General features: G+C 37.7%; 1 protein-coding gene across 1 annotated transcript; it reads right to left on the bottom strand.

Annotated features, from left to right (window-relative positions):
* Positions 1 to 20,591: 20,591 nt before the first annotated feature.
* Positions 20,592 to 65,006, bottom strand: E2F8 (E2F transcription factor 8). Its single transcript, XM_053688890.1, has 13 exons — positions 64,598 to 65,006; positions 62,198 to 62,280; positions 60,162 to 60,392; positions 52,744 to 52,900; positions 48,741 to 49,043; positions 47,918 to 48,079; positions 43,409 to 43,546; positions 42,643 to 42,846; positions 39,373 to 39,457; positions 33,493 to 33,985; positions 24,471 to 24,588; positions 24,032 to 24,384; positions 20,592 to 21,547 (listed from the first exon to the last, which is right to left on the bottom strand). The coding sequence occupies exons 2-13, from the start codon at positions 62,213 to 62,215 to the stop codon at positions 21,386 to 21,388; spliced, it is 2,424 nt and encodes an 807-aa protein (XP_053544865.1). The 5' UTR covers positions 62,216 to 62,280; positions 64,598 to 65,006; the 3' UTR covers positions 20,592 to 21,385.
* Between the last annotated feature and the right edge of the window lie 7,083 nt (positions 65,007 to 72,089).

The raw sequence follows: 72,089 nt of genomic DNA, 5'->3' as shown, positions 1-72,089 counted from the left end.
CCTAAGGACTTTAAAAGAACCTTAAAATTTTAAGGACTTTAAGAGAACTCTGCAATATAGATACTGAGGACTCACTGATTAACTGTAGTAATGCATATATTCTATCTGTGGCAGTGCTGATGAGTATTACTGATAATGATGGCATGACTTAGAGAATAACTGAAGTACTGTGTATAGTTTACATATGACATGGTTGCTGATCAATAGTGATATTGATAGGGAGATTAATGATAAGATACTAAAGTAGAACCTGCTATTAAGTTAGGTGGATAAATGTGAGATAAAACCTCGAAAATATATGTGAATTTACCATAGCAAAAAGGCTTTTGCATTTGTAAGAATACATGTGGATCCCCAGACATAGGAGTGGTCAAATTATTATATAAGGTGATTTATATTAAATCCTGCACCGCGGGAGGGTGAGCAAAGTATACATGGAGTGCGGGAAGGTTTAAATTTACTGCTCAGTTGGAGATAAGACTATCAGGGGAATCTGTAGTAAAATAACGGAGAGGTTAAAGGATATAATATCAAAAAGACCTGATAGATACATACTGTGAGTATTATTCCTGTATTGAGGTTTTAAGAAAGAGTAACCTTATACACTTTAAACACACATGAGGAAAGTAGAGTTAGATTACACTAACACTAGAAATAGTGTACACACGGGTTAAATTAAACTTGTCGTTTTTTTTTGTTTTTTTTTCCAAGAGGGTCTGTGAATAATTAAAGCACTCAAGGTGAGGATGTCACTGTGAGATAGGAAAGTGCACTTCTTTCTTTTTCTTGTCTCTTAAAAAGAGAGGAAAAGGAAGAACTAGGGGAAAGGGAGAGAGAAGAGAATAGTTAAAAGTTTGCAAGTCACTAGTAAATATAATCACTATAATTTTGTTACTCAATTTTAGAAGTATATATGGAAAAATATTTAAATAAAAGTAAAACTACCTCACCAAATATGTCCTCTAGAAACAAAAATCAGGAAAGAAAGGGGAGTAGAATTTCATTAGAACCCCATGGGGGAGCAATTGAAACAAGCCTTAGCCAGAATTCGAATAATGAAGAGTTAATAAAACAGTTGGACGCATTATTTACGCCTAAATTTGAGATGATACAAAATAATATTTCTACACTAACATTAGAGATCAAACAGTTTGCAAATAGACTAAACAATGTAGAGCAAAGAATCTCAGACATTGAAGATGGGGCTATACAGAGGGAACAGGCTTTTCATACTATGTCCACTCAAATTGAAAGTTTGAAAAAAAAAATAGAGGACATAGAAAATAGAGCCAGGAGAAACAACTTACGCCTCATTGGCTTAACGGAAGAAATACAAGAAAAAGATCTTAAAAAATTTGTTGAAGTAGAACTAATGGGACTATTAAAGATTAGAGCAGAAGATCACGATATAGTGATTGAACGAATTCACAGAATAGGCCCAGAGAGGAATGAGGAAGGGAGAAATAAAGGGAACAGACCGATTATTATGAAATTACTAAATTTCCAAGGAAAGATCCAAATTATGAATGCTTATAGAAAGGCAAATGGCGAAATTAATTATAAAGGAAAGAAAATTCTACTATTTAATGATTTTTCATATGAAACATCAAATAAAAGGCGCACATTAGCTCCGATTTGTACGAAATTGATCCAGGAGGGATATAGAGCTAGACTCCTGTACCCAGCTAGACTTAGCATTCAAACTAGGCAAGGAAACAAAATTTTTACTGACAGTGAGGAAGTTAATAAATTCTTAGAAAATAATAAAGACAGTCTGGAGAAATAGGAAGATTATTGTAGGTCTAATAGGTTTTCATAGTGAAATAATGGCTATAAATTCAAATAGCCTGAGGGTGTGTTTTTACTGGGGGGTTACAGTTAAAGTTATTTTAAGGAAACTCAAATGTATAAGAATTAAAATATGGGATTTATGTGGGTTTTTTTTTTTTTTTTCTCTTTTTTTCCTTTCCTTTCTCCCCCTCCCACTCTCTCTCCCTCTCCCTGCTATGCGGACTTCTTCCCCTCTCCTTAGTTCCCAGCTTTTTTGTCCTTACCTTAAGTAAAATGGAAATATGAGTTTGAAAATCGTTTCATGGAACGTAGATGGAATTACATCACCCATCAAACGTAAAGCCATCCTGAGGTATGCAAGAAAGCTGGGAACTCAAATACTACTCTTACAGGAGACTCATTTGAAGGGAGAAGAGGCGGCTAAATTAAAAGGAGGATGGGTTAAGGAGGTCATATTCACCTCAGGATATCAAAGGAAGAAAGGAGTAGCTATATTATTTAGTAAAAACTTAGAATACAAAATAGATAATTTAATCCGAGATGAGGAAGGCAGATACATTATAATGGAAGTGGTAGTAGAGGAAAAAAAATTTGTTATATGTAACGTATATGGCCCAAACGAGGAAGATATAAGATTCTGGCAGATACTGAGGGACAAACTACTTAAATATTCTGGCAACACATTAATCATAGGAGGAGATTTTAATATTGCCCCAAATAGTATACTAGATAGATGCAGAGATAGTACAACGCAAACAGGGGAGAATACACTGGACAAAACAACAATAGCTAAGAGAAAGAGAGAATCTAACATAATAAAGAAATTTCAGCAAGACCTAAAAATTTTAGACGGCTTTAGAGTTATACATCCAGAAGACAGGGAGTATACATGTTGTTCAAAATCTAAAAAAACCTTATCTAGGATAGATTATTTTTTGGTCTCAGAGAAATCACTTGACGCAATACAAGAAATATATATAGATATGATTACAATCTCAGATCATGCCCCTATTGTAATTGTGATGAATCTTAAGAAGAAGGATAGGAAAAGTAACCAATTCTTTTTTCCGAAATACTTGATAAAAAACACTAGATTTGTAAATTTTTTAAAAGAGAAGTGGGCTGATTATAAACGATTTAATGAAGGCTTTTTAGACAAAACTCATATTCTGGAATGCGGCTAAAGCAGTGCTTAGAGGGGAGATTACAACATACCTAATACGATTAAGGAAAAAAATGAATTTACAAAGACAACAGGTAACTAACTGTTTAATCAACAAATATTCTAACTATATACAGGAAAAAAATATAGCCAACTGGCAGAAATATTTACAGGCTAAAAAAAATAGAGATGACTATCTATTACAAAATGAAATCAAAGAGAATATAAAAACTTGTACACAGTTTTACAGATATGGGAATAAGGTAGGCAGCTTCTTAGCCCGTATAGATAAAAATCATAAGACTAAAAACTTTATAACTAAAATTAAACATAAAGACCAAATATGGACAAACACCGAAGACATACAAAAAGCATTCCTTGAGTATTTCTCAGAATTATACTCAACACAACCCATAAATCTAGATAAAAAGGAAAAATTCTGGGCTTCACTAACAAATCCTCGTTTGGAGAGCAGTCAGCTAAATGATATTAATAAACCCATTACAGAAATAGAAATAAGTCAGATAATTAAAGCAATGGCGAATAATAAAGCAGCAGGCCCAGATGGCATGCCATCTGAGTTTTATAAAATTTTGAACGATGAAATAACCCCAACGCTAACTATCCTAATGAATAAATTTTGGAATGGTCAGTTAAAACCATTAGCAGACTTCAATGAGTCTACAATAATTGTAATACCTAAACCAGGAAAGGACCCACAGTTGATTGATTCTTATAGGCCCATCTCACTTTTGAACATGGACTATAAGATATTAACCAGTATATTAGCTAAAAGGATACAAGGGTCACTTGATACTATAATACACTCTGATCAAACAGGATTTATGAAGGGAAGATCCTCAAACACTAATTTGAGGAAGGTCTTCTTAACAATTATAGACCACTGGTATAAGAATAAATATAACAAGAAACTAAATAAAGAAGATATTGCAATAATATCACTGGATGCAAGCAAAGCCTTCGATTCAGTTACATGGGACCATCTTGTCACTGCTCTTAAAAAATTTGGGTACGAAGGGGAATGCCTTAACACAATTGAGATGCTGTATAGGGAGTCCAGGGCAGCAATTGTTATAAATAACAATAAAACATCTTATTTCCCTCTTCTAAGAGGGACAAGACAGGGATGCCCCCTGTCCCCCCTAATTTTCAATCTAGCCCTAGAACCTTTACTGATCGCCCTGAGGGATAAGATTCAAGGGATAGAGGTAGGAGGTAAAAATGTGCAATTAGCTGTATATGCTGATGATCTTTTGGTATTTTCTAGAAAGTCTTGTCAGAGCTTCAATCAAATTATAGAAAACTTTGGTTCCTTTTCAGGGTATAATATTAATAGAAACAAATCTGAAGTTCTGTGGTTACAAAAAAAACCAGACATCAGAAGATAAGATCTTCAGGGAAGTAAGTAAACATATTACCTATCTGGGGATCAAGATCTCCAATAACCCTATGGAATGGTATTCTTTAAATATTTGTAATGGTGCAAGACAATTTTCTGAAACCCTTAAAAGATGGAAATCTCTCCCACTCTCGATCTCCGGCAAAATAAACCTGTTAAAGATGATTGCACTTCCAAGGCTGCTATATTTGTTTCAGAATATACCCTTCTTAATTAAAAAACAGGAGATTAAGATAATTAATTCTGCGATCAAAGATTATATATGGATGGGTAAGAAACCCAGGATTAGTTATCAAAAACTAGTCCTTAAAAAAGAATACCTAGGCTTAGGACTCCCTAATATTGAAATGTATAACTTAGTGGCAGTTACGAAGATTGCCTTAGACTGGCTCTTGGAGAGTAATCATTTTTCCCTCTTAGACATAGAAAATGGCTTAATAAAACCGTTCTGTCTAAAAAATGTTCTTCACTTAGAAATTAAAAATCTTCCAGACTATGTTAAAAAAATAGATTTCTTCAAAGATACAATAGTGGCTTGGCATAGGACATGTAAATTTCTAGGCCTAAAGCCCTTCGCAACTAAATTTTTGTCTATAGAGGGAAATCCAGGGTTTAAACAGGGTCTTCCTTCGGGAATCTTCACACGCTGGAGAGAAAAGGGATTATCTAAACCTATACAATTAGTTAAAATTAATCAAGAGGCAATGACGGTTGAAGAATTTGAAGTAATTAAGAATAGATATAGTTTGGCAGATAGACACTTCTTCTCATTCCTGCAAGTCAGACACTACTGTTTGAAACTAATTCAACTGCAGGGGAATAACTGGGAGCTTACAGCACTAATCCCGGTTATTAATTTAATCAAACAGGGTAAATACTCTATCTCACTTCTCTATAACATAATAAATAATAGAAATCACAAACAATATATTGAATTAGGGGTCGCAAAATGGAGAGATGTATTTTTCAAGAATCTCAGTACACAGATAATGGTGAAAAGTGTAGCGAGGGTAGAAGAGGCATCGCTAGCTATCCCTATGAGGGAGCAACACACTAAGATAATGTGGATGGTATATATTACTCCTGAGAAAATCGCCAAGTGGGGAGGCACCGGAGAGGGAGCATTATGTATAAAATGTAGGCAACCAAGTACAAACTTGCTACATAGTTTCTGGTCATGCCCAAGAATACAAAAATTATGGGGGGAAATAAACTATTGGCTAGGTAACATATATGAGACCCAAATCAGGCTACAAGCAGATCAGGTCATTTTTTTCCACTATAAGAAAGAACATTTAATGTGTAGAAAATTTATAACATTAGTGATTTTAATAACAAGGAATCTCATATTAAAAGGGTGGAAGAAAGATAAAACTCCAACCCTAATAGCGATTAAGGAAAATACTCACCACCAATTCTTGATAGAACTTCAAGATACTTTGTTCCATATAGAAACTAATATCGCCCGTTTTTTTGATAAATGGGGAAGGTGGGTTAAAACCCAAGACTTAGAAGAACAGAAGCGAATAATTAAAAAGTTTGATAATACAGTATACATAGAAAACTGTAGACTTAGAGGAGAATGGTTATTTGAATAAAGATGGCCGGCCTATGGGGAGAGGGGGGGAGATGGGAGGGGTATATTAATTTCCTTTTTTTTTTTTTTTTTTTTTCTTCTTTTTGGGTGTGGGGGAAATATACCTGACTGAATAAGAGTTAAGTTAAAAACTATATACGCCATATTGAAATGTTGATAAGAGTAATTATGTACTCATGTGACCGAAAGTGAGTTTGAATATTTTCTTCTTTTGTGTTGTTGCTCTCGCTTCTTATGTATTGTTAATTAAAAATGGAAAGGAGTGATGAGATTAGTAACATAGCTTGGAAGGTAAAACTCAACATTATATTAAGACAAAAATGTTATCTGAACTGATGAAACTAGTGTAATACGCATGCAGATAAATATGTATAACATTTTGCTGGATTTGTTGTGCTGAAACAACTTAATGTTTTTTTTTTCTCTTCCTTTTTCTGTATTTGATACAAAATATCAATAAAACTTCTTTCAAAAAAAAAAAAAAGAAAAAAAAGGAAGTGCAGGGCACTGCATGTGGGCCATAACATTATGTGAGACACTGTAGGAGAAATTTGTGGCATAGAATGACCAAAGTCAACAGACTCCCATTAGTAGGAGAAGGTTCAGAAAGGACAGAATCCTTTTTCTATTTTTCTTTTTAAATTGACACAAACGTTACTGTCTCTTTAAAATCAAAAGTAACTAATCTTTTGTGTGTTCTTGTTCCATCCTAAGACACAAAGGATGGATTAAGCAAATAAACATTGAACATAAACAGATAAAAACTGTTACTTTAAATTTAAACGGTAACTCATTAATTGTGTGTACTTGTTCCAGCCTAAGACACAAAGGATGGATTAAGCAAATAAACATTGAACATCCTTTAATAAATATTAACAGATAAAAACGTTACTGTCTCTTTAAATTATAAACAGCAACCTCTTTTTTTTATTATTATTCTTGTGTGCGGTCTCTTTAAATTATAAACAGCAACCCTTTTTACCTTGTGTACGGAAAAACATAATTTATGCTTACCTGATAAATTCCTTTCTTCTGTAGTGTGATCAGTCCACGGGTCATCATTACTTCTGGGATATTACTCCTCCCCAACAGGAAGTGCAAGAGGATTCACCCAGCAGAGCTGCATATAGCTCCTCCCCTCTACGTCACTCCCAGTCATTCGACCAAGGACCAACGAGAAAGGAAAAGCCAAGGGTGAAGTGGTGACTGGAGTATAAATTAAAAAATATTTACCTGCCTTAAAAACAGGGCGGGCCGTGGACTGATCACACTACAGAAGAAAGGAATTTATCAGGTAAGCATAAATTATGTTTTCTTCTGTTAAGTGTGATCAGTCCACGGGTCATCATTACTTCTGGGATACCAATACCAAAGCAAAAGTACACGGATGACGGGAGGGATAGGCAGGCTCTTTATACAGAAGGAACCACTGCCTGAAGAACCTTTCTCCCAAAAATAGCCTCCGATGAAGCAAAAGTGTCAAATTTGTAAAATTTGTAAAAAGTATGAAGCGAAGACCAAGTTGCAGCCTTGCAAATCTGTTCAACAGAGGCCTCATTCTTGAAGGCCCAAGTGGAAGCCACAGCTCTAGTAGAATGAGCTGTAATTCTTTCAGGAGGCTGCTGTCCAGCAGTCTCATAAGCTAAACGAATTATGCTACGAAGCCAAAAAGAAAGAGAGGTAGCGGAAGCTTTTTGACCTCTCCTCTGCCCAGAGTAAATGACAAAAAAAGGGGGTTAAATAAACTAGCGCTTAAGAGTTAATATCCCTTGCCCTATTCTCCTACTATCTACTTCCCAGATAGAAAGGTGTATAAAGTGAAAAAGTTATGGAGATTAGGCGCTTAATCTGCAAAAGGGATAAAGGTGTGTATGGAGGTCGTTAGCTAAATATGTAGAAAAAACTGGACCTTGGACAGAATAAGTGAAAAATTCTTCTACAATTTATTTTCAAAATAAAAACATGATAATACCAAGATAAAATAAATCACAATCCCTAAGTGTTGCAACACTATATCGATCAATTCATAAAATTTCTAAAATTCAGATATACATTTGTTTCATACACAAATAAAAGGATTTATCTGCTCTTTTGTATCCTTTGTTCAAAGATTTTAGATAGAATGTATTCTTTTATTTCAACACAATTAATAATATTTGTCTCTATTTGATATTTTATATCTATATTTCATCAACTTTAAAATTACAAATATGTAGCAAAAACTAACAATTAGTTAAAACAATTTAAATGCAAGATTATAAATGGTGTCCCCACAATGGCTGTTTACTTATATTGGTTGTAATTTTGTGTATCTAAAAAGTTCATCAAAGCATTTGTAAGTAATTGGAGATAAATTACTGAGGGCTGTGTTCTTTATCCTTATATTTATGTTGTGATATATTACGGTTTCACAGTTACCTCTTTGTATCCTCAGTGAGCTTAATTTGTAGAAAAGGAATGTTCCAAACAGTGTTTAGGGGTGATTTTCTTACCCTCTCTTGTGAGCTGTTACTACTCACGGCTTCCCAGCGGTTCCTATGTGTCCTCAGTTTGACTCTCAGACAAGGGGTTCCGGTAGGTAATTTTCTTTGTGTTACCTTGTCACTGGTCTTTGTAGAAGTGCTCTGATTACAGCACCAAACTGTAGACAATCCTTTTGTTTCTGTAACTTGCGCAAGTTAGCTTTTGTGTTTGTAGTTCCTCAATCTCCTGCACTTAAGTACTTCTGTACGCAGGAAAAAAACAGGCTTTTTCTTTCTTGGTGTTCACACAGATATCAACATGTTTCGCCAGCAACCCTGGCTTTATCAAGATAAAGTGTGATCACACCTTACACCTTTATATAGCACTGACTTGATTTCCATTGGTCCATTCACTGTTTCTGTTTCTCTTTTCCACTGGGTCCTAGAGTCCTTTTGTTCAAATATCCTATTTTGTTTTCTAACTTTTTATTTTTTATTCAGGTCATATCAGAGTGGTTAACCGATTTCTTTTTTCATTATTCCTAACAGCCTTTCTCCATTACTTCACATATGCCAAGGGGTTCAACCATTTATATTTTAACAGTTTATTTAATTTTCACATTCATTTTCTATTACTCCTATTAACATTTTAAACTTTTGACAAATCTTTAGAATAAATTAGTTTAGAAATCCATTTATTTTAAAATAATAATCCCAATTAATTTTTTATATAAATATATTATTTTTCCAAGTGTCTTAGGTGAAGAATTTTCAAGTGGCTCCATGATATAGGTACTATTACAAAAGTGAAAGGGGAGAAAAACAAATAATGTGGTGATATGTTTGTGCAAGAGAAAAAATTATCCCTTTATTTTAGTGGCTCCATTGTATAGATACTATTACAAAGGGGAGAGGGGGGGAAAACAAATAAGGTGGTGATATGTTTGTGTAAAGGAATTAATTATCCCTTTTTTTTTTTTTTTTTGAAAAAATCTCTAGGATAATACATTTTTTAGTGACTAAAACTAGTTATACAAATTTATTAAAGATAGTGATTACTGTGTGCCTAGAAAAGGAGATATATCCAATTCTGAATTCAAACCGTGGGGGTGAATCGTGTTGAAGTTGTATATGAATTCTGCTTCTTTTTTTAGAATAGATGCTTCTAAATCTCCCCCTCTCCAATTGGGTTTCACTTTATATAATCCCCAATACTTCATATCTGAGACTCTATTTTTGTGTATTTCCCTAAAATGTTTATAAAGATAAGTGTCCAGGTTCCCTTTTTTGATGTTACAGATATGCTCCCTTATCCTGTCCCTTAGCATTCGCGTCGTTTCTCCTATGTAAAAAAGTTCACAAGAGCATTGCAGCATATAGATTACTCCTTTATTAGTGCACCTTATTGTGTTTTCTATTTTAAACTCCTTAGTGTTATTAGGAGTCCTAACAGTTTTCTTTTTAATGCCATACTGGCATGCTCTGCACACATGGCAGGGAAAAAAACCTTTCACATCCCCTCCTTTTAGATCTTTCTCAAAAGATTTCTTATTTTTATTCTGTTTTTTGTACTCACTCGGTGCAAGAATCATTTTTAAATTTTGTGCTCTCCTATAAATTACCCTTGGGTATGGTGGTATTTTGTCTCCTAGAATTGGGTCATTTTTTAGGAGATGCCAGTGTTTTCTTAAAAATTTTTTCACTAGTAAATGGTCTTCGCTGAAGTCATTTATAAAAGGGACATTGAACTCATCTGACATATAATTATTAGATTTATGTTTATACTCTAATAGTTCTTTTCTCTCTGTGTTTCTTGCTCTCTCTGTTGCTCTATTTATTGTTTCTTTCTTATAACCTCTTTCCTTAAATTTTTCTTCCAAGATGTTAATCTGGAATTCAAAGTCATCAATCCTTGAGCAATTTTTCCGGACCCTTAAACTTTGGCTTATCGGTATACTTTCCTTCCATTTAGGGAGGTGACAGCTGGAGGCATGTATAAAATTGTTCGAATCGACTTTTTTAAAGTGTGTTTTAGTTTCAATGTTGTCTGATACTATCATTATATCCAGATCTAAGAATGTGATCTGTTCTTTATTAAATTCATATGTAAACGAGATACCTCTGTCATTACTATTCATGGCCTCAAAGAACTCCAGGAGATCTGTCTCTTCCCCTTTCCAAATTATAAAAATATCATCTATGAACCTCTTAAAGAGCACAAGGTTCGCACCGAGCTCCAGACTTCCCAGGAACCTTTGTTCCCAATCTCCCATAAAAAGATTGGCATAGCTCGGTGCGAACCTTGTGCCCATGGCGGTTCCCTCAATTTGAACATAATATGTGTTATTGAATGAGAAGTAGTTGTGTTCTAATATAAATCTTATGCTCTGCAATAAGAAATCTTTCTGTTCTTTTGGTAACTCATCATCTTTATTCAAAAAGGACTCCACTGCCTCTATTCCAAAATCATGTCTAATGGATGTATATAAAGAAGTCACATCGCAGGAGGCTAATATCATAGAGTCTTCCCATTTTATATTCTCCAATAATCTTAGGAGGCTGGTAGAGTCTTTTAAATATGTACTGAGATTTACCACATATTTCTGTAAAAAGGTATCAATATATCTTGATAAATTTGCTGTCATTGAACCTATACCGGAGATTATAGGTCTCCCTGGAGGGTCTATGAGGCTCTTGTGTATCTTGGGTAAGTGGTAGAAGACCGGCACTCTTGGGAACTTATTCAGAATATAATTATATTCACCTTCTTTTAAAATGCCGGTCTCTCTTCCACTACCCAAAATAGACATCAGCTTTTTATTGAATTTCTCAGTGGGATTCAGTTCCAATTTTCTGTATGTTTTCCTATCACCCAGAAGCCTTTCAGCTTCTTTACAATATTTCAATTTGTCCATCACCACCAAGCCACCCCCCTTATCCGCCGGCTTGATGGTGATGGAGTTATCCTCCTTTAAATTCTTGAGGACCTCCCTATCTTTTCTACTCAAATTTGAGTTTACTTTCAAGCTATGATTGTCCTTTCTTAAGTCTGCTAATACTAGCTTTTCAAAATTTATAGGAGAGCACAAAATTTAAAAATGATTCTTGCACCGAGTGAGTACAAAAAACAGAATAAAAATAAGAAATCTTTTGAGAAAGATCTAAAAGGAGGGGATGTGAAAGGTTTTTTTCCCTGCCATGTGTGCAGAGCATGCCAGTATGGCATTAAAAAGAAAACTGTTAGGACTCCTAATAACACTAAGGAGTTTAAAATAGAAAACACAATAAGGTGCACTAATAAAGGAGTAATCTATATGCTGCAATGCTCTTGTGAACTTTTTTACATAGGAGAAACGACGCGAATGCTAAGGGACAGGATAAGGGAGCATATCTGTAACATCAAAAAAGGGAACCTGGACACTTATCTTTATAAACATTTTAGGGAAATACACAAAAATAGAGTCTCAGATATGAAGTATTGGGGATTATATAAAGTGAAACCCAATTGGAGAGGGGGAGATTTAGAAGCATCTATTCTAAAAAAAGAAGCAGAATTCATATACAACTTCAACACGATTCACCCCCACGGTTTGAATTCAGAATTGGATATATCTCCTTTTCTAGGCACACAGTAATCACTATCTTTAATAAATTTGTATAACTAGTTTTAGTCACTAAAAAATGTATTATCCTAGAGATTTTTTCAAAAAAAAAAAAAAAAAAAAAAAAAGGGATAATTAATTCCTTTACACAAACATATCACCACCTTATTTGTTTTCCCCCCCTCTCCCCTTTGTAATAGTATCTATACAATGGAGCCACTAAAATAAAGGGATAATTTTTTCTCTTGCACAAACATATCACCACATTATTTATTTTTCTCCCCTTTCACTTTTGTAATAGTACCTATATCATGGAGCCACTTGAAAATTCTTCACCTAAGACACTTGGAAAAATAATATATTTATATAAAAAATTAATTGGGATTATTATTTTAAAATAAATGGATTTCTAAACTAATTTATTCTAAAGATTTGTCAAAAGTTTAAAATGTTAATAGGAGTAATAGAAAATGAATGTGAAAATTAAATAAACTGTTAAAATATAAATGGTTGAACCCCTTGGCATATGTGAAGTAATGGAGAAAGGCTGTTAGGAATAATGAAAAAAGAAATCGGTTAACCACTCTGATATGACCTGAATAAAAAATAAAAAGTTAGAAAACAAAATAGGATATTTGAACAAAAGGACTCTAGGACCCAGTGGAAAAGAGAAACAGAAACAGTGAATGGACCAATGGAAATCAAGTCAGTGCTATATAAAGGTGTAAGGTGTGATCACACTTTATCTTGATAAAGCCAGGGTTGCTGGCGAAACATGTTGATATCTGTGTGAACACCAAGAAAGAAAAAGCCTGTTTTTTTCCTGCGTACAGAAGTACTTAAGTGCAGGAGATTGAGGAACTACAAACACAAAAGCTAACTTGCGCAAGTTACAGAAACAAAAGGATTGTCTACAGTTTGGTGCTGTAATCAGAGCACTTCTACAAAGACCAGTGACAAGGTAACACAAAGAAAATTACCTACCGGAACCCCTTGTGTGAGAGTCAAACTGAGGACACATAGGAACCGCTGGGAAGCCGTGAGTAGTAACAGCTCACAAGAGAGGGTAAGAAAATCACCCCTAAACACTGTTTGGAACATTCCTTTTCTACAAATTAAGCTCACTGAGGATACAAAGAGGTAACTGTGAAACCGTAATATATCACAACATAAATATAAGGATAAAGAACACAGCCCTCAGTAATTTATCTCCAATTACTTACAAATGCTTTGATGAACTTTTTAGATACACAAAATTACAACCAATATAAGTAAACAGCCATTGTGGGGACACCATTTATAATCTTGCATTTAAATTGTTTTAACTAATTGTTAGTTTTTGCTACATATTTGTAATTTTAAAGTTGATGAAATATAGATATAAAATATCAAATAGAGACAAATATTATTAATTGTGTTGAAATAAAAGAATACATTCTATCTAAAATCTTTGAACAAAGGATACAAAAGAGCAGATAAATCCTTTTATTTGTGTATGAAACAAATGTATATCTGAATTTTAGAAATTTTATGAATTGATCGATATAGTGTTGCAACACTTAGGGATTGTGATTTATTTTATCTTGGTATTATCATGTTTTTATTTTGAAAATAAATTGTAGAAGAATTTTTCACTTATTCTGTCCAAGGTCCAGTTTTTTCTACATATTTAGCTAACGACCTCCATACACACCTTTATCCCTTTTGCAGATTAAGCGCCTAATCTCCATAACTTTTTCACAGAGTAAATGACAAACAGAGAAGACGTTTGTCGAAATTCCTTAGTTGCCTGTAAGTAAAATTTTAGAGCACGGACTACATCCAGGTTGTGCAGAAGACGTTCCTTCTTTGAAGAAGGATTTGGGCATAAAGAAGGAACAACAATCTCTTGATTGATATTCCTGTTAGTAAACTACCTTAGGTAAGAACCCAGGTTTAGTACGCAGGACTACCTTATCCGAATGAAAAATCAAATAAGGAGAATCACAATGTAAGGCTGATAATTCAGAGACTCTTCGAGCCGAGGAAATAGCCATTAAAAATAGAACTTTCCAAGATAACAACTTTATATCAATGGAATTAAGGGGTTCAAACGGAACGCCCTGAAAAACATTAAGAACAAGGTTTAAACTCCATGGTGGAGCAACAGTTTTAAACACAGGCTTAATCCTGGTCAAAGCCTGACAAAAAGCCTGGACGTCAGGAACTTCTGACAGACGTTTGTGTAACAGAATGGACAGAGCTGAGATCTGTCCCTTTAATGAACTAGCAGATAAACCCTTTTCTAAACCTTCTTGTAGAAAAGACAATATCCTAGGAATCCTAACCTTACTCCAAGAGTAACCTTTGGATTCACACCAATATAGGTATTTACGCCATATCTTATGGTAAATCTTTCTGGTAACAGGTTTCCTAGCCTGTATTAAGGTATCAATAACTGACTCAGAAAACCCACGTCTTGATAAAATCAAGCGTTCAATTTCCAAGCAGTCAGCTTCAGAGAAGTTAGATTTTGATGTTTGAAGGGACCCTGTATCAGAAGGTCCTGTTTCAGAGGTAGAGACCAAGGTGGACAGGATGACATGTCCACCAGGTCTGCATACCAAGTCCTGCGTGGCCACGCAGGTGCTATTAGAATCACTGATGCTCTCTCTTGTTTGATTCTGGCAATCAATCGCGGAAGCAACGGGAAGGGTGGAAACACGTAAGCCATCCTGAAGTCCCAAGGTGCTGTCAGAGCATCTATCAGGACTGCTCCTGGATCCCTGGATCTGGACCCGTAACGAGGAAGCTTGGCGTTCTGTCGAGACGCCATGAGATCTATCTCTGGTTTGCCCCAACGTCGAAGTATTTGGGCAAAGACCTCCGGATGAAGTTCCCACTCCCCCGGATGAAAAGTCTGACGACTTAAGAAATCCGCCTCCCAGTTCTCCACTCCCGGGATGTGGATTGCTGACAGGTGGCAAGAGTGAGACTCTGCCCAGAGAATTATCTTTGATACTTCCATCATAGCTAGGGAGCTTCTTGTCCCTCCCTGATGGTTGATGTAAGCTACAGTCGTGATGTTGTCCGACTGAAACCTGATGAACCCCCGAGTTGTCAACTGGGGCCAAGCCAGGAGGGCATTGAGAACTGCTCTCAATTCCAGAATGTTTATTGGCAAGAGACTCTCCTCCTGACTCCATTGTCCCTGAGCCTTCAGAGAATTCCAGACGGCACCCCAACCTAGAAGGCTGGCGTCTGTTGTTACAATTGTCCAGTCTGGTCTGCTGAATGGCATCCCCCTGGACAGATGTGGCCGAGAAAGCCACCATAGAAGAGAATTTCTGGTCTCTTGATCCAGATTCAGAGAAGGGGATAAGTCTGAGTAATCCCCATTCCACTGACTTAGCATGCACAGTTGCAGTGGTCTGAGGTGTAAGCGTGCAAAGGGTACTATGTCCATTGCCGCTACCATTAAGCCGATTCCCTCCATGCATTGAGCCACTGACGGGTGTTGAATGGAATGAAGGGTGCGGCAAGCACTTTGAAGTCTTGTTAGCCTGTCCTCTGTCAGGTAAATCTTCATTTCTACAGAATCTATAAGAGTCCCCAGGAAGGGAACTCTTGTGAGTGGAACGAGTGAACTTTTCTTTTCGTTCACCTTCCATCCATGTGACCTTAGAAATGCCAGCACTAACTCTGTATGAGACTTGGCAGTTTGAAAGCTTGAAGCTTGTATCAGAATGTCGTCTAGGTATGGAGCTACCGAGATTCCCCGCGGTCTTAGTACCGCCAGAAGAGCACCCAGAACCTTTGTGAAGATTCTTGGAGCTGTAGCCAATCCGAATGGAAGAGCCACAAACTGGTAATGCCTGTCTAGGAAGGCAAACCTTAGGTACCGATAATGATCTTTGTGAATCGGTATGTGAAGGTAAGTATCTTTTAAATCTACAGTGGTCATGTACTGACCCTCTTGGATCATAGGTAAAATTGTCCGAATAGTCTCCATCTTGAACGATGGAACTCTTAGGAATTTGTTTAGGATCTTTAAGTCCAGGATTGGTCTGAAAGTTCCCTCTTTTTTGGGAACCACAAACAGATTTGAGTAAAACCCCTGTCCCTGTTCCGATCGTGGAACTGGATGGATTACTCCCATTAACAAGAGTTCTTGTACGCAGCGTAGAAACGCCTCTTTCTTTGTCTGGATTGTTGACAATCTTGACAGATGAAATCTCTCTCTTGGAGGAGAGTATTTGAAGTCCAGAAGGTATCCCTGAGATATTATCTCTAGCGCCCAGGGATCCTGAACATCTCTTGCCCAAGCCTGGGCGAAGAGAGAAAGTCTGCCCCCCACTAGATCCGATCCCGGATCGGGGGCCCTCAATTCATGCTGTCTTAGGGGCAGCAGCAGGTTTCCTAGTCTGCTTGCCCTTGTTCCAGGACTGGTTAGGTTTCCAGCCTTGTCTGTAGCGAGCAACAGCTCCTTCCTGTTTTGGTGCAGAGGAAGTTGATGCTGCTCCAGCTTTGAAATTACGAAAGGAACGAAAATTAGACTGTCTAGTCTTGGCTTTGTCCTGAGGCAGGGCATGGCCTTTACCTCCTGTAATGTCAGCGATAATCTCTTTCAACCCGGGCCCGAATAAGGTCTGCCCTTTGAAAGGTATATTAAGCAATTTAGACTTAGAAGTAACATCAGCTGACCAGGATTTTAGCCACAGCGCCCTGCGTGCCTGAATGGCGAATCCTGAATTCTTCGCCGTAAGTTTAGTAAGATGTACTACGGCCTCCGAAATGAATGAATTAGCTAGTTTAAGGACTCTAAGCCTGTCCGTAATGTCGTCCAGAGTAGCTGAACCAATGTTCTCTTCCAGAGACTCAATCCAGAATGCCGCTGCAGCCGTGATCGGCGCAATGCATGCAAGGGGTTGCAATATAAAATCTTGTTGAACAAACATTTTCTTAAGGTAACCCTCTAACTTTTTATCCATTGGATCTGAAAAAGCACAGCTATCCTCCACCGGGATAGTGGTACGCTTAGCTAAGGTAGAAACTGCTCCCTCCACCTTAGGGACCGTTTGCCATAAGTCCCTTGTGGTGGCGTCTATTGGAAACATTTTTCTAAATATCGGAGGGGGTGAGAACGGCACACCGGGTCTATCCCACTCCTTAGTAACAATTTCAGTAAGTCTCTTAGGTATAGGAAAAACCTCAGTACTCGTCGGTACTGCAAAATATTTATCCAACCTACACATTTTCTCTGGTATTGCAACTGTGTTACAATCATTCAGAGCCGCTAACACCTCCCCTAGTAATACACGGAGGTTTTCCAGTTTAAATTTAAAATTTGAAATATCTGAATCCAGTCTGTTTGGATCAGAACCGTCACCCACAGAATGAAGTTCTCCGTCCTCATGTTCTGCCACCTGTGACGCAGTGTCTGACATGGCCCTAATATTATCAGCGCACTCTGTTCTCACCCCAGAGTGATCACGCTTACCTCTTAGTTCTGGTAATTTAGCCAAAACCTCAGTCATAACAGTAGCCATATCCTGTAATGTGATTTGTAATGGCCGCCCAGATGTACTCGGCGCTACAATATCACGCACCTCCCTCTGAGCGGGAGATGTAGGTACTGACACGTGAGGCGAGTTAGTCAGCATAACTCTCCCCTCGTTGTTTGGTGAAATTTGTTCAATTTGTACAGATTGACTTTTATTTAAAGTAGCATCAATACAGTTAGTACATAAATTTCTATTGGGCTCCACTTTGGCATTGCAACAAATGACACAGGTATCATCCTCTGAATCAGACATGTTTAACACACTAGCAAATAAACTTGCAACTTGGAAATACAATTCAATTAGAATAATATTAAAACGTACTGTGCCTTTAAGAAGCACAGAAGATCTATGACAGTTGAAAATTAATAAATTGAAACAGTTATAGCCTCAATCCTTGTAAACAACACAACTTTAGCAAAGGTTTAATCCCATTAGCAAAGATAACAAATTCTGAAAGCAGGAAACAAATTACAGAATAAACGTTTTTTATCTCAGTCAAACTATAATTCTCACAGCTCTGCTGAGAGAAATTACCTCCCTCAAAATAAGTTTTGAAGACCCCTGAGCTCTGTAGAGATGAACCGGATCATGCAGGGAATACAATGAGTTGCTGACTGAAATATTTGATGCAGTAAAAGCGCCAAAAAAACGGCCCCTCCCCCTCACACACAGCAGTGAGGGAGAACAGAAACTGTCAGAAAAACAGATTAAGCTATTCACTCAGTACCTCAGTAAATGAAAACGATTTTACATTCCAGCAAAAACGTTAAACATAATCTCTAGTTATTAAACAGCTTTATGTATTTCTTACAGTGTAATTCTAGTGAAGTACCATTCCCCAGAATACTGAAGTGTAATCACCATAGTCCTCTCACACATCCTATCTAGTCGTTGGGTGCAAGAGAATGACTGGGAGTGACGTAGAGGGGAGGAGCTATATGCAGCTCTGCTGGGTGAATCCTCTTGCACTTCCTGTTGGGGAGGAGTAATATCCCAGAAGTAATGATGACCCGTGGACTGATCACACTTAACAGAAGAAAGTGCTTAGACTACCCCACAAACAGAGAAAACAATCACTGAAAAATCAGTTAACTTGCTTAAAACGTCATGTACGTACTATTAGGAAAAAACATGACAGATAGTAAACAGGTGCTTAGTTAAATAAGTATGCATGCTGAGAGTCCCTTTCAGAAAACTGTTCTAACTCCGATTAACCGGAAGAGCAAGCACAGGCTAAGACCCAACGTAGCTCCGCCCTTCGTGGGCGTGATAATCACGTCCCAGAGCCTGTACCATAGCAAAAAAGGAAATGGAAAATGCGCTGCTGAAATAAATGGCGCCAAAACTAACCCCCGCCCTTCGTGGGAGTAATATACCTGCTCTCCCGGTCGCCATCACTATATTAAAGATAGACTGCCGGGAGATGATACACTGAACCTGGGGGCAAATTTAACATACCAGTGAAAGGTAGATGTGCCTAACATAAACGGCTTATACAACTGAAGTCAGCCAGTTGATACAAATATAAAAACAACATCCTAAACGGTTTAGCCCTCACTGCTATAGGGCATTAAACTCAGGTATCCACTCGGATTAAAAGCCCCCCAAAAGCCACTCTCCTAAGCCTCAGTGCCTCTGCAAACAAGCTGTCAGAGAATCCTCCCATAGCTGTATATAGGAGATCTATGTCCCATTAAAGTGCTATACTTTCTCTGTCCTGAATCCTTCTGTGTGCTTCAGACCCAGAGTAAAAAAGTTAGCACTTACCTTTATATTCTGCCCGACAGCAGGGCAGCTCAGCAGGTTTAGGAGGTCCTCTTCCTCCCATAGCCCTGTGGAAGATGATAAAGCCTTAGTTAAATATTGCTTAGGCTATCAGTATAAGGGCAGCATAAATATATGGGAGGCGCAGTGAGAATTATTTCCCACCAGTTCCAATTGCTCTAAAGCCACCACAAGCTCTACTGTAGAGACTGATATGGACTACGGCTACACCCTAGAACATAGCAGCACTCTCTGGCACTACTTTAAAAATAATAAACTCTTGATTGAAGAATCTTTAACTAACACCTCACTTTACCTCTTCCTATCACTAACGTAGGCAAAGAGAATGACTGGAGTGGGAGGGAAGGGAGGAGCTATATATACAGCTCTGCTGTGGTGCTCTTTGCCTCCTCCTGCTGACCAGGAGGTTAATATCCCACAAGTAAGGATGAAATCCGTGGACTCATTGTGTCTTTAAAAAGAAATTAGAGGAATGTGTGCCCCCCTCATTTAAGAGTGAAATTCCTTCTTTTACATGAGGGGGGTCTTACACCCCTCTTATTAAATAAGGAGACAGGGTGCCGTAGGCTACTGCCCCACCACAGGATATTACCTGGTCTCTGGTGGGGCAAGTGATCACTGTTTTTAACAGTTGTTAGCTGTATCTTAGGGGAACAAGTGGCCCCCATTTAAAAGAAGGCAGTCTGTCCTTTTGGTTAAGGGGTTCCTTGTTCCTCTAGTGTAAGGAGGAGATAGGGGCTTCACTAAAACAGCAGACATACTCATTTACAGCTAGCATAACTGGCCACAATAATGGGAGGTGAGATAAACATATGCACCAGGGACTTCAAGTCATTTCGCAAACCGTATATAAAAGTGAGTTTTAAATTCTATTAAACCATTTATTTCATATGTAGGTATTTTGCAATTCTGTACTTAATTGCAAATATAAACTATGCATAATATTTGTAAAAAAATGTATTTTAAAGTCCATTTAAACTCAACGGACAATTGGTTTCAGCAATGAGCAAATAATTAGGTTTATTAATAAATATATTTGTAGTAGTTTGTTATATTTAATTAGTGCATCAAACCCAATACCTCTGTTTTACTTTAAGCTGATTGTGTACATAATTTCCTGTACACTAGATTTCAGACCTTTTAAAAATATTTTTTTTTTAAAATGTAGAAATTTATTTGAAATCACGACACAGCAAATATATTGTACATAAATTCTGCAGTAAATGAAATTAATTTTGCAAACATTTAATTTGATTTACAATACATTACATAAATAATTCAAGCTTGTCATCCTTGATTTAATTGTTATAAAGCTATAAAAACAGCTTTACTGAAAGAAAGAAAAAAAAAGTAGAAAATTATACAAATTCGATTTCATCAATATTCCTACTTCAGTATAATACATCACAGTATTTCATTGTGCAAAATACATAAGTACAGTGTGCAGATATATACAAAAATAATTGTTTCCATTTTAAGTAAACAATGTGAACGTGATGTGGAGCTTTCATTATAGACACGACTATGTTATGAATAGTAATGCTTTTTAGAAACAAAAAGATAAGTCATTATTCAAGTATTAATCGGCATATCTGCCCTTTTTTAGGATATCAGGTTCGAAAACCTACTTGATAATTTTCCAGATTTTAGGAAAATGTATTTATTATTTAAAAACAAACAAAAAAATATGTTTTTTTTCATAGTAAAGGAGAATTTAATGAATTGGCTAAAACCTGTTCTAGATAATTGTAAGAAATACAATTTGCGCAGATTTGCACATAAAATAAACCAAATTATTTCTGTACGGCTACAGCTGAGATTGTTTTGCCAATTTCAATATATAAAAAAAAAAATAATTAAAAAACAAAACCTGCCTATAAAAAGTTAGAACATTCATAAATATATTTTGCAGTAATAAAGATGCCATATTAGGGTAACAGTTCATAAGGCAGCCATGCTCTGATTTACTTATGATACACAAATCAAGGTACCAACAATACAATAGTCCTGGCTAGACTATCAGTTATAAAGTGTCATCCGGCCCTACATCAAGCTTCCTTTGTGAAACAAGTATTGATCCTTGGGGATCATTATTACAAGCAGCAGGTGACGTCAGACCCCCAGGGGTGCGGAAGAAGCTTTCTTGGAACTCTTGAGATCCTTTTGGTGTCAAAGGAACACCTGGCTGTTAGAGGAAATAAAAAGCACAGCTTTATATACAGGAAGTGACAACAAATGCTTCCATGTGTCAAGAACACAAACGCTTTAGCCAGTTGTTGAACAACTTTTACAAAACAAATTTCAGATACAACTGACCAACTATTTTCTTCACCAGGAGAAATATACAGATGTTGAGTTGATAAGAGAAATTAAAGGAACTAAACAGAGTGCAATATAAAATGTTCAATTATAAAAAAACACACCCGCAAACAAAATGATACCTAGATATCCTGATGTGACTAGATACAGAATGTACTACAGAATAAGTCTAGGGTGCACTTTTTGTCCATCTTTTAGATATTGAAATAAATGGTTCAAGCTGTATCATGGAATATAAAACTGTATAACCAATTGTTTATGTATATGCACCAATTTGCCTATAATGATGTAATGTACAAAAATCTCTACTAAAAACCATTAAATAAAAAAAAAAAACTTCACCTTTGCATTGTACATTTGCCCATTGCATTGCATTATTTACAATTGCCCATTAACTGTCAATTTAAAGGGATAATCTACACCAAAATTGTTATTGTTTAAAATAATAGATAACACCTTTACTACCCATTCCCCAGCTTTGCACAAACAACATTGTTATATTAAAGGGATAGTAAACCCAAACATTTTCTTTTATGATTCAGATAGAAAATACAATTTTAAACAACTTTCCAATTTACTTCTATTATCAAATTTGTTTAATTCTCTTGTTATCCTTTGCTGAAAGAACAGCATTACACTACTGGCAGCTAGCTGAACACATCTAGTTAGCCAATCACAAGAGACAAATGTGTGCAGGCACCAATTAGGAGCAGATCCCACAGGTGTAGGATATGTGCGTATACTTTTTCAACAAAGTTATTTTGCTAAGAGGTGGCGGTTTCACCTTTTAGCCAATAGCGTGTGTGAAATACGGCTCCCAAGGGCGCAAAGCCGGATTTCCCGCACAGCATTTGGCTAAGAGATGAAAAGCAAAACAGCGATCTGCCGTAGGCTGCCTTAGCAGCTCAGAACGGCGGTCGCTTGAAACAAATAAAGGACTTTTCTGCATGAAGTATCTTATATTTCATGAATGAAAGTCTCCTTTATTTGTTCCAATAATCAAGCCTAGCGTTTCAAAAATACAAGGATTGAATGAAAGATATATTTTTGGCTTTTATGTCCCTTTAACATAAAACATATCAGATAATTCCCCTTAAAGATAAACAGATCCCAAGGTAAATATTCCCTTTATAACAATACTAGAGGGGTCTCATAACTGTAACAAGGCATCTAATAGAATCTTGCCAGATCACAGAACTTTAGAGAATCAAACCCTATTATTGTTAAAACAATACAAAATAAGCTTGTAAATTCATGAGTCCCCTTTGGTTCAAATGTTGTACACCATTGATTAGAAATGTTTTAACTGATCTGAAAAAAAATAATAAAAAAATATAATAATAATATCTATTTATCTAGTAAATGTAATTTACCCATTATAAACACAAAGACTATTTCACATTAAAACATTCAGCACCAAAGAATAAAATAAAAAAAATAAAAAAAAATTTGGGGGGGGGGGGGGAAATAAATCTCAACTTGAAATGTGCCTTTTTAAAGGGACAGTCAAGTCCAAAAAAACCTTTAATGATTTAAATAGGGCATGTCATTTTAAACAACTACCCAATTTACTTTTATCACCAATTTTGCTTTGTTCTCTTGGTACTCTTAGTTGAAAGCTAAACCTAGGAGGTTCATTTGCTAATTTCTTAGACCTTGAAGACTGCCTATAATCTGAATGCATTTTGACCACTAGAGGTCATTAGCTCAAGTGTTTCATATAGATAACATTGAGCTCATGCACGTGAAGTGACCTAGGAGTGAGCACTGATTGGCTAAAATGCAAGTCTGTCAAAAGATCTGAAATAAGGGGGCAGTCAGCTGAAGCTTAGATACAAGGTAATTACAGAAGTAAAACATGTATTATTATAACTGCAAAACTGGGGAATGAGTAAAAAAGTGATTATCTTACTTTTTAAACAACAAAAAATCTGGTGTTGACTGTCCCTTTAAATCCTGACAAAAATGTTTAAAAGAAAATAGTATATATGTACACATATTCAGTAATTTTGCCTGCCTATATTCTACAGAAATAAAGTGAGACTGCATCCTCATACACCGTGATCAGAACAGAAGCTAATTTATAAATGTCCATAATTGGCTACCACAAAACAGAACAGGAACATGAATTCCACTAAGGATTTTCAAGGGGTTATCCATAAACTGCTCTTAATTTGCACAGCCATGTAAATTGCACCAGCAAAAGGCTAGTGATAAAAGCCTTTAAATATTACTTTTGAATACAGTTTGCAAAGTGTTGCTTAGCTAGATATTTTCTATACATTATATGTATACTTATATTATTTAAATGAAAAGGGTTTTGTTTTATGGAACATAAAAAGAAACGTACCTGTTGCAGAGAGAATAGTGTTAATGCTTGCCCGTTATATGAAACAGGCGATAAGTGTTTAATGTTTAACACAGAGGCCACCTGTAGCTCTTCGGCAGAACGCTCACTTATTGGAGAAACACTAACAGAATGCGGTGTGTTGTGTGTGATCAACTCTCTGTTTTGGAGAGTGAAGCTCAGCATCGTTTGACTGGGGCTTTGAGAGGATATACAAGGAGACAGAATCCCAGGCTGGTTGGACTGACTGACCCCGGGAACAGTTGTTAAGGAACCAGGAGAAAACATTAACTTTAGAGGCGTTACACGAAGTGATGGGAAGGTTGACATATCAGAGGCGTTAACAGGAATCATTCCTGCAAAATCAGAGCATATAAACATTTATGTGATCATGCAACATTTATTTTTTTACTAAGAAGATTATATTTTATTAACTATTTACCTGTAATAGGAGAAGTAAAAATATTCTGCTCGGGGGAGGAGCCAGCGTGGTTTTTACCATTATCATTGCCAAGTGAGGCAAACTGTAATGGTATTAGATAGCCAGACGGATAGAGATTCTAGAAGAAATGTAAATTTATATATATTAAAACAAACAAAAGTATTATATATTCATTATTATATGTTACAATAAAGACAATTAAAAAGGGACAGTCTAGTCAAAATTAAACTTTCGTGTTTAATGACATTTTTCAAATTTACTTTTTATCATCAAATTTGGTTTGTTCTCTTGGTATTCTTTGTTGAAAGCTAAACTTAGGTAGGCTCATGTGCTAATTTTTAAGCCCGTGAAGGCTGCCTCTTATCTCAGTGCATTTTGACAGTTTTTTTTTTATAGCTAGACAGAGCTAGTTCAGGTGTGCCATATAGATAAAATTATGCTCACTCCCGTGGAGTCAGCACTGATTGGCTAATATGCAAGTGTCAAAAGAATTGAAATAAGGGGGCAGTGTGCAGAGGCTTAGATACAAGGTAATCACAGAGGTAAAAAGTGTATTAATATAACTGTTAGTTGTGCAAAACTCGGAAATGGGTAATAAAGGGATTATCTATCTTTTTAAACAATAAAAATTCTAAATTAAACTGTCCCTTTAAACAGAAGAAAATGCACATACCATAGTTTCAGTTAAAGGGACAGTCAAAGATAGCTAATCCCTTTATTACCCATTCCCCAGTTTTGTATAACCAACAGTTATATTAATATAATTTTTACCTATGTGATTACCTTGTATCTAAGCCTCTTCTGACAGCCTTCTGATCATATGACTTTTTTTTTTCTTCTTTTCCTTTATTGACGAATAAACATAACATCAATGAGTCGGATAATAACATCAAATCTGACAGCTCCAACAATTCAAAGTAGAATTCTAACCAAAATTTCCTAATTTCACGAAAAACATTAGTCAGTAAAGAAAAAGGAACAAAAGGAGAAATTCTTATTAAAATACATTTGTATAATCACAACTCCTCTTGTGCCATCAGGCACCAAATAAAATATTCAAAATAATATCATCAGAATGCAACTTAAAATCTATTAACAAGAATTATCTTCGACATCCATCATCAGAAAATTCAAAAAAATATAAAATGATGCTTACTTATAAAAGGAGCTAGCAGAAAGGCCCTGCTCCAGACCATCCTAGAGAAAGGAAAGAATCCTGGAAAACTTGACCTTGTGCCAGTGGACTCCACGCTCTTCACACCAGAATAAGTAGCTTCTCCACACATTATGATAGATGCGACGAGTAACCAGTTTACGAGCTTGAATGAGAGTACCAATAACTCTCTCAGAGAAACCTCTCTTGGCTAAGACTAAGAGTTCAATCTCCACGCAGTCAGCCTCAGAGAATCTATATTTTGATGAACAAAAGGACCTTGTTCCAGCAGATCCCAGCGATAAGGTAACTTCCATTGAGGAGATGATGACATCCCCACTAGATCCGCGAACCACATCCTTCGCAGCCACGATGGAGCAATCAGTATCACTGATGCCTGCTCCTGCTTAATGCGGGCCACTACTCGAGGAAGGAGAGGTAATGGCGGAAAAAGGTATATTAGACTGAACCTCCAAGACACCACTAATGCATCAATTAGCTCTGCCTGAGGATCCCTGGATCTCGACCCATACCTGGGTAGCTTGGTACTGAGACGGGATGCCATGAGATCTATCTCCGGAGTACCCCACCTGTTGCATATCTCTGCAAACACTTCGGGATGGAGACACCATTCCCCTGGATGAAAGGATTGCCTGCTGAGAAAATCCACTTCCCAGTTGTCCACACCCTGAATGTGGATCGCCAACAGTGAACAGTTGTGGGCCTCCGCCCACTCCAGAATCCGAGTTACCTCCCTCATGGCTAGGGAGCTCCTCGTTTCTCCCTGGTGGTTGATGTAAGCCACCAAGGTGATATTGTCTAATTGGAATCTGATAAACTGGGACAAACCCAGACAAGGCGAAGCCTTGAAGATGGCAGAATGTTGATCGGAAGAGAGCTCTCCTCCCGAGACCAAAGGCCCTGAAGCCTTCTTGGCTCCCCATCCTGAGAGACTCGCATCCGTAGTCACAATCTCCCAGGATGGTCTTAAAAAGGATGTCCTTCGGGACAGGTGATCTGGACAGAGCCACCAAGAGAGCGATTCTCTCGACCGGTTGTCCAAAGAGATCTGTTGAGACAAATCCGAATGATTGCCGTTCCACTGTCTCAGCATGCACAGCGGTAACAGTCTGAGAAGGAACCTGGCAAAGCAAATTATGTCCATGCTGGACACCATAAGACCAATCACCTCCATACACTGCGCCACAGAGGGCCTTGAGGAGGTCTGGAGGGTAAGACACGCCGAAGCCAGCTTGCAGCGTCTCTGGTCTGAAAGAAATATCCTCATGACTAGTGAGTCTATTAAAGTGCCCAGGAATTCTACCCTGGTGCTTGGAACAAGAGAACTATTTTCTAAGTTTATCTTCCATCCATGGGATCAAAGAAGAGATAGAAGAGATTCCGAATGTTCTTCTGCTAGACGAAAGAATGGTGCTTCTACAAGAATATCGTCCAAGTAAGGAGCTACTGCAATACACTGGGTTCTGGCCATGGCTAAGAGAGCTCCCAGAACAATTGTGAAAATTCTTGTGGCAGTAGCTAGGCCAAAGGGAAGAGCAATAAACTGGAAGTGCTGGTCCAGGAAGGCAAACCATAGGAACTGAAAATGTTCCCTGTGGATTGAGGCATCAAGGTAAGCATCCTTCAGATCTATAGTGGTCATGAACTGTCCCTTCTGAACTAAGGGAAGGATAGACCTTATCGTCTCCATCTTGAACGAGGGGACGTGCAGAAACTTGTTTAAGCACTTTACGTCCAGAATCTGGCAGAAAGCTCCCTCCTTCTTTGGGACCACGAACAGGTTTGAGTAGTATCCCAAGCCTCGTTCCCCTGTGGGAACCGGGACAATGAATCCTAAGGAGGACAGATCCCGAACGCACCCCAGAAAGGCATCCCTCTTTTCTGGTTTTGATGACAGATTTGATAGAAGGAATCTGCCCTTGGGTGGTAGAGACTTGAACCCAATTCTATAACACTGAGCAATGACCTCCAGGACCCTGCACATCCCTGAACCAAGCTTCTGAGAAGAGCGAAAGTCTGCCCCCTACCTGATCCATAGAGGGACCGGGGGCGACCCCTTCATGCTGATTTAGTCTCAGTGGGCTTCTTGCTCTGCTTGGACTTATTCCAGGACTGAGCCGGCTTCCAAGTTTTAGGTTGCTCGGTCTTAGTGGAGGATTGCCGACGCTGGGATTTATCAGTACGAAAATTATTAGATTGTCCCTTAGATCTGTTCTTTTTATCTTGCGGTAGAAAGGCATTTTTGCCCCCTGTAACCGTGGAAATAATGGAGTCCAGGCCTGGACCAAACAAAATCTTACCCTTGAATGGAAGGGAAAAAAGTCTAGGCTTGGAAGTTCATATCCGCAAACAAGGACTTCAGCCACAGAACCCGGTGGGCCTGAACAGAAAACCCAGCAGTTTTAGCATTGAAACAAATAAATTGCATATTCGCATCAAAACTAAAGTTAGCGACCCTTAAAGACTTAATTCCATCAAGAATAATATCGAGGGGACCCTCCACCTCAATCAATTCCGATAAGGTGTCACACCAGTAGGTAGCCGCTCCCGCAACAACTGCTGTTGCTGGTTAAAATAAATATCCTGAATGTTGAAACATCTTTCTTAACAGAGTTTCCATCTTTTTGTCAATGGGCTCTTTGAACAACGAGCTATCCTCCAGTCGGATAGTAGTGCATTTTACAAGCGTGGAGATAGCCCCATCCACCTTAGGGACAGAACACCACAATTCCAATTGAGAGTCCGGGACCGGGAACAGTTTCTAAAAAGGCAGACGAAGGGGTGAAGGAAGTACCAATCCTCTCCCATTCGTTCTTAATGTTTGCCATCTTTACAGGAACAGGGAAAGTCTGAGGAACAACCCTGTCTTTGCAAACTCTATCCAGTTTAGGAACTAAAGGTTCTTCAGGCAGTTTGACCTCTGGAACCTCTAAGGTAGCCAGAATTTCCTTTAAAAGAAAGCGCAAATGCTCCATCCTAAATCTAAAATCTGGTTCCTCCGCAATCGGAGGCTTAGAGGCAACCGATTCAGACCCAGAAAGTTCACACTCTGAAGTATCAGAAAAAACATCATCAGATAACCGTCTATCAGCTATAGCCAATAAACTAGATGATGAGCCCTGGGAAGGATAGCAATAATTGACCTTTCGCTTGCGCTTAGCAGGGCAAGGTAAAGCACTAATGGCCACAGACACCGCCGTTTGTAACTGCGCAGTGAAGTCTGGAGGTAAAAGGCCTCCTCCAGATGGAGGATCAGACGTGCTATGGGAAACTGCATGTGTATTAAGAGGTGAATGTAGGGTGCGCACCTCACGGGAAGGGGACCCCTCAGAGGTGGAAGGCTCAGTGGTATCAAATATGTTAACCTTTTTTGACATAATCACTTTTTCTAGGCATGTGGAACATAATCGAGAGGGTGGGAATACCTTGGCCTCCTCACAATGTAAACAGGCATTAGTCTAAGGTATAGAGGGAGTACCCTCTAAAACATCAGAGTCCTCCATAGCTATGGGCTATGTCCTAATATAACAATAATGAACGTTATATAAAACATAAATATGGCACCTTTATACCCCAATGGCTGGGGCATTCACCACCTCCTATGACACAGAATAAACCGCTTCTCTCCTATAACCAGCACGGTTAGAGAATAGGAAGTGAAACTACGACCACACCCGGTCACATGGTGCGCAACCTAGGACCGCTTCCGCCAAGAAAAAGCGCACTGGATATTTTTTTGCAATTTTGTCACATCATTGGAATTTCCACTAAGATTTTTTCACTTAATTTTTTCCTCATTATTACTTCACTTGTGATTCATCCACTGCATTTTTTATGGTTTGATCTACCACGGACATACTAGGATATGACTATTTAGGACTGTTAATTTGAACTTTTCTCTACACGTCCTTGTTTTTTTAACAACAGGATAGCTATTACCTCAAGACATTCATACCATTTGTTTTTATTGTTTTAATCTGTTTTTAAAGACACTTTTGTTACATGGATCCATATTATTGTATATTGCATTTACTAGTGTTATGTATTAAACTTAAACATTTTTGTATACTTCACATAAACACTGTACTAATCTTTCATTCTGCCACCTCAGCCTTTTTGGCGCTCGCCTCTCTACTACATTATCCATTTATTGCTGGGTCCACTAGGGGACCTCCTGAGGGGAGCTCGAGGTGTATTGAAAATAGCGCAGGGCCTACACATTTTAAAAGTTGTATGTTCTAAAATCAGCCTATGAGCCTCAAAAAAACCTCTCACACATAACGCAGTATAAATCAAATAAAAATTTATGAGATTAATCCCCACTGTTCATCCCCCCTCAGGAGATATTAACCCTTGATTCCATACAGATAAATGGAGCCACACTTCTAGCGTTACCATATGTGTAAAAAATTAAACGATCTTACTGGAATCTATGCTGTGAAACAAAAACACAGCCTCTCAAGTGTGACAGTCTTGTAGCATTGCAGTGAAACTTGTCAACACGTATTGCTTAGTAGCTGTTAATTACGAGTCTGGATGGTTTCACAGACTCTCCCTGCATCTCCAGACCCTAACTTTTGTCAATGCTCTCACTGAGAGGCTGACAAGACGACTTAAAACTCCAGTCCCATTTCAAAGGGTAGATACCCTTTATAAGGAACTACTCCGTATCTTCTGACACTTTTCTACCAACCTCCTGTGACGAAAGGCAAAGAATGACTGGGATATGAGGGAAGTGGGGGAGGTATTTAAGCCTTTGGCTGGGGTGTCTTGGTCTCCTCCTGGTGGACAGGTTCTGTATTTCCCACAAGTAAGGAATGAAGCCGTGGACTCTCCTCATTAAGAAGGAAAAGGTTTACAATATTAATTGAACAGGACTCCCTGCATAGTGCTATATCTAGAAGCGCATTTAATTCTTATAGGTAATTCATTAGGTTTATGTTAATGGACTAGTGACCTCCATTAACATATGCTCCATTAAAGCTGTGGATAAATGTTCTCAAACCCCCTTTAAGTTACCTCCACTACCACTTCATTCTTGCGGAGGTATAAGGCAAATATAGTACTTGGTGCATGTGGGATGCGGTGGAAACAAAAAAAAAAAAAAAAAGGGGGATAGGGGAGAGCCCCATCTCTCCCCTAGCTCCTAGAGTCTCTAGGGAACCAACATCTTGGTATAGTCCCAACGTCCATTTGTTGTCTAATCCACTCAGAGGGCTTACGAGACTATCTGTAATTTGTGCTTCAAGTGGGAGTGAAATAATAAATGATTTCCATGACATGACTTTATTTACTATCTATTGACGTGCATTTTAGCCAATTAGTGCACAACTTCACAGGCGTGAGCAGAAATGTTATTTATATTGCTCACATGAACTAGCAGTCTCTTGTGAAAAGCTAATAAAAAAAAGCATGCGATAAGAGGCTGTCTGTAGTGGCTTAGAAACAGGCAGAAATATAGAGGTTTAAATGTTATAAAGTATATGAATATAACAATGTTGGTTGTGCAAAGCTGGGGAATGGGTAGTAAATGCGTTATCTATCTATTTAAACCAATAACAATTTTAGTGAGGACTCTCCCTTTAATAACAAGACTTACCCACAATATAGGGTATATATAGACAATTTTCTTTTGGTTTAAAGGGACATAAAGGTTTAAAAGGAGTGTTAGGATAAGCACTTTATTATTGCACTATTATAACTATGCAATTAACCCCTGTAAAGTTAAAGTCAGCTTCAGTGCAACTTACTACTGGGAGCTACCTGAACGCTTCTGGTGAGCCATTGACAAGAGGTATGTGCAGTCAACTAGTTCCTAGTAGAGCATTGCTGCTCGAGCCTATCTAGATATATTTTTCAACAAAGGATACTAAGGAGAACAAACTAAATTTAAAAAGTTTCTTTTAAAATACTTTAATTTATTTTTTTAATGTCCCTTTAAAGGGACAGTTTAGTCAAAAATTTTCTCCCCTTTAATTTGTTCCCAATGATCCACTTTACATGCTGGGATGTATTAAATGGTTTACAAGTATTTCCATTACCCTTATATAGGCATTTGAATTAGTTTATTTAGCCTGTGGTTACCCCCACCCATCCTGAAAGTTTTTGGCCACAAGGGTAAGCTGTACTAACATAGGCAGTAGAAGAAATTACACTCCCTGTGCGTTTTAAAAGAGATACGGTAATAAAATGTTAATTTTCCATTGTTCTCTCCAAGTATTGGTGATTGGTTTATGGACAGATAAAAGATAAAAAACAATTTTATAGTATACTGTCCCTTTAAGCACCCCCACCCAAGCTCAGGTGATCTTGATAGTGCTGTAGAAGTTGTCTAATTTTATCTCCAAGACAGAGTCTAACCATACTATTTACCTAGAATCTTTTAAAATAAATAAAAATGAGATAGGTGATGTTTTGTGGCATTTTTTTTCAGCAGGTTTTTGTTTAGATTTGAGCGTGGGTGGGTGCTAAAATGGCTTTTTTTCCCAGTGTTCTTCCTGGGGACCTATTTAATGGGCTGACCACCCAGCTAAAATTTAAGCCAATATAAAAAAAAGGGACAGGAAACCCCAACATGTTCTTTCATGATTTAGATAAAACATGCTATTTTAATCAATTTTGCAATTTACTTCCATTATCAAATTTGCTTCATTCTCTTGTTATCCATTGCTGAAGGAACAGCATTGCACTACTGGCAGCTAGCTGAACACATCTAGTTAGCCAATCACAAGAGACAAATGTGTGCAGGCACCAATCAGCAGCTAGCTCCCACTAGGATATGTGCGTATTCAAAAATAGAAGTTAGTTAAAGTGAAGGCAAACTTTGGTGAATGAAAGCCCGTTTTTTAAAAATACTATTAAAAACAGGGGCACTTTCATTCATCAAAGTTTACAAATCAACCGTTTTGATTAAAAACTTACCTTTTTTTCTTTTCACAGCCAGAGCAGCTTCCCCCTCCTGGAAATCCTCTATTCACAAGTCAGCAATAACTAATCCGGCTTCCTCCAATCACTGCTTTCCCCCCAGGGTAGTCATTGCCTGAGGCCATGCTGTGATTGGAGGAAGCCAGATTAGTCATTGCTGACGTGTGAAGAGAGGATTTTTAGGAGGGGGAAGCTGCTCTACTGTGAAAAGAAAATAGGTAGGTTTTTAATCAAAACGGCTGATTTGTAAACTTTGATGAATGAAAGTGTCCCTGTTTTTAATAGTATTTTTAAAAAACGGGCTTTCGTTCATCAAAGTTTACCTTCTTTTTAATGTAGAAGTGTCTTAAAATAGCTAGTATTTTTCTATGTTTACGGCTTATCTTATCAATAGATTAGTTTATGTTAAATTATGCAATTAGTTTGTGCTTTAGATAGCTTAAGAAATATTTATAAACAGAAAATAGTGTAATAAAATCACAAAGTATGAAACTACAGCTACTTCCTATTGCCACCAGGCTGGTAGTGACATTTTAAGGGGAGAAGAGTTTTCTCTCCTATATGTATAATTATATATCTATCTGTATTAAATAAATATACAATATAAATACATTCAGTTTTTATTGTGAGAGAGAAGAGAGAGAGAGAGAGAAAAAAAGGAAGGATTTGTATATAAAATAAATTTGTAGCAAGGCATAGAATCTAATCTTCATATCAGTTAGAATATCCCCTTGTTCAGTGCACTGCATTCCCCCAAAATGACACATTTATGTTCTGCAAATAAGAAGATCCTGTGCAGTGCTTCTCAAGCTGTAAAACCTGAATTAAAAACCCCCCAGAGAGGGCTGCAAAGCCTCCTGTTCTAGCGAAAGTGTTAAGTGGGACAGTGTTGTATTTAACAAAAAGACACAATCTGCTACAAACCTCAGGGAAAGGCTCCATCTTCTCTTGAGAGGGTTTTATGCGTTTAGTGGTACAGTTATTGCCAGGATCAGAAAGTCTTTTGGGGGATTTGTCTGACACAGTTTCATTCTCAGCGAGACGATCCTCCGTCCATGTCATGCTTCCACCTTTAGTCACAGCATCTTGTGACACGTTCTTATCTAACTCAACTTCTAGCACATTTTTGTTGCCACAGTCATCAGCGCAGGGAACATTGTGACCTTGAGCGCTGGGGCTTTGTGAAGGTGGAGTTCTTCCTTGGGTGGGTTGTAAATAGACTGCGTACGAAGGAGCCAAACTTGACTGATGGTGCAGTATGGGTATTGCTTGGCAAATAGGAATATAACCGTGTGTTTGTGGCAGAGATGGGCTCAAGCAAGGTGACCTTTGATTGTTCTCTAAATTTATTGCAGGTTTTGCAACAACCTTGTGCTTGCCGTCTCTTGACATCTTTAGTTTAATCTTAGTTGTATGTCTGAAGAAAAAAAAAAGCAAGCAACATACTAAGCAGTCAGAATTACAGGCTTACCGTACCTGCATCTTAGCACTACAAAAACAGAATTTATGCTTACCTGATAAATTACTTTCTCTTACGGTGTATCCAGTCCACGGATTCATCCTTACTTGTGGGATATTCTCAATCCCTACAGGAAGTGGCAAAGAGAGCACACAGCAGAGCTGTCCATATAGCTCCCCTCAGGCTCCGCCCCCCCAGTCATTCGACCGACGGTTAGGAGAAAAAGGAGAAACCATAGGGTGCAGTGGTGACTGTAGTTTTACAAAATTAAATTTGAACCTGACTTAATTGCCAGGGCGGGCCGTGGACTGGATACACCGTAAGAGAAAGTAATTTATCAGGTAAGCATAAATTCTGTTTTCTCTTACATGGTGTATCCAGTCCACGGATTCATCCTTACTTGTGGGATACCACTACCAAAGCTTTAGGACACGGATGAAGGGAGGGAACAAGTCAGGTAACCTAAACAGAAGGCACCACTGGTTGCAAAACCTCTCTCCCAAAAATAGCCTCCGAAGAAGCAAAAGTATCGAATTTGTAAAATTTGGCAAATGTATGCAGTGAAGACCAAGTCGCTGCCTACACAAATCTGTTCAACAGAAGTCTCATTCTTGTAAGTCCATGTGGAAGCCACAGCTCTAATGGAATGAGCTGTAATTCGTTCAGGAGGCTGCTGTCCAGCAGTCTCATAAGCCAATCGGATGATGCTTTTCAGCCAGAAGGAAAGAGAGGTAGCAGTCGCTTTCTGACCTCTCCTCTTACCAGAATAGACAACAAACAAAGATGATGTTTGTCTAAAATCTTTAGTTGCCTTTAAATAGAATTTTAAAGCACGAACCACATCAAGATTGTGTAACAGTCGTTCCTTCTTAGAAACTGGATTAGAACACAGAGAAGGAACAATAATTTCTTGGTTAATATTCTTATTAGAAACCACTTTTGGAAGGAAACCAGGTTTGGTACGCAAAACAACCTTATCTGCATGGAACACCAGATAGGGTGAATTACACTGCAAAGCAGACAATTCAGAAACTCTTCGAGCAGAAGAAATAGCAACCAAAAACAAAACTTTCAAAGATAATAACTTAATATCTATGGAATGCAAAGGTTCAAACGGGAACCCCTTGAAGAACTGAAAGAACTAAATTTAGACTCCATTCTAACTAAGGCCTGTGCAAACGCCTCAACGTCTGGTACAGCTGCCAGACGCTTGTGTAACAGGATAGACAGAGCAGATATCTGTCCCTTTAAGGAACTAGCTGACAAACCTTTCTCCAATCCTTCTTGGAGAAAAGACAATATCCTTGGAATCCTAACCTTACTCCACGAGTAACCCTTGGATTCACACCAACAAAGATATTTCCGCCATATCTTATGGTAAATTTTCCTGGTGACAGGCTTTCTGGCCTGGATCAGAGTATCTATAACTGATTCAGAGAACCCACGCTTAGCTAGATTTAAGCGTTCAATCTCCAAGCAGTCAGTTGCAGAGAAACTAGATTTGGATGCTTGAATGGACCTTGAATTAGAAGATCCTGCCTCGATGGCAGTTTCCATGGTGGAGCCGATGACATGTCCACTAGGTCTGCATACCAAGTCCTGCGTGGCCACGCAGGCGCTATCAGAATTACCGAAGCCTTCTCCTGTTTGATTCTGGCTACTAGCCGAGGGAGAAGAGGAAACGGTGGAAAGACATAAGCTAGACTGAATGACCAAGGCGCTACTAAAGCATCTATCAATGCCGCCTTGGGATCCCTGGATCTGGATCCGTAAAGGGGAAGTTTGGTGTTCTGATGGGACGCCATCAGATCCAATTCTGGAATGCCCCATAGCTGGGTCAGCTGAGCAAAAACCTCTGGGTGGAGTTCCCACTCCCCCGGATGGAAAGTCTGACGACTCAGAAAATCCGCCTCCCAGTTGTCTACTCCTGGGATGTGAATTGCAGATAGATGGCAGGAGTGATCCTCCGCCCATTTGATGATCTTGGTTACTTCCTTCATCGCTAGGGAACTCTTTGTTCCTCCCTGATGATTGATGTACGCTACAGTCGTGATGTTGTCCGACTGAAATCTGATGAATTTGGCCTCCGCTAGTTGAGGCCACGCCTGGAGCTTATTGAATATCGCTCTCAGTTCCAAAATGTTTATCGGGAGAAGAGATTCTTCCCGAGACCATAGACCCTGAGCTTTCAGGGAGTCCCAGATCGCACCCCAGCCTAACAGACTGGCATCGGTCGTGACAATGATCTACTCCGGTCTGCGGAAACTCATTCCCTGAGACAGGTGATCCTGAGACAACCACCAGAGAAGAGAGTCTCTGGTCTTCTGGTCCATTTGTATTTGAGGAGACAAATCTGCATAATCCCCATTCCACTGTTTGAGCATGCACAGTTGCAGTGGTCTTAGATGAATTCGGGCAAAAGGGACTACGTCCATTGCTGCAACCATTAAACCAATTACCTCCATGCACTGAGCCACAGAAGGCCGAGGAATGGAATGAAGAACTCGGCAAGTATTCAAAAGTTTTGACTTCCTGACCTCTTGTCAGAAAGATTTTCATTTCTACCGAGTCTATTAGTGTTCCCAGGAAGGGAACCCTTGTGAGCGGGGACAGAACTTTTTTCTACGTTCACCTTCCACCCGTGAGACCTTAGAAAGGCCAGAACAATGTCCGTATGAGCCTTGGCTCTGTGAAAAGACGACGCCTGTATTAAGATGTCGTCTAGGTAAGGTGTTACTGCAATGCCCCGCGGTCTTAGTACCGCTAGAAGGGACCCTAGCACCTTTGTGAAAATTCTGGGAGCGGTGGCCAACCCGAAAGGAAGGGCCACGAACTGGTAATGCGTGTCCAGAAAGGCGAACCTTAGGAACTGATGATGATCTTTGTGGATAGGAATATGTAGGTACGCATCCTTTAGATCCACGGTAGTCATATATTGACCTTCCTGGATCATCGGCAAGATTGTCCGAATGGTTTCTATTTTGAAAGATGGAACTCTGAGGAATTTGTTTAGAATTTTTAGATCCAGGATTGGCCTGAAAGTTCCTTCCTTTTTGGGAACTACAAACAGGTTTGAGTAAAAGCCCAGTCCTTGTTCTGCAATTGGAACTGGGTGTATCACTCCCATCTTTAGAAGATCTTCTACACAGCGTAAGAGCGCCTGTTTCTTTGTCTGGTCTGAAGACAAACGAGAAATGTGGAACCTTCCCCTTGGGGGAGAGTCCTTGAATTCTAGAAGATACCCCTGAGCAACAATTTCTAATGCCCAGGGATCGGGAACATCTCTTGCCCAAGCCTGAGCAAAGAGAGAAAGTCTGCCCCCTACTAGATCCGGTCCCGGATCGGGGGCTACCCCTTCATGCTGTCTTGGCAGCAGACGCAGGCTTCTTGGCCTGTTTACCCTTATTCCAGCCCTGCAAGGGTTTCCAGGTTGCTTTAGGCTGTGAAGCGTTACCCTCTTGTTTTGCGGCAGCAGAGGTTGAAGCAGGTCCGCTCCTGAAGTTGCGAAAGGAGCGAAAATTAGCCTTGTTTTTGGCCTTAAACGGTCTGGGGGGAATGACCCTTCCCCCCAGTGATATCCGCAATAATTTCTTTCAAATCGGGACCAAAAAGGGTCTTTCCCTTGAAAGGAATGTTTAGTAACTTAGTTTTGAACGACACGTCAGCCGACCATGATTTGAGCCAAAGCGCTCTTCGCGCCATTATGGCAAAACTACAGCACGATGCCACAGTCTCTGCTGTGGCCCTACCTTCCTTGGGGATTAGTTTTGGAACGAAAATAAGCCTCCCTGTAGTCCTCCTGCAATCTCTGGACTCTACATGTGAAGCTGCATGAAGCTGTCTTTCAAAAGAACTGCGCAACTGAGGCGCGAAAATTAGGCCCCCTCCCTCTTCACTCCGGAGTTGTGGGGCCTTCCTAAGCCAAATTAGGTGTCTAAAATTATGCCAGGCGTATAAAACCCCTAAAAAGTCTTCCAAACATGATAAACACTTGTGCAAATGTCAGATTATAATAAAAAATAATCGATTTTCCCCATAACAGTGTCCACCAGTGATTTAAGCTCTTTTAACTAAGCCATCCTTCTATACTGAGTCTCAGAATATGGCTTACCTTCCCACATGGGGATTTCTGTCAGTCTTCTAGCATTACCAAGTCTTGTTAGAAAAAAAGTGACTGAGCATACCTTAAGCAGTTAAGCCTGCAAACTGTTCCCCCCAACTGAAGTTCTCCGGTACTCAACAGTCCTGTGTGGGAACAGCAATGGATTTTAGTTACAACATGCTAAAATCTTTTTCCTCTCAGCAGAAATCTTCATCAGTTTCTGCCTCAGAGTAAATAGTACAAACCGGCACTATTTTAAAAATAAACTCTTGATTGAAGAAATAAAAACTACAAATCTAACACCACATACTCTTTACCCTCCCGTGGAGATGCTACTTGTTAGAGCGGAAAGAGAATGACTGGGGGGCGGAGCCTGAGGGGAGCTATATGGACAGCTCTGCTGTGTGCTCTCTTTGCCACTTCCTGTAGGGATTGAGAATATCCCACAAGTAAGGATGAATCCGTGGACTGGATACACCATGTAAGAGAAATTATAGAAGGATTTCCTGAGATCAGTTTTTGCAGAGCACATTATTTATTACTAGTTTTAAAGCCTGTGTACATGGGCCAAAATGTGTCCAACTCCTTGCCCTCTCCCTCATTTACCCACCTCTCCCTCCAAGAACCTTTCCCTCTCCCACCCGCTCCCTCCAAGCGATGGGCCGCCCGCCCGCCTCCCTCCTAACCCTCCCTCACCACCAACAATTGGCACCACCGTTGCCCGATGCAGAGCTTCTGTACCTCTGTAAGACTATATCTGCACTGCCCCACTTGTGAGGCATGCAGAAATAGCGCAATCTCGCTACTTTTAGCGAAATTGTGGCAGTCTCTACTGCACATCATCACTGGTCGTTAAGGCCAGGTATGTTTGTCTCGAGCTGCAGTTTCTACTACGCATGACTGCGTCGGACAAACATACCTGACCTTTTATAATATATTATGGTTTGTCATAGGTCTACTTGGGGTCCTGCCAAGCAAGGATATATTTCCCCCACTATTTTGTGTTTAAATAAATAAATCAGTTGCTATGGAAACTGTGTATACAGATTTTTACTTGTTAATCATTATTTTGAATTGCAAATCTTTTTTTTTTAAATTATATTTTAGTTAGTTTAAAAAAAAAAACCTGTGTGCTCTTTAGTATATTAAGGGCCTTGCAATACATTTTCTTAAAGTGTAGCAGAACAATCATACACAAAAACAATTTACATTTCTGGACTGTAGAACAATGTCTTTTACTTACTTTGAATCCTCAAGCTGCTTCTTACATATGGCTGCAAGCTGAGACATTTTGCTGGGAACTACAGTTTCATTTTGGTTATCGTCAACTTTCCAAAAAGACAAAAAGGTGAAGAAATGTTTTTTTAAATTATAATTCAAAAGCATTTACTCTGAATCTTTAAATAAAGTAGTTGATTTTTTTTTCCTCTGACAAATTTTAAAATTTACATTAATTGGCCGGCCACCTTTATCATGCCATAGCCATCAACCAATCAGACTCCTAAGCAAATACATTGTGAAGTTTAGCACATGCTCAGTAGCATCTGGTGTCTAAAAAGTCAATTGGTGTGTACAAATGTTCACAGCACCTTACAATTTCAATTCTTTATTAGGACAAATAAAATACAGCAACGTTTCGGGGTTAATACCCCTTAATCATGCATGGGTTAAATGGCTTGCGTTTCAAACTTTTATACACTTAGTTTTGGCGCCAACTTACAGATTTTTAAAATTTCATGCATCTCTAACCCCACCTAGTGGTGGATAACCATAATTACATTACAACCAAACTAATTATATATAAATATCAATCTATAAGGATATTGAAATATCCAAACTTACAATTTAATGTTGCTTATTTTTATCACTTTTTTCACTTTGGCAACAAAACTAAGTGTATAAAAGTTTGAAACACAAGCCATTTAACCCATGCATGATTATGGGGTATTAACCAAACATTGCTGTATTTTATTTGTCCTAATAAAGAATTGAAATTGTAAGGTGCTGTGGACATTTGTACACTATTGGTTCTTCAGTCTTCACGAGCACCATTACCAGTTAGTGCTGTTTCAGCCCTACAGTCTTGGAAGTGTCTCAGAAAGTGTGCATACATGGAAGTATATTGGAAAGTCTCTTAAAACTGTTGCTCTATCAGAATCACAAAAGTTTGACTTTAGTGTCCTTTTTAATGAACTAATGTTGTAGAGCATGTATTTTAACAGTAATGGCTTAGCTGTGCGACTGATTGGGTCAGCGGCAGTTTCCACTCTGAACCAGCAGTTCTCTGGAGCCCCTGTACTGTAAATTATGTGTTTAAACACCCTTTGTCTAGGTTAATGATATATCGTTCCAGGGTTGCTAGTGTTAAACTTACACACTGTAAAGAATTAAAGGGACACTGAACCCATTTTTTTTTATTTAACGATTCAGATAGAACATGCAATTTTAAGCAACTTTCTAATTTACTCCCATTATCAATTTTTCTTCATTCTCTTGCTATCTTTATTTGAAAAGCAAGAATGGAAGTTTAGACGTTTAAAAATTAAAAAATTGGCTGGCTCCTTAGCTTAGATGCCTTCTTTTAAAAATAAAAATAGCAAGAGAACGAAGAAAAATTGACAGGAGTAAATTAGAAAGTTGCTTAAAACTGCATGCTCTATATGAATCATAAAAAGAAAAAAAAATTGGGTTTCGCATCCCTTTAAGGGACGTATGCATGGACAGCATCAAAATTTCAAAACCTTGCTAACAAAATAAGTTATTTTCCTGATTTATGCTATATTTAAAAACTTGATTATATAAATTTGATATTATGGCCAATATATCTAGCCAAAATAGTGTGTATTTATGATATAACAACAACAAATATAGAAATAAAAATTATTATAATCACTTAATATATGATGAGGAGTATGAATAACACTAACAAATATTATAATAATAAAAAATGTTTCACATATTAAAAGGGGACAGTCTACTCCAGATTTTTTATTGTTTAAACAGATAATCCCTTTATTACCCATTCCTCAGTTTTGCATAACCAAAATAGTTATATTAACCTCTTAAACCATTGCGATGTGTATATATACACACACACACACACGTCTTGTGGTACTTTGCTCATTGTACCGCACAACGTATATATACACACACGTCTTGTGGTACTTTGCTCATTGTACCGCACAACGTATATATACACACACACGTCTCGTGGTACTTTGCTCATTGTACCGCACAACGTATATATACACACACACACGTCTCGTGGTACTTTGCTCATTGTACCGCACAACGTATATACACACACACGTCTCGTGGTACTTTGCTCATTGTACCGCAACAACATATATATATATACACACACGTCTTGTGGTACTTTGCTCATTGTACCGCACAACGTATATATACACACACACACACGTCTTGTGGTACTTTGCTCATTGGACCGCACAACGTATATATACACACACGTCTCGTGGTAGTTTGCTCATTGTACTGCACAACGTATATATACACACACACGTCTTGTGGTACTTTGCTCATTAGACCGCACAACGTATATATACACACACACACACACACACATGTCGGAGCTGCAGGAAGTTACAGCCGAGAGCTGGAATTCCCGAGCTCTTGGCATCTGTCTTTATATGGAACCGGAGGATGATCTGTGCAGCGGTTCCATATGAAGGCAGATGCCATATGGTTACAGACGGTGACACCATCACCATCTATAATGATCATCTACTGGTGCCGGTGGGAGGTATGGGAGGGAATGGGATGGCCCTACACTGCAAAAAAATAAAAAGGGAGAGAGAGGGTTGGGAAAGCTACACTACAGAATAAAAATGTGGGGTTGGGGGTCCCAGGTTTAGCTTTCAACAATGAATTCCAAGAGAACAAAGCAAATTTGATGATAAAAGTAAACTGGAAAGTTGTTTAAAATTGCATGCTCTTTATGAATAATGAAAGTTTAATTTTGACTAGACTGTCCCTTTAACATCTATAATGAACAATAATAAAAAAAAATATATATATACAAATCGTTTGTGGGAAACGGCACTCGCCAGATAAGCAACAACCAGGTGCTCGGCAGGGCAAATACACACAGTATGATAGAACTGGGTCCAACGGACGGCCTCCGTTGTTGAATGTGATCCAAGAACAGCCGGCACACACGGACTTTTTCAAAATTCCGATTCATTCAACAGAAGAGAAACCAGACTGGTTTCTCTTCTGTTGAATAAATCGGAATTTTGAAAAAGTCTGTGTGTGCCGGCTGTTCTTGGATCACATTCAACAACGGAGGCCGTCCATTGGACCCAGTTCTATCATAATATATATATATATATATATATATATATATATATATATATATATATATATATATATATATATTGGTGAAATACACATGGAAGCAGAGAGCAATTTTATGCCTACATTATTATTATTTTTTTTAAAGGAGCTTTATTGAAAGCCTACATTATTTTTTATAAATGAAATAAGCACTTACTTGTCTTTACAGGACTTGCGGGAGCGGAGTTAATTTTCCTTCTGTCATTCTCAATGCTTTTCGCTAATTTTATAAGAGACGGATGGCGAGTAAAGTTCTGCTTTCCTCGGGGAGCAAAGAGATTTTTAACACACTGCTCTTTTGGGGATCTCAGGTCAATAGCTAGAGGTGTCTGGTAAGTCGGGCTGGATAAGTGCTTTGTTTCTGGGGGAATAAAATATAAACCAACCCTCACTATTTTGATAACAGAATATTTACCATGTGCAGACACAGGAAATGCCTGTGAAACTGAAGGGTAAACATATAACGCTATCAGAGTAACACTTAAATAACATTTTATTTTAAAGGGATACTAAACCCAAAAAAATTATTTTATGATTCAGATAGAGCAGGCAATTTTAAGCAACTTTCTAATGTATTCCTATAATCATTTTTTTCTTTGTTCCCTTGTTATCTTTATTTAAAAGCAGGAATGTAAAGTTTAGGAGCCGGCCCATTTTAGGTTCAGAACCCTGGATAGCACTTGCTGATTGGCGAGTACATTCAACAACCAATAAGCAAGTATAACCCAGGATCTGAACAGAAAACCGTCCGGCTCCTAAACTTTACATTCCTGCTTTTTAAATAAAGATAGCAAGAGAACAAATAAAAATTGGATTATAGGAGTAAATTAGAAAGTTGCTTAAAATTGCCTACTCTATCTAAACCATGAAAGAAAAAAAATTGGGCTTAGTATCCCTTCATGGGTAAATAAAAACAAACTAACCGTTTTCATCTGCAAAGGACTCTGGTCCAATCCACTGGAATGCTGGTTTGCGACCTTTTTCTTCCGTTACATGAACTTTCTTTATGAGATCAAGACTGCTCAGGACGTTCGCAATATCATACAGACGTCTAATTTTTGCTGCGAGAAGAAATAAATAAATAAATAAATACCAGTTACTAAATGCACTAACAAGCAGTCTGAACTAAGACACTTTCTATTTCAAGGGTTAACACAGGGAAATTAATTTATCCTATGATCTATAGCAGGGTTCTTTAAACCACGGGTCAGGACTCACTACTGGGTTGCAACACCATGTCGCGACTTGTGTGTGTGTTGTATGAGAGTGTGCGTTTTTAACTTTTACAAAACTTTCAAGTGTGACTACAATAAAATAAAAAATGCAGCTATCTTGTTGTAAATGTTTTTTTCAGACCAAGCATATAAAATGGGAGTCATGGGGGTACGTGGTGCAATGGCATTGGGACTTGAATTATTTTTTTGAAGAACCCTGATCTATAGAAGTTGTTTACCAAAAGTTGTGCACTATATGAATCTCTCTTAATCATTTTTTTCCCAATTACAGGCACACAAAACATTTGTCCCAATATGTATATCTGTGTTAAAAGTGATATACAGAGAAGCAGAAGAAAGCTTGGGTAACAATACTTTGGGTACCGAGGACGCATTGTGTAGTTTTGGAGAGGAGTCACATTTTATTGCAAAGTAGGAATGATTTGTGTGAGGAGCATCGTTCATGCTTCTGAAATCTAGGGATAGGCATTGACAGCATGTTCCCCTTGACATTTGTTCTCTCTGAATGTTGTTTTTAGAGAACAATCTTTACCATAAGACAATCAAATGTAACATTCCGATAGCATACTAAATTTAAATATGGATTCATGTAGACCAGTGGTTCCCAAACTTTTTACTGCCTCTTTTGTTCTATAAGTCACTAATCGGTGCCCCTTAACATATCCCATAAAAATTATTCAGACTAGCAGTGCACAACCCACAATAAAAATAATAATGGCACAATACAATCTAAAGGAGTAACAATTAAACATATTGAAATATTTTTTTCAAACTGTATTATCTATCTTCTGATACCAGCTTTTTAAAGTTGATGGTCACTATGCAAGTGTCTTATAAACCAGATTGAGTAATTACTTCACTGTTCAAAAACTGCTAATCTAATGGATGGGCTTAATGAAGTGATGACAGTTTCTCAATCTCTCAAGTAGATTTCTTTTGTTCGAGCATACTTTTACTACTGCAACAAAAAAATAAAAAACTTTATAGAAAGTGTATTCTGCTTACCAAAGTGTTATGTAGTGCACCACCAAATTATTTCTGATGACAGAAGACTTAAAAACCTTAGATAGTTGACTGTGTACAAAGCTTCTCAGACAAGCACAACAGGTCTTTGCTGTGTTTCCTGCTACTACACAATAATTGTGAACTGAGCAGTTAATGTTAATAAATCTATAATATTGTACAATAAATAAAAAATGCACGCCCACTGTACAATTAGCTGCAATTTATCGTAGTAAGAGAAAGTATAGTTTGCTGATAAACATGAACTATCAGAAGAAAAATCCCTGGCAAAGAGCAGTAAAATATCAAATAAAAAGAATGTCGTCCCCCCCCCCCCCCCCTACGCATCTAGGATAAAGCACAACAAATTACAATAATTATACTTGGAGGGACCAACTAGAATCCTCTTCCACTCCTTTCGTACTAGCGATCCCTTTGGTAGTCCTAGTGGTAACCCTTTCACCTCTTATACCAATTAGTGCCCCCTCAGTTATCCTGACGCCCCATAGGGGGCACTACTGCCCACTTTGGGAACCACTATTGTAGACTTACATTGCAAAACAAATACAGTGTACTGGCTGTTTGGCAAACTTTTGACATTATTTTAGAACAGATTATATATATATATATATATATATATATATATATATATATATATATATATATATATATATATATATATATATATATATATATATATATACACACACACACACACACACACACACACACACACATCCAGGTGGCTCTCAGTTTACAACGGTTCAATTTGCACCGTTTCAGAATAACAACCTTTTTTTCCAGTCATGTGACTGCTATTGAAAAGCATTGAGAAGCAGTGCATTGATTAAAATAGCCAGTAGGTGGAGATGTCCGCTTGTGTTGCAGCAAAGATATGCAAGCCAAGCAAGCTGAAATTAATCAGTTTAACCAGACCTGAGCTATCGAGCAGCTTGCAAAGGAACAAGATCTTCCGGTCTATAAATGAATCCAGATTGGAATGCATAGAAAGAACTGTTTGCAGAAAAATGCAAGTAAAGTCTGTGTTGTGTGATTATTTTATTAGGTTTATAATGCTGTTTAGCAAATGTTTTTGCTCATTTAAAGGGACAGTGTACACTCATTTTTTCTTTGCATAAATGTTTTGTAGATGATCTATTTATATAGCCCATAAAGTTTTTTTTTAAATAAATGTATAGTTTTGCTTATTTTTAAATAAAAAAAGAGAGAACACAGAGGCGCCAAACATGGCCTAGTATAGCCAGAAACCAGATAAAACAATTCAAAGGGTAGCAATTGAATACTCACAAAGGAGACGCACCCATTGGTGCTATTGAAGCAGACTGGAGCCTCTCAGTGGTCCAGCTCACTGATGTACTTCACGTATCAGTTGTAGTCCTTGGTAGTGGTGATTAACAGGTTCATATGATTATATTTAGAGGTTGGTAAATACATTACGAGCTGCCGAATTCAGACACAATGGGTAGCAGTGGTGACACAGGACATAACTGAGGAAAATAGGCAGCATTACATCTTTAGCTTTGCTGCTGGGTTACGCATTGTGAAAAACAATGGATTTTTCACAATGCGTAACCCAGCAGCAAAGCTAAAGATGTAATGCTGCCTATTTTCCTCAGTTATGTCCTGTGTCACCACTGCTGCCCATTGTGTCTGAATTCGGCAGCTCGTAATGTATTTACCAACCTCTAAATATAATCATATGAACCTGTTAATCACCACTACCAAGGACTACAACTGATACGTGAAGTACATCAGTGAGCTGGACCACTGAGAGGCTCCAGTCTGCTTCAATAGCACCAATGGGTGCGTCTCCTTTGTGAGTATTCAATTGCTACCCTTTGAATTGTTTTATCTGGTTTCTGGCTATACTAGGCCATGTTTGGCGCCTCTGTGTTCTCTCTTTTTTCAGTTACCCATCTATCAGGAAGACCATCCTAAGACTGAGAGCTGCCTACCGTGTTTTGGACCTACTACTGATTGGGATTATATCACTATCACTTATTGGACTTTATGTTGGTACATATATATATATATATATATATATATATATATATATATATATATATATATATATATCATCTTATAAGTATTAATTTAGTTATTGCTTGAACATTTGTTAAGTTGATAGGCTATAGGAGGCGCCTCCTAAGGGCAGTAATACACATTGGTGTGTATTACACCCTCATTTTTTCTTTTATTTTTAAATAACATTGCTCTAAGTTTCAGACTCCTAACCAAGCCCCAAAGTTTTATGTGAATACCGTCAGCTACCTTCTCCAGCTTGCTCCTGTTTGTGTAAAGGGTCTTTTCATATGCAAAAGAAGGGGGAGGGGGGGGGAGTGTCTTATTTGCCACTTGCAGTGGGCTTTCCAGCTACCTTTTGAACAGAGCCAAACTGACAGCTTCTAAGTAAGTTTTTAAACAGTTTTATACTGGATTTTTAGATCAGTATCTGTGCATCTTATTCTTTATAGTAGTGTCTATTACATGCAGTTATATGAAAATTAGTGTATACTGTCCCTTTAACTTAGTTTAATTATATATTCTGTGTTGTGTGATTATTTTATTAGGTTTATAATGCTGTTTAGCATTTAAAGTCTTCATTTCAAAGCTTTAAAAATAATGTATTAGGTGTTACTTATGTCAATTTTGAGAGGGGCCTGGAACTTAACTCCCTCACTTCCCATTGACTTACATTATAAACTAGGTTTCAATTTACAACGGTTTTCGATTTACAACCATTCCTTCTGAAACCTAACCCCGGCGTAAACTGACGGCTACCTGTACATACACACATATTAAAAAAAAATGCAAGAAGTCTGCATGTTATGGGCTGAAAAACTGTTTTGTGAATGTAATCTGATAACATTTTGATGGTTAATTCATTTAAAGCAGGACCCCTTCATTGACATTTAATATTAAAAAAAAAAAAATCTAAAATATATATTAACATTTTGGATCCATTTAGGTTAGCAGTTCAGAACACTATAATGTTTAACGCATTGTTTTTGAATGGTTACTGGATATAACTGCACAACAAAGAAAATCATCTAAAATATAAGGAGTGGAAGAGATTCAATCATCTGTAAAACTCAATAAGCACCTCCCCCCCACTCTCTAATGAATGTGTTTAATTTCCATATAAAATTAACAATATATAATCCAATTACTTACTTTTAAATTTGCTTTTATCAACATCCTCTAGCTGGTCCTCTCCAATTAACATTTTAGCAGCAACCTCCAAGCTCACAATCTGAGGTTTTGATACAAGAAACAGCATCACAAACCTTTGACTCATTACTCTCAGAGACTTTTCATTTCTACTGTTTACAGATGCTGTGGATAAAAATAAATATGCAAAACATTCATTACAATATTCCAGTCGTAAAGGAACACTAAAGTCAAAATTAAACTTTTGCGATTCAGAGAGAGAACACAATTTTAAACAACTTTCCAATTCACTTCCATTATCTAAATGTGCACAGTCTTAAAGGGATACTAAACCCAATTTTTTTCTGTAATGATTCAGATAGAGCATGCAATTTTAAGCAACTTTCTAATTTAATCCTATTATCGTTTTTTATTTGTTCTCTTGCTATCTTTATTTGAAAAGCAGAAATATAAAGCTTAGGAGCCGGCCCATTTTAGGTTCAGCACCCTGGATAGCGCTTGCTGATTGGTGGCTACATTTAGCCACCAATCAGCAAGCACTACACAGGTACTTTCTGGAGTTACCAGCTCCTACTGAGCATGTGGAAGAATTCACAGAATATACTTAAATGCATTTCATGATTGGCTAAAGGCTGTCACATGATGCAGTGGGAGGTAAAATAGAACTAACTAATAATTAATTAACTAATAATTATAAAAAAAAATAATCTGCTACTCATTTGAAATTCAAACCAAGTGCTATTGCATTATCTTTTTATTAAGCATTTACTGATCATGCTATTCTACTATGTTTAGTCGTCATTTAAGTATAAAAAAAACATCAAACCTGCTCTAAACTCCAGTCCAGGGAGTTCCACAAATCCAACATCTGTCGGTTTAACAAGAGACCTTGGCGTGGAGTTACCGCTACTCGAATCCTCACACGTATCGGATTCCTCCGGTTCTCTCTTTCTGATAAGCCCAATTTGCTCGGCATACTTGTTATCTTCACCAACTTTTTTCAATGCATCAAAAGTCTTATTGAGATTTCGACGCCCATGCCAGATGTATTTGTTTTTGGCTAAACGACTAACCATGTGTAGACTCTCCAACACATTCACAATGTCATATATACGTCTACGTTCCACATCTGCAAGAAAACAGAATTCCATAAATCGATTTTGTACATGGAAATGTGAACTATGACCAAAAGCCTTAAACACAAGATAGCATATGAAAAAAAAATTAATAATATATATATATATATATATATATATATATACACATACATACATACACACATACATACATACACACACACACACACATATATACAGAGAGAAGTGCACTCACAGGAATGAACAACCAACTCAATACCATTGTTCGCCTGTTCCATGGCGATTTACCACCTAGGCACAACTTCTTTTAGCCCAGTAATGCTTTTCACAGAGTAGAACTTTCCTGTAATATATCAGTCTGATCCCACCTATTACGGTCAGTCCAGCCTGAAATACCAGGCAATTCCTCTCTGAACAAGGAACACAGCAACCCCAGACAATCGTTTCAGCCTTCATTGGGCCTCATCAGTGAGGTGTAGCCATATTCCTCTAAGACTGATATACTACAGGAAAGTTCTACTCTGTGAAAAGCATTACTGGGCTAAAAAGAAGCTGCACCCAGGTTGTAAATCTCCATAGAATAGGCTAACAATGGTATTGTAATGTATATGCATATTCTTTTCCCAGCTACAAAATAAAACAAGTGTGATCCTAAATTTCATACAAGTCTGCCAAAAACAAAATCACCAAAAATTACCCAACAGTTTACGATAATCAACTACTTAAATTCTGAGCATTTATTTAAATTCTCAAAAATAAAATTATAAAAGTTTTACATCACATCTAATAAATAAAGCACATAAATAAGGATAAAAGTAAAGAAGCTGATTTTACCAAAATATTTTAAATTTCCCATTAAACGGTGTTTACATTGAATATACAAATAGAAAAGGTGTTGCCTAAAACAGGAATTGCAACTAAAATGCATTTAAAAAAAGGTAGCGATCGCTACTTTGCATTTCAATAGCACATCTGTTTTCTCTAAACATAATCAGCTCACTTACAAGAAACTGTTAAAGAATGCAAATATATGAACTCCTGTTCCTAGCAGACATTTTCCAAGCCATGCAGCTTTTAACAATCAAAATCTCTCTCAATCTCTCTCTATAAAACAGACATATAAATATTTTTTTATTATTATTATTATTTGTACACACACACACACTTATATTACATACACACACAGCGTCCTCAAACGCACACACAGCGTCCTCAAACACACACACGCACAGCGTTCTCAAACACACACACACGCACAGCGTTCTCAAACACACACACACGCACAGCGTTCTCAAACACACACACACGCACAGCGTTCTCAAACACACACACGCACAGCGTTCTCAAACACACACACGCACAGCGTTCTCAAACACACACACGCACAGCGTTCTCAAACACACACACGCACAGGGTTCTCAAACACACACACGCACAGCGTTCTCAAACACACACACGCACAGCGTTCTCAAACACACACACGCACAGCGTTCTCCACAGAAAATGTTATTGGGTGGGTAGCACTATGAAGTGGTCAGGCAGGGCAGTGTAATATGTTGCAATATTAGAACATTTTCTGTTATTTATAAATGTCACTTAAGGTATCTAATGCACAAGTTATATTGCATACGTTAACAGAAATTGATTAAATGATAATTTGAGCAAGTAGAAAACTAACCCCTTTTGACAATGTATGCTATACATGCCAGCCAACAAGGGGATACATATATATATAATATACTATATCTCCACTAGTCCTGGACAAGCAAGAAATTGCAGGACAAGTAAACAAACAATAAAACAGTACCTTTTTCTATCTTTAACATTGAGTGGACTAATAACTTTTCTGGCAGGGCTAGTGGCTTTTAACCCCTGGCTAATAATATATTTCCACCTCTGTAATATATGTTTTTTGTGTGTCTATAAAAAAAGAAAACATTTTGGACTTCTTACTTGGCTTTCAGAAAGGTTAAAAAGCCCACAATGTCACATTAATCTAGTGAAAATAGAAATGTAATATACGGTGTGTGTGGCCCTAGATGTGCTGTGATGCTAACACTGCCTTTTGCTTTGTTACGGTTGAATGAATTCCAGGTGAGCAAGTGTCAGCAATATACAGTGCAGCCAACTAACAACATGCGCACCACACTCATTAACAGACCACTGTGGTCATTTCCTGCGCTGCCCAACTTCCTCTGAAACAGAAGCTGCTGTTAACATCAATAAGAGAAAAAAATGTTAAAGTGAGGAATTTCACACTGTACAGTGGTGATCAATTAGTAACAAGCATGCCAGGTACCGATTTCTTCCCTCCCAGAAGTTCACATCTAATCAGTATGGAGATTTCCTAATCTAGACCCCCCTCCTATTTTATACCAGTTCACTAGCTGCTGTGGAGTTGAATTTTGAGGGCAAAACGCATATACTTTGCAAAATTTACATTTTTCTGTTAGAGACAATCCAAACCTTAACCCCTTAAAGGGACACAAAACCCTTCATGATCCAGAAAAAGCATGCAATTTAAAACAACGTTCCAAATCCCTTCTGTTATCTAATGTGTTTTGTTCTTTTGGTATCATTTGCAGAAAAAGGATACCTAGGCAGGCTCAGGAGCTGCTGATTGGTGGCTGCACTTAAATGCCTCATGTTATTGGCTCACCCAAAAGCATTAACTAGCTCTCAGTATTGCATTGCTGCTTCTTCAACAAATGATGCCAAAAGAACAAACAACATTTGATAATAGAAGTACATTTGAAAGTTGTTTAAAAGTTACTGGGTTTCAGCGGCATACGCATATATGCTATGGGAGACAGTGACCATTACTCAAACACCACACCTTCTCAGAAAGTCACCAGTGGCTTGTATGACACAAATTAAGTCTTCACAGACACAATACACACCACAACAAGGTCTCTGAACTTGAATAGTGGTGCACGGGCCCTGACAACATATAAGCGTATGCCGTTGAAAAACAGTAATATAAAATGTTTAGTTGTGCATAAGTGTTGCATGTACTTTTTTTTTATTTTGTTCCCTTTTCATGCGATTTAGCTTTGAAAATTGAGCAATAATTTATGCCTAGGATTTAAAATTGATGTCTGTGGACTAAAGTCCAAATTAGATCCCCCAAATAAACCAAATCGTGAGTGGAGTTTTGCCATCAAAAAATAATTGCAGTAAAAAGGATGTTACTTTGTTTTAAAAAAAAATTACAAAGTGGTTACAGTCCCTTTAAAGTGATGGTAAATCTGAGCGTTTAACAAACGCTAGGATTTACCACCACTAAAAATAAAGTGGAGTTTAAGTAATCAGTTGTTAAAAAAAGGTGCCAAACTCACCCTATTTGTGTCGCTGAAGCTTGCTAAAGTCAGCAGCTCCGGCCGCTCACGGCACAGCGCTCTTCTACCAATAAGGTGACGTTTGCACCGCTAACCCAATAGCCATGTGTGTCAGCTGACAGTACTCTGTGTGCACGCATGGCTATTAGTTTAGAGGTGCAAACGTTACCTCATTGGTAGAACAGTGCTGTGCAGTCGGCGGCCGGAGCCACCGAGTATAACAATCTACTTGCGGCACAGATAGGGTGAGTTTAGCACCTTTTTAAATAACCGATAACTTAAACCCCTCTTTATTTTTAGTGATGGTAAATCCTAGCGTTAGTTAAACGCCCAAATTTACCACCACTTTAAGATACCTTTATCTGATCAGAATAAGGGAACCCAAGTTACTTACGTAGCTCTTCAGCCACTTCATCTAAACAAATACTGTTGTTCAATGCGGGATTTGGGTACATTGGATACCGAGCAAGAAATTTATGGCACAGCAATCCTAAACTCTTTTCTTTACGGCTAGGTAGCGTCTTCTCAAATTCATCACCAGAAAGTTGCTCCTGTCAAAAAATAAAAATATTTATTTAACAAAAGTAGTATTGATAAAAATGTACACACAATTCAAGTATCTGTTATGCTTTCTTTTTAGGTAACAGCACTCCATAATTGAACGGATATACTATCTGCAACAGAAGTGCAGACAGATAACCTACAAGAGGCACTAGAATTCTAAAAAATAAATTAAATTAGTGATGGTGATAGTAATGTAAAAATATAGCAACACTAGTTAATAAAAAAAAGGTTAATAAAAAAAAAAAAAAAGTGCTATAAAAGTATGCTGTGAAAATGTAAAGAGAAAAAAGGTTCAGATATCTAAAGTGAATATCAATTCAAAACAAGTGAAATAAAAAAATGAGTGTTACGGATATGTGGCAGTGTCCCCGCAATAAAAAATCAAATTAAATCAGAGCATAAACCACAAATAACAGATAAATGGCAATTGCAAATGAGAGGCAGAGTCCACACAAAGTTAGGAATACAATCAGAGTTAGCTTAGAGCATATACCACATAACGGATATGTAGCAATGTCCACACAATATTTTCCAGGCTGCTCCTCTGGTGTGTCGTGCCCTGACACAAGATGGCAATCTATAACAGAGAAGACAGAGGGCGCCACATAGTGCAGATCAATGAGTATAAAAATTAAAGAAGAGATGTATACGTAGCAGGTATCTCACTCACTTGGTAGTAAGCACTGATGTGCAATACAAGCAGGCCGAGTCCAAAGAGTCGCTCGGCAGACTCGCCAGGCACCTGGAACACATGGTCTTTGTTAGTCTCTTCAGTCTCTGCTAGCTTAGCAGCAGCACTTAGGTCACAAGTGCATATGGACATCAAACACAGTGCAACAAAAGCTTCAGCCCGATGAAACCGTGCTGGGACACGGAGAAATGCGTTGCTTGTTTTTATATGCTTTTATGTTGTATTAAACCCTTTTGAATCTGTTTCATTGCTGCTGTACTCCTGATCATTTCTGAAGCACCTGTTGCACTGTGTTTGATGTCCATATGCACTTGTGACCTGAGTGCTGCTGCTGCTAAACTAGCAGAGACTGCTATCCACCTAACAATAGCTGTGTAACAGCAAAGAAGTCCTTTGGAAACTGCACCGCTCCTGATTCTCTTGTTGCCGGGACAACAAAGACCATGTGTTCCAGGTGCCTGGCGAGTCTGCCGAGCGACTCTTTGGACTCGGCCTGCTTGTATTGCACATCAGTGCTTACTACCAAGTGAGTGAGATACCTGCTACGTATACATCTCTTCTTCAATTTTTATACTCATTTATCTGCACTATGTGGCGCCCTCTGTCTTCTCTGTTATAGCACTTCATAATATTTAATAATAATAATAATAAAGTGTTTAAAAGGGATATAGGTCAAAAATAAAATTTCAATGGGAAATAAGTATTTTGCAATATACTCCCATTAGCAAAAATGCTTCTAGTAAAAGTTATTACTGTATTTTCTGTGGTATATGCGCATATCCTGTGTGGGCCCGTCCACCCTTATTCATACACGCTCATATTGCAAATTGAAATGCACCTATGTCCATTTCATTTTTGACCTTTCTATCCCTTTAAAAGAGACAGTCAAGTCCAAAATAAACTTTCATGATTCGGATAGGGCATGTAATTTTAAACAACTTTCCAATTTACTTTTATAACCAATTTTGCTTTGTTCTTTTGGTATTCTTAGTTGAAAGCTAAACCTAGGTAAGCTCATATGCTAATTTCTTAGACCTTGAAGGCCGCCTCTAATCTGAATGCATTTTGACCGTTTTTTTACCACTAGAGGGCATTAGTTCACGTGTGTCTTATAGATAACATTGAGCTCACACACGTTAATTTACAGAGGAGCGGGCACTGATTGGCTAAAACGTAAGTCTGTCAAAAGAACTGAAATAAGGGGTCAGTCTGCAGAGGCTTAGATACAAGGTAATTACAGAGGTAAAAAGTGTATTATTATAACTGTGTTGGTTATGCAAAACTGGGGAATGGGTAATAAAGGGATCAGCTATCTTTTAAAACAATAAAAATTCTGATGTTGACTGTCCCCATAACTTGCTTGCCATAAAAAAAATTAAAAATCTTTACAAGTCCACATAAACCATTACAATTAAATATAAACATGCTGATTTTTTTCAGACAAAAAAAAAAAAGTGTAGGTGAAATCTTTTTTTTATATTTAAAGGGACAGTCTACACCAGAATATTTAGTTTTAAAAGATAGATAACCCCATTATTACCCATTCCCTAGTTTTGCATAACCTACACAGTTATATTAATACACTTTTTACCTCTGCAGACTGCCCCCTTATCTCAGTGCTTTTGACAGACTTGCATTATAGCCAATCAGTGCAGGCTCCTAGGAACTCCACGTGCATGAGCACAGTGCTAGCTACATGAAACACATGAACTAACACCCCACCCTCTAGTGGTGAAAAACTGTCAAAATGCCATGAGCTAAGAGGCGGCCTTCAAGGGCTTAGAAATTAGCATATGAACCTCCTAGATTTAGCTTTCAACTAAGAATACCAAAAGAACAAAGTAAAATTGGTGATAGAAGTAAATTGGAAAATAGTTTAAAATGACATGCCCTATCTGAATAATGAAAGTTTGTTTTGGACTAGACTGTCCCTTTAATAGAAGCTAAATAATAAAGTATCACTTGTGCACTCCCTACTACTAGCAAAAACTACTGGTGCAGAAAAACACGCCTCTATAAGTCTAACAAAACTATTTATTTAGGACATCAACAAGCATTTTTCAAAACAATAAAATACAATCTTTTAAAATCACTTAAAGGGACAATAAATATAAATGTTTAATTATGCCAAGTAAAAACAACTTTGAAATATACTTTCATTATTTAATTTATTTTGCTTCCTTTCCTTTAAAGGGACATGAAATCCACATTTTTTTCCTTTCATGATTGAGATAGATTATATATTTTTAAACAATTTTCCAATTTACTTCTATTATCCAGTGAGCTTCGTTACCTTGTTATTAACATACCTAGATAGGCTCAGGAGCAGTAATGCACGACTGAGAGCTAGCTGATCATTGGTGGCTGCACACAAATGCCTCTTGTCATTGACTCATCTGATGTATTTACTAGCTCCCAGCAGTGCATTGCTGCTCCTTCAATACAGGATACTAAGATGATGAAGCAAATGTGATAATAGGAGAGACATATATGTGCAGCCACCAATCAGCAGCGAGCACTCAGCTCCTGAGCCTACCTAGGTTAGGTATACTTTTCAACAAAGGAAACCAAGTGAAAGAAGCAAATTTGATAAAAGAAGTACATTGGAAAGTTGTGTATGCTCTATTTGAATCAGGAAAAAAAAAAAAAAAAGAATTGGTTTCATGTCCCTTTAAGTCTGAAAATTATGAATTTTCCACTGTTGTGAAGCCTACCCATCTGCTCTTTTGGGTTTCAAGCCTATCCTTGTTAAAATCTCCCTAATGTACAATTTGTTAACTTATCTTTTCTGCGCACATGAACCAAAATATGGATTTCAATAAGAAAGTTACCCAGTTATTTCCAGATTCAGGTAAAAATTGGCTCTCCCTCCCAAATTAGGAAAACGTTAGGTACAACGGAAAAGAGAGTGCAGCAAAAAAACAAACAAAACAAAAACACAACTACAAGGCTTTTATTGTCCATTAACCCTTTTGTGACTGGGTTAAAGTGTCTACATCGGAACAACTGTTCCGATGTAGACAAACTGAAATCACGCGATCGCAAGAGTTCAATTATTGGATTGGGTCTGGGGGCGTCCCTATAACCCTAGGAACGCCCTCCAGACCACAATCAAATCCAGGAAGCACAGAAGGCTTCAGGACAGCCGTTGGCTATGATATTCTATTCCGTCGTAACGGCTCTAAAGCCCAGTGTAATTATGATGGAATAGAACGGCATAACGGCGTTAAAAGGTTAAATAAAAAAATAGGCTACAATGTCCCTTTAATAGCTTGCTAATATATAAAAAAAAAACGCACTTACCCCCAGATTATTAAACATAACTTGAAACAAATAACCATTTAAGTACTCAGTAAATTTGTCTTTAAAGTGATGGTAAACTCTCCCCTTTTTAAAATCAGATCTGGAATGTAAGCGCTATTTTAGATGGAGTTTAATTCATTAGCTGTAATGAAGATGCAGTATAACATGCTTTTTAATATAGATATGAAATTCAAATACTGCATGCTCCTCCGCCCACTTCAGAAGTAAAATTTTCTGTGAGCTAACAGATTGAATTGTTGTCCAATCAGCGCTCTCCCCATCTGGCACTTTTGTTGTAGCTAGAGCATTGATTGGAGAGTAATTCAATCATTTAGCTGACAGGAAAATTGACTTTTGAAGTGGGTGGTGTAACGTGGGGTATTTGAATTTCATATCTATATTAATAACTAAGTTATAGCGCATCTTCATTGCACATGATGAATAAAACCCCATCTAAAATAGTGCTTACATTCCAGATCTGATTTTAAAAAGGGGAGAGTTCACCATCACTTTAAATGTCTTAAAGGGACAGTCTAATCAAAATTAAACTTTCATGAATACAATAGAGCTTGTAATTTTTAACAACTTCCCAATTTACTTTATTCCCTTGGTATTCTTTGTGGAAAGCTAAACCTAGGTAGGCTCATATGCTAATTTCTAAGCCGTTGAACTGCCTTTAAACTCAGTGCATTTTGACAGTTTTTGACAGATACTGCAAGTGCATGAGGGGCATCCAACATTGTGCTCACTCCCATGGAGTTATTTAAGAGTCAGCAACGATTGGCTAAATGCAAGTCTGTCAAAAGAACTGAGATAAGGGGCAGTCTGTAGAGGCTTAGATACAAGGTAATCACAGAGGTAAAAAGTGTATTAATATAACAGTGTTGGTTATGCAAAACTGGAGGATGGATAATAAAAGGATTATCTAACTTTGTAAAGAATAACAATTCTGTACGTTGTGTGTGTTTTTGGCCCTGTAATAGTGTGGATCATGCTGAAAGCAGTGATTATAACTTGCTTCACTCCAGGAGACATCGGGCTATAGCGCAATCTCCTCATGTAGGCGAGTGCTGCAGTATTTAACCCATTCAACAGAAAAGCAGGAAGGTAAGTTCAAGAGTGTGCACATGTCTTCAGCACTATATGGCAGCAGTTTTGCAACATTGTTATACATTAAATGCTCTGCTGCGCTGCTCTATATTTGACTTTTATCTTTAAACAGCACTTTGCTCTGGATACCCTGTTAAGGAAACAGACAGTGCAGCCAGAGCAAAGCTCCGTTTGAAGAAAACAGTATAATGTGGAGCAGTGCTGCAAAAAGTGAAAGTGCTAACAGTTCCTGCATGTGTCCTATTCTTTCTGCAGACATGATGCATTTTCTGCGATTACATCTCAGATTACAGCATGTTCTGCAATGCAATGTTTTTTTATCATTTTATTTTTAGCTTGTGTTCCTTACAAACTAGGTGTTAGACCCTTGAATAGGATATAAACACATAGCTTAAGTACTGCTTAGGAGCTGAATTGTGTTGCAGCTACCAAGTGGGAATTTAGCAATATATGTAATCTTTTTACAAAGCTTGAGCACATAGTTTGCAAGGGGCACTAATACAAAACATGAAATACCAAGGATCGGGCATCAATCCACCAGTCGTCATGCAGATCTAAGCTTAAAACTCTGCTAAAGGAACATTGTAGTTAACTTTCTTCATCTTTGTTTCAGGTAGAAGAGGCATTTTAAAAAGTGATGGAGGAAACCAGACGTGGACTCCTTGCCCAATGTGCCTAGAGGGATATGGCTGCAACTCACTGACGACGCCCAAAGGGAGACTGAAACGATCATCTGGAATTACCATTTCCCTTGTTGTGAGGAGAATTGCCTGGTATTTTGGAGCAGGACCATACGGATAAGCTTCATGAAAGAGCTCCACTCTGAAAAGGACAATTGGACTAAAAGAAACTACTCCCAGGTGGTAACCAGGACATAGAACAAGCCACTGAGCTGTTCGTTCCTGGAAGATTGCTACTTTCTGTATGTACTTCATATATATATATTAGTAAAGAATGGGGTTGCACTCGCAAGGATTTCCAAAGTTACCTTTAATGTACATGACATTAAAGGTAACTTTGGAAATCCTGGCGAGTGCATCCCCATTCTTTACTACTATCATCACCATGGAAGCACCCTGGGTGGATGAAATGTTAACCGTGAGTGTGTGTGTGTATATATATATATATATATATATATATATATATATATATATATATATATATATATATATATATATATATATATATATATATATATATATATATACACAAAACACGGAAGGGAACTGCACTCTCATACTGGACCGGGTACACATCCCATGACCCTGCAACATGCTCAGCCCTGGGTGCCACTGGCACTCACAGGAAGCTGTGCTGTTCCCAGAGTCACAGGCAGTTAACCCCAGTCAGGTCTGGGTGCAAGAACCATAGGGAAAATTACAAAACAAATTAATACAACACACAGAGAAAACCCAGGGTGATTACATATTCCTGTGCACCCTTCCCTTGTTCCCAGTTTGTTTGGATTTGAAAGCTTGCATTGTGTGGCTGTTTTAGGGACCCAGGTATTGGAAAGGACCTTGACGAGGTACCTGGGCTTGTCCCATTTGGCCAGATGCGGTTACTAACCTTTCCATTTCTGCTTTTAAATCTTAGCTGAGAGCTTGTAAGTGAGTGCTGGGTTTTCTCTGTGTGTTTATATATATATATATATATATATATATATCACACATACAAACCACAACAAACTTGTTTCTGCCCTGAATATATAAGTGTTGTCTTGCCATAGTCGTGTCCCTCTCCACCAGCAAAGAGAAAAAAAAAATATGTGCAAATGCAACTATATCATTTGCAAGACAGATTTTTGTTTAGAAGTATCCCTCTTCCAAGTGACAAATTAATTCAAATGTACCCATGAATTTATTAGGAAATGACAGCTAAATCTCACATGCTGAACCTACATTTTTCATCTCCCCATATCAAACTTCATCAGCAAATACTTCACAGTAAGACTTGTCTGAAGTTCACCAGTGATATCACTACATAAAGTATTAATACAGGCAGAAGGCTATCACATGACGGTGGGTAAAGATACTGTGATGCTTGCATATTCTCTATCAGCTGATGAAGTCACGATAATAGCAGCAGGGGGGGGGGGGGGGTAACATGAACCATACAACTTTATCATTACAAAAAAAGTTTACCTCTAATATTCCTCGCTCCCGGTTTCTGATCTCAGGGCTGGCAGCACTGATCAGCATTTTAAGGTTAGCCGTTGGGGTCCACGGATCTGACTCGGCGGCATCAATAAGCTTTGTTGGAGTTGTAACATTGGTGACTGCCTGCTGGATCTCTCCTAATACCGAGTGTGAAAATGGGGACTGTCGGCTGGGAGATCTGATCACTCTTTTATTTGACATAAATCCATTATTTTCCTAAAAAAAATAAATAAAAAGTATATATATTTGTTAAATGTATATATGAACAAGACAAAACCATAAAACATCAAATGGCAAGTTGTTGAGACATACTGGTGTTAAAGGGACACTGAACCCAATTCAGATAGAGCAACTTTCTAATTTACTCCTATTATCAATTTTTCTTCATTCACTTGGTATCTTTATTTGAAATGCAAGTATGTAAGTTTAGATGCCAGCCCATTTTTGGTGAACAACCTGGGTTGTTCTTGCTGATTGGTGGATAAATTATACCACCAATAAAAAAAGTGCTATCTAGAGTTCTGAACCAAAAGAAAAAAGCTTAGATGCCTTATTTTTCAAATAAAGATAGCAAGAGAACAAATAGAAATTGATAATAGGAGTAAATGAGAAAGTTGCTTAAAATTCCATGCTCTATCTGAACCACGAAAGAAAAAATTTGGGTTCAGTGCCCTAGCTTAGATCTGTAACACGGAATGTCATGCTCCCAAAAAATATATAAATTTAACACATGTAAAAGGGACATGATACTTAAAATGTTCTCTGTTCTTTCTAAAAATTGGATGTTTAAATGTGTTACAAATCATTGCCTTTTGGAAAAATAAAAGGTTCCTGTGCATAATAAAATATCCCCCCCCCCTGTGGGAGTTGCCCTGTCAGCCAGTGAGCAGTAATTTCAGTGGAGTTTTTTCATGCCACTACATCTTGGTCTGGCCTTAAAGTGACACTAAAGTCAGAATTAAAACTTATATGATTTAGATAGTGCACAGTCTTCTTAATGTGAAAGTAAATCCTAGCGTTTTACAAACGTTAGGATTGACTTTTGAAACAAATAAAGGGGACTTGCATTGATTAAGTATAAGATACTTCATGTAGAAAGCTCCTTTATTTGTTTTAACCGATCACCGTTTTTAGCTGCTACAGCAGCACACGGTTAAAAAAAATTATTTTTGCTAAGAGGTGACGTTTTCACCTCTTAGCCAATAGTCGTGCAGTAAATCTGGCTCCCATGGGCGCCAAGCCAAACATTTAAACCTCTACATTTCTGCCTGTTCTAAGCCACTACAGACAGCCTCTTATATTAGCTTTTCACAACAAAAGACTGCTAATTCTTGTGTGTCATTTAGATAACATTGTGCTCACGCCCATGGAATTGTGCAGGACACAGCACTTTTGGCTAAAATGCAAGTCAATAGATAATAAATAAAAAGTCATGTGATCATGGGGCTGTCAGAAGGGGCTTAGATACAAGGTAATCACAGAGGTTAAAAGTATATTAATATAACCATGTGAGCTGTGCAAAACTGGGGAATGGGTCATAAATGGATTTGCTATCTTTTTAAACAATAACATTTTGGGAATAGTATGTCCCTTAAAGGGCCAGTAGATTTGAATAATCTACAAATACAGAGTAGAATAACAATCTGAGTTTGTAACGAGCATTACATTTTATTTGGAAATTTTGAATTTTCTTCTGTTTTCTGCCCCCCTGCATCATAAGACTTCAGAGATATAAAGAAACAGAGGAACTTGAATTTACATCTAAATTCTGTGAAATGCATGTGAGAGGAGGAATTAGAGCACTCTCCATTTACAGAATACAAAACAACTGTCTTCTAATAGGTCTCTGTAAGTTTACTAAATGGAATAGCTAGTGTTTGTGATCACAAAGGTGACAACACTAAATTAAGACATCTGGACCTTACATGAAGAATGTGAACAAGGTAAATAAAGAAAAAATAAATAGGATGAGGCATTCTACAAGATGCACATAACATATAAAGTAAAATGTATATACAAACCTTCTGGTCATCCTCCATTTCTGCAAATTATTATAAGTTAATTTGATTGTGTGCAGCAGCAGATTAATATTTTCACCAGTAACCTTAAAAAAAAAAAAAAAGAAATATTTTTATTTCAGAGCAGGTTTGTAAATATTATTCACCTATTACGTTTATTTCAATGCATGTAATGGTCAGCACACTTGCAATATAACCATTTATTTCTAAATGAAGTGCATAAAACTATTATTATGTTTCAGTGCATTTAGTGGTGATCAATAGTAACCATTTGTGTCTGCAGCTATTATAAGTCAGGCAGACAGACTGTAACGTTCTAAAGGACCCCACCCATAAATAAGCATCTGGCCAATCAGAGCACAGCTAATAGGCGTGTCATTACCCACTAGACACCGGAAGAAACGTTGATATTCGTGTTCTATTTGAAATCTAAAAAAAAAAAATAGCGCGGGAAGTGGGAGGGGAAACCAGCGCGCGTAATGATGACCGGAGTCCGGTTCTGATATTACCGGAGGCTTAGGAACTTGTTACTGCAACAGGGAGCAAGAGGATCATCTCCATAGCACACAGCTGCCCTAATTTTCTTCCGAAGTTATACGGATTCCTTTGGACGGGGCTCATAGCAAAGTGCAGCTCATATTTGTGTAGCTTTGATGGCTCCTCCACCGAGATGTGTGTTTGTTTGTTTTTTTAGGTATATTACACACAGGACTGGGGAAAAAGTCCCCGAGATAGATATATATATATATATACATATATATGTATGTGTGTGTAGATAGGTAGAGTTGGCAAGTCAGGTCAATACGTATAGTTGTGCTGCTATATATGTAGGAAATAGGGGGAAAGCGCCCATTACATATAACACCCAGTAAGTCAGTTTCAGTGCCGCGGGAATGACGCAGGACTACACACATATATAGGTGTATACCCAGTACATGTATATACATAATACTCAACTAAATAATACTATTATATAGATGTGTGTGTGTATATATATATATATATATATATATATATATATATATATACACACACATATACACCCAGCAGACTTATATACATAATACTCAACTAAATAATACTCTTATATAGATGTGTGTGTATATATATATATATATATATATATACACACACACACACACACATATACACCCAGCAGACTTATATACAGAATACACAACTAAATAATACTCTTATATAGATGTGTGTGTATATATATATATACACACACATATACACCCAGCAGACTTATATACAGAATACACAACTAAATAATACTCTTATATAGATGTGTGTGTGTATATATATATATACACACACACACATATACACCCAGCAGACTTATATACAGAATACACAACTAAATACACATAGGTGTGTATACCCAGTAGACTTGTATACATAACACAACTACACATATAGATGTGTGTATACCCAGTAGACTTGTATACATAACACAACTACACATATAGATGTGTGTATACCCAGTAGACTTGTATACATAACACAACTACACATATAGATGTGTGTATACCCAGTAGACTTGTATACATAACACAACTACACATATAGATGTGTGTATACCCAGTAGACTTGTATACATAACACAACTAAATACATATAGATGTGTGTATACCCAGTAGACTTGTATACATAACACAACTACACATATAGATGTGTGTATACCCAGTAGACTTGTATACATAACACAACTACACATATAGATGTGTGTATACCCAGTAGACTTGTATACATAACACAACTACACATATAGATGTGTGTATACCCAGTAGACTTATATACATAATACACAACTAAATACATATATAGCTGTGTGTATACCCAGTAGACTTATATACATAATACACAACTAAATACTATATATATATATATACCCAGTAGACATATACGTAATACACAACTAAATACACATGTATAGATGTGGGTATACCCAGTACACAACTACATAATATACAAATAGATGTGTATTATGTATATACGTGTACTGGGTATACACACATCTATATATTTAGTTGTGTATTATATATATATATATATATATATATATATATATATATATCTGGCACCTGTATATTTAGTTGTGTATTATGTATATACGTGTACTGTGTATACCCACACACATCTATATATTTGTATTATGTATATACGTGTACTGGGTATACACAACGAACTAATACACATATATAGGTGTGTATACCCAGTTATACAAGAAGCAATACATATACACAGGACTAGTATATGTATATCCTCAGATATATCGATGCCCGATTACACTCCTATAAGATTAAAATATATATATATATATATATATATATATATACACGTCAGACACAAATAGCCAGCCTGAGGTCCCGCCGCCAAAAGGTTACATTTCAGACTCACCCCGGGCAGTGCGAGCACCGATATCACCAATCGCTCCTCTGTTGTCCCTAGAGATGTTATGTGACAGTAAAGCCCCCGGGGGTCATTCGTACTCCAGGTTCCTTGACTTTCCTGCGCTGTTCCCGGGGTCTGAAATCACCGAGCGCCAAATACCGTCAACTATTTTTTTTAAATTCCCTCTTAGAACCTATAGCGCCAATGACCAATCAGAAAGCGGCGACTCACCAATACCGTCCAATAAACAAGCGTTAAAAATGTTATGGGCGTGTTCGGTCGCCTGGTGATGCATAGTGCAGATTTAATGCTAATGCTGACCCTGTGCACTTTGTCACTGACCCTCCGTAAAACTGGTTAACCCTCTAGTTGACAGCTGCTATCGTGTGTACTGATTCTGCGTGTAACTGGTAAAGCCTCTGGGTGTCGGCTATTCTATTGAGTCTTACTGTCAGTACTCCACTAAATATTCTCTTGTTTTCTCCTACATATGAGGTATTAATGGTCTCTGTAATTGGCAAAGCCTATGGGTGTATCCTGCTAGTAATTTTACTGGCCCTCCGTTTAACTGACAAAAACTTTGTCAGCTTCTTGCAGTGTTACTGATTTATTAGCAAAGGGTCTGGGTGCAGCTGCCATCATAGCTGCTGACCTTAAAAGGCTCTGAGTGTCAGATACCACAAGTGGGATTGACCCTCAGTGTAACTGGGACAGGGTCTGTGTGTGTGTCAGCTACCAGAAGAGGGACTGACCCTCAGTGTAACTGGTAAAGGCTCAGGGGCAGATTTACCATTGCCTGGAAAGACAAGGTTCCCAATTAGTGAGCCTGTCTGACTAGGTTTTTAAATTGTGGGTGGCATATGCTGATCATATTTATCATTGTACAAGGTGACACTTGTTCAACGCAGCCCCCTTGCAAGCAATTTAGGGCTAGAATTCACGTGGAGCACTAATTTATTGTGTACTGGTGAATGGGCACATTTGCCCGTTTATGGGCGCATGTTAAATAACCAGCCATTAGGAGTGCTTGTGTAATGCTGGTAGCACTTTTGGCTGCTAGCATTCATTAACCAGAGATCAGATATCTGGTTAATGAAAAAATGCCCCCCAATTTGCCCCAAAATAAAGTTTTATTTTTCTTTAAAGGGACAGTATACTGTCAAAATTACATGTGCAATATGTATTTAACATAAGTTTCATTTATCAAAGTGTAAAACAAAAGTTTTTATCCTATATATTTTATCGTCAAAATTTTACCCCTCGTGTATTCACTGTCCACCTCTATGACCGCCGCTTTTTTCCCCATATATTTCAAGAATTAGCAATCAACCTACCCTAAGACAGAACATACAGTGATGTGAGATGTCATCGCAGAAAATGCAGCATGTCTGCAGAAAGAACAGGACACATACAGGAACTGTTAGTGCTTGAACTTTGTAGTGCTGCTCCACATTAAACAGTTCTCTTCAAACAGAGCTGTGCTCTGGCTGCACTGTGTACATTTTCCTTAACACAGTGCATCCAGGGCAAAATGCTGTTTGAAGTGAGCAGTCAAATATGCAGTAGCGCTGCAAAGCAGCAGCGCATTGCTTGTTAACAGGCTCTCAGAGATTTTTTCTTTTAGCCTTTCCCAGTCTGCAAAGCTGTTTATTCTGAATGTAAGAGCACTGCATCTTTGTATTACTACATTTCTATGTTAGACCAAGAGAAAAGGAAACAGATTTATTAAAGAGACATTTTAAAATGTCTTTTTTTTTGTATGCAGCTAATTTGCAATGCAATTTTCAACTACTGCACTATATTATAAAACATTAAAAATTGCTTTATTCTTCAGTTAGCCAACACATTGCAATTTAACTGGTGCCTTAGTGTAGCTGTCTAATTTAAAATTGAATTTTATTTAAAAAATGACCTGCAGAAACATTTTCACTAAAAAAAATCTCATCGCAGAAAGTAAAGAAAAGTTCTGCCTCTGGGTCAACCTATAGTGGTGATACCTGTTGCGCTATGTACCTGCTATGCGAACGCGCGTGCAATGATATCATCTGCCTCTGGTTTCCTCTATTCCTAGATATGCTCATGCCCAAAATCATACGTTCACGGCAAGCGATCAATGCTTGCATGCGTGAGCGAGCTTCAGTGGGAGGAAAAATGGGCATCACATCATTTGCATGTGGGAAGTACAGAGTCAGTCTATACCACCCACATTTGAGATGCCGTGGAGGGGTTGGAGAACGGACGTCGAGTAACGGTTAGGCTGCAATAATTATAAGTTTATAAAACATGTTAGAATTATTATTTTTTTCAAAATGAACAATGCGGTTCTAATGTAAGGATATAGAGGAGGTTAGTGCTAGCATGTACAATGTCTGAATTTACTGACCCTTTAATAATAATAAAAAAAATAGCATCTTTATTTTTTAAATAACTGCACAAAGCAGTTATAAGGGGGTAAAGTGAGGAGATGTGGGGTGTTAAAAAAAAAAAATGGCACTGAAAAGTGCCTTTACATTGCTTCCTAAACTGTTAATATATATGTATATGCTTATATACTGTATATACTGTATATATATATATATATATATATGTGTGTGTATATAAACATAAATATATATGTATATATTCATATACATATATTCAAACTTTGCTGCCCAAAGCAAAGCGTCCATGCAATGAAAACTCGAGGTCGCGTTTGCATTGCATTTCGCTTATAATACCAGCGCACATTTGCATGCGCTGGTATTACGAGTGGAGCACAAATATCACACTTGCGAAAGCTCAATTTTGTGCTTCATTCATAATCTGGCCCTTAGTATTCACCACACAAAAAATTGCCAGCCAGGTGGCATTTTGAAGTAGCCAGTGGGGGCAGTGTAGTACTTTGCAATATTATAACATTTTCTGTCATTTATAAATGTCACTTAAGCTATCCAATGCACAAATTAATTGCATAATTTAATAACAAAGTGATTAAATTATAATTTGAGCAACAAACATTGAAAACCATTAGTATTAACTAGTAGTGGTCAGTAAAATCAACTAGGTGGTGCACTCACTAAAAAGACCCTGGGAAGAAAAAACTGCAATTGCTTAAAGGGACAATATTAAACAACTTTCCAGTTTATGTCTATTATCTAATTTGCTTTTTTCTCTTGGTGTCACCCTAGATGGACTATGAATGAAGTGATGGAGGTGGTTTAGGAAGCTGTGGTTTAAGCAACTTCTTTACAAATACCAGTTGCAGGCTCGCATGATAGGGACATTCGCCCTCTGATTAATATGCCCCTCTGGGTGTCTCTTTTTGTGACAAAGGAAAAGCTAGCAGTAAAGTGTATTGGTCTTTTATTTTCATTTATGTTTATTACAACCAATAATAAATATTTATACAAAGTTAGAAGAATGCAATAACTCAAACTGTGATGTTTTTGGAATGAGGTTAATTTGGAAGCCACACAGTGAAAAGCAAACTTCTTGGATTGTTGTAACTCCCCTGCAAATTAAACAACCACACAGCCATAGATGAAGAAACACTGCATTTCTGCACCTTACTCTGGCCTGCCATCTCCCCTGCTTCTTGTTTTTCATTGATAAGCTTCCCTTTTCTTTTCCGCTACAATTTTTTTACAATAATAAACACAATAGTTTATTTTCGTCATTAGTACTCACAGTATAGATGGATGAATTTAAAGTGAAGGTCAATTTTGATGAATTAGTGCCCGTTTTTTTTAATAATCCTATTAAAAACAAGGGCACTTTAATTAATCAAAATTGACATTTCACACGTTTTCTTCTAAAACTTACTTTTTAATCCTGACATCCGCTCCAGCGATTCCCCCGCCCTTCGGAAGCCGCCTCTTACGTCATAAATCACGAATCCGGCTTCCTCCACTCATGGCTTTCCCCCCCAGGGGGATCATGGCCTAAGGCGGAAGCCGGATTCATAATTTTGGACCCGCGAATAGGGCTTGCGACGGGCGGAGGAAGCGCTGCAGCGGCTGTTAGGATTAAAAGGTAAGTTTTTTTAAGAAAACAAGTGAAATGTCAATTTTGATGAATTAAAGTGTCCTTGTTTTTAATAGGATTATTAAAAACCGGACATTAATTAATTTATCAAAATTGACCTTCACTTTAAAGAGATAGGAAAGTCGTCATAAAACTTGCATGATTCTGATAGAGCATGTCATTTTTAGACACTTTTAAATTCACTTCTATTTTCAAATGCACTTTGTTCTCTTGGTATCCATTGATGAAAAATATGTACATATCCTAAACTAGTGGGAGCTAGCTGGTGCCTGCACACATTTTGTCTCTTGTGCTCAGCTAGCTCTCAGTAGTGCATTGCTGCTCCTTAAACAAATTATACCAAGGGAATGAAGCAAATTTGATAAGTAAATTGGAAAGTTTTTAAATTGCCATGGCTGAATTTGGCTTCTTATTCAGCCAGCTTGTTTTTCAGCAACTAGTTTCAAGCTGCCAAATAAAGCTATATATACAAAATATCTGTCAGTATTTTTATTTTAAATCAAATACACTTTTCCAAAACCTAAACAAAGTTTAATTTGATAAAAAAAATCATGTTATATTGCAATAAGCAGATGGTAAACATGGCACAATTTTGGTTATGTTTTGAATAAGTAACTTGTATATTGAAAGGATTAAAGTCCTTTGGGCCACTGACTTTATGTGTTTTTCAGACTGGCCCAATAGTTTTTATGGTAAAAAAAATGGTTTTAATTTTGCCACCTCATATTTTTTACATTTAATGAATAATTAACTGGTATTTTGAAAGGGTTAAAGTGATTGTAAAGTTTAATGATCTAAAGCCAAGTATTTAAAAATAATCTTTAAAAAATGGGCACTTTAAGTCATTCAAAATACTTACCATTTAGTTACGGTAAACATCCCGCCCGTCCTCTGACCACATCTCCTTCGGTATTGAGCAATATTGATGACAAATCTGGTTTCCTCCAATCGCATGCTCCACGAACTGGACCCCAAAGGGGGCACGCAACGTTTGGAGGTCATCAATATGCGCAATACAGAAGGAGATGCGGGCGGAGGATCAGCGGTATGTTTACCGTAAAAAATTGTATTTTTAAAAAAAGAAGCGTTTTTGTAAGGTTTAATGACTTAAAGTGCCCATGTTTTCAAGATTATTTTTAAATACTGGGCTTTAAATCATTACACTTTACAATCACTTTAAAAACCTTTGGGCCACTGATTTTTGTGTGGAAATATACAGAGCGTGAACTCCTTCATAGGATAGACATGTTCTCAGCCTGGCCCAGCGCTTTTTATAGGAAACAAACTGTTGCCAGCCATGTCACCTCATATATTTTGTGAATGAGTAACTGATATTTTGAAATGGTTAAAATCCTTTGGGCCACTATCTGCCTTAATAGGTTTTGGTGTACACCTTGTTTGTACGATCTGACGATATTTCATGTAATTGATTTGTTATTTATATTGTAAGCTGCAATAAAAAAGAAAAATATCCTTTGGGCCACTGATTTCTGAGTGGATATATACAGGGCACGAGCCCCTTTGTACAATCCACATGTTTTCAAACTAGCCCAAACATTTCTATGGCAAACAAATTGGTGCCAACCTTGCCACTTCACATATTATATCTGTTATGAATAAGTGGTATTTTGAGAGGGTTAAAAACCTTTGGGACACTGATTTTTTTGGCTATATATAGGGCGTGAACCCCTTTGTACAATCCACATGTTTTCAGACTAGCCAAAACATTTCTATGACAAACTGGTGCCAACATTTCACTTGTTCTGCATAAGTAACTTGTATTGTGAGAGAGTTAAAAACATTTGGGCCACTGATTTCTGTGTGGATATATACAGGGCGTGAACTCCTTCAAAAGATAGACATGTTCTCTGCCTGGCCCAACACTTTTTATGGGAAACAAACTGGTGCCAACCTTCTTCTCACCTCATATATTTTACCTTTTTTGAATAAGTGTATGGTATTTTGAAAGGGTTAAAATCCTTTGTGTTACTCATTTCTGTGTGGATATATACAGGACGTGAGCCCCTTTGTACAAACCACATGTTTTCAGACTGGCCCAAACATTTCTATGTCAAACAAACTGGTGCAAGCCTTGCCACTTCACATGTTTTACCTTTTCTGAATAAGTAACTTGCATTTTGAAAGGGTTAAAAACCTTTGGGAAACTGATTTCTGTATGGATATATACAGGGCGTGAACCCCTTCTTAAGATAGACATGTTCTCAGCCTGGCTCAATGCTTTTTATGGCAAACAAACTGGTGCCAACCTTCTCACCTTATATATTTTACCTTTTCTTAATAAGAATTTTGAAAAAGTTAAAATTCTTTGGGCCGGGATTTCCAGTAGGCGGGTGCAGAGACTGGTCGCAGGGAAGCAGATCTCCGCAAACATCTGCGGTTATACCAGTCAAACGAACCCCACAACTACTCTCTGTGACCAAGAAATAACGGTCTGGAGCTGTAACACACCAGCAGTAAGTTGTGTGAGGGACGGATCCCTCACCGCTGTGAAGATGCTTCTTCTCGAAATTTAGTGGTGCAAAGAGAAGGCGCCCACCATCTTAACCATCACTAGTGACCGCAAGCTAGTGAGGCGCATGAACAGCAACACACAGATAATAAGATGGCACTGCAGAGATGCAGACGCTTATTGAACATCCATAAACACTGTGGCTTGAACACCAGAAACCGAGAATTGGTAAGCCCAGCTATCTGCCTGCCTTCTGCCCTGACCACCCAGGGAGTTTGTTTGCGTCAGGTTTTCACAGAATGTGACACAAACCTAGCCCCCTTTGCGGCAATTAGGCACAAAGTAATACGGCAGAGAACAATGACACGTTTGGTATTGTTGATAGTAACACAACTTTTTTCTTATTGTACTGTGGAGCCTACGAATTGAGGCCTTGTCTGCCGCTATCAACACTATTAAATTTGCTTGATTCTGTGACCTGCACAGATAGTGTGTTTAAGGCTGCCACCTGGGAACTGTGGCATCATTGGGGTGCAAGGAGCAGATAAGAGACTGCAGAGAACAAATACTTATACTGTTTGTTTAATATAGCCGCAAAGCTTTTCTTTTTTTTCCTCGTATTACACTGAGGAGCTAAAGGACTGGGGCCTTTCATGTCACTGCCGACACTTTTTAGGCTAACCACTATAGGGATACTACTCTTAGTAAAGAAATACTTGGGTGCTTTTAAACCTCTGACCCACCAGACATAATCTTTGCTGCCAAACACAATTGAAGTTCTGACTGGTCCCCGAGACCTACGCAACACCTTTTATCTAACTATTGGTATATACACTGAATTCTTCTTGACCCACAGTCCTGTTGAAATATATGAAAGTGGACAACTACTTTACAAGCTCTCCAAAGAGCTGTAGAACCGCAATGGCTGCAAAGACTAAACAGTCAGAAAAGAAATAAAAAAAATACTGCTGAAGCACACGTGGCTCTACATTCTCCGATGATAGA

Source organism: Bombina bombina, chromosome 7 (assembly GCF_027579735.1).
Source record: "Bombina bombina isolate aBomBom1 chromosome 7, aBomBom1.pri, whole genome shotgun sequence".
In the NCBI taxonomy this organism is placed as follows: domain Eukaryota; kingdom Metazoa; phylum Chordata; class Amphibia; order Anura; family Bombinatoridae; genus Bombina; species Bombina bombina.
This window is presented reverse-complemented; position numbering and strand designations above follow the sequence as displayed.

Coding starts and splice junctions, on each gene's coding strand:
- E2F8 (XM_053688890.1), bottom strand. Junction 52,901..60,161: donor GGGAGCGAGGAATATTAGAG/GTAAACTTTTTT, acceptor ATTTTTTGACAG/GAGCAACTTTCTGGTGATGA. Junction 21,548..24,031: donor CACTATTCTCTCTGCAACAG/GTACGTTTCTTT, acceptor TTCCTCTAACAG/CCAGGTGTTCCTTTGACACC.